This window comes from Channa argus, chromosome 1 (assembly GCF_033026475.1).
Source record: "Channa argus isolate prfri chromosome 1, Channa argus male v1.0, whole genome shotgun sequence".
NCBI classification, from domain to species: domain Eukaryota; kingdom Metazoa; phylum Chordata; class Actinopteri; order Anabantiformes; family Channidae; genus Channa; species Channa argus.
In genome coordinates, this window is record NC_090197.1 from 47,703,867 (window position 1) to 47,775,955 (window position 72,089).

Genomic DNA, 72,089 nt, shown 5'->3' on the forward strand with positions numbered 1-72,089 from the left:
ATATATTTTATATTTGTTAATCAAAGGAATAAAAAATAGAACAGAAAACAGCTGGTCTGTGTCACTTGTGAGGAGCATTTCAGACTTGGCACATGTTCAGTTTATTACAGAATGGTCCTGAGGAGGAAAGTAAGAGCAGAATTAAGAGGCAGTTCAGGGTTAAATGGAGTGATTGGGAGAAAGAAAAGGAGGGAAGAAGAGATCAGGCAGCAAGCAGGAGGGGAAATAAATTGAAAAAGCAGACAGTATCACCGGGCCTTGCAGAAATTCTTTTGAGGAGAAAAAGTGGCTGGTGGAAAGGCAGACGCGGCATCGTGTTCAGATCTTTCGTGTTTCTTTCACTCGCTCTCTTCAAAGGGACGCTGGCCTTAATGACTTAAACATACCCTGCTCTGGGGGTTAGAGCTGGAGCAGAGCTCTGCACACTACCTGCAGGACTGAAGCTGCAGGGAGTGTGACTCCTAACAGCCTAGAAGGGGTTTGCTTCTCCAGCATGACACTCTGACTGACGTGTGTTAAAAATACAAGGATCACAACTTTTGGAATAAAGAAACATGTCACCCAGTGGAGCAGTGGGACTGGCTGATGGTTTTTAATAGTGTTTGGACAATAAAGAAGGTCCATGCCACAGACGGACAAGCTTATCTAGGCTGACAAGTGTCTGCATGGTGATTGTGGACATTATGATTTTATTTAGAAAATGACCAAAGTGATGATGATGATGATTTCAGAGTTTTTCTGATGATGTCAGTAAAAGAAAGAATAAACATGATGATGATGATGATGATGATGATACATGGCCTTGACCTTTAAGCTCGGCAGGACCCTGGGTGTCATCGTGGTGCTAAGTCCATCCTATGGACCTCAATGCCTCAGTTATTCCACAGGTATAACATAGTTTTAATCTTTTTCTTCTTGCATTTGGGGCCATTTCATTCCCCAGTCTCTATTTACGCAGAACCAGAGCCATACTGGAATGCTGTGCTGGGACTGAAGGGTGTGGGATGTTCACAGGGTGGGAGGGCGACAGTTTAGAAAGGGAAGATGAGGCCGTCAATCGAATGCATTATCTCCATTCTGCCCCACTGGTGGGTCTATCGCCCCTGGGTGCTGACAGAAGAGGTCGCTCATATCTGAGAAAAGCTGATAACCTCGAGGATCCACAGAGCAGAGACCCTCGCTGTCCACCTAGATGGACTGACAGCACATTCAGTCCACCACACACACCTTCTCATCTTCCTCTGTGTGCTCAAACTAAACTTTTCACATGGAGACACTCATAGCTCAGCACACAGCTGGTTCTATCATACTAAACACACAGAGGTAAAATTGTCAGTGATCATCATCGTTAAATAGCAGGCAGGCAAAGAGATGTGGAATTAAAGGGAGATGAAATTGAGTCTCTCTGCAGTCAGTGAATTTGTTGTAATCTGGACACTGAACATGTTGTAGGACCCTCTGTGTGTATCTGTGTTTATCAGTAGACTGAAATAGTTACTAAGGCTAACAAGTAGCTCAGCGTGACACCTGGGCTGCCTGACCTTACAGCTGGTGTGCTAAGGGACAGTGTACGCTGGATGTCTTAAAAAAATCCATTATTTTCTTTAATTAGATGAGATATGACTGAGCTAAAATCAGCAAGAAAGCACAGAAAACATTTCATTCATCTTTAATCTTTCCTCAGCCTGTTATCCTGTATAAAAAGGTATGATGCTGCCATTGGTTGTAGTTGGCACAACTGTTCTTCTTCAGTGTCAATAGAAAAGTGCATGACAGGCTTTGGGGTCTGGGGATCAAGATTAATTTTGACACCAGTCACTAGGGTTGTTTTACCTGAGAGTCTCCCACACACATCATTAAAAGTAGAACAATCACAAAAATAATGCTTCTTATATGGTTCTTCAAAACTGTTGGCTCTTCAAAGAACAATAGCCAGTTAAAAAAAATGTGTTCAATAGACGGTTCTTTAGCTGCATTAAAGGTTTCTTTCAAATATTAAATCATCCATTACTTTAATTTGAGCTATTAAATGCTTGAAGATGGCAAAAAAAAATAAAGAGAAAACATTCTCTTCATTGATTGACGTGATTGGCTACTGGCTGATATATGAATGAAAAATACACAAAAGAGGGAAATAACCAAAGAAAGTTCATATTATAGCTGACAAAGAAAAACACAAAATATAATACAGTGAAAAACATACAGACAGTCACCCTGTTAGTGTGTGTGTGTGTCTGTGTGTATTAAGCCTTTTAAAACAATGTCCGTGCAGCATATTCTATTAAAATTTACACTGAAACAATTTAAATCATTAATAAATAATTTATCGGACAGAATTAAAAGATAACAATATCATTTTGATATCTTAAATGCTCTCTTAAATTTTTTATTTATTTTACTTAGTTAACCATAAATTGAATTTTGTTTAGTTTGTTTGTTGAATGAAGCTAAACTCTGAAGTCATCTCCTTGGGATCTGATGGCATCTCTAATAATAACGCCTGCCATTTTATACATGTATTATTTTTCCGAAGAAGCTTTCATTTTAGCTGGCAGAACCACAATAAAAGGCTACTAAACCCAAGAGCTTTTAGGTAAAACGTTTGTGTTTTAGGCAAACATGTTCAGAATTTTAAGGCTTTTTAGGACATCATCAAATTGTAGCAGCCTTAATATAAAAATGGCATATTAAACTCACCTTGTAATAGACTAGTGACATTGACTCTGGGATGGATGGATGGATGGATTGAACCCTTTACAAATCCAAAAACAGATAAAACAGGCATCTAATCCACATAGACCCGAGGTGAAAACCAATTCAACCACATTGACATTATTTTGGGAACCTACAGAATTGTTTTATTTTCTTAAATTAGATTTTTGAAATGTTCATTCATAATTGCTAATTGTTCAACAATATTTAGCCTTTTCAAACATGAGGATATGCAGCATTCATGTAATGATTGTATCAATGATTTATTGTTACTCTTTGACCAAAAAACAAACCAAAACAAAGACATTTAAAGGTGCTACTGACTGTGATGTGCTTATGGTCAAGAATCATCAGATTAATTCATAATAAATATACAGAAAATATTAATTGGAAGCCTATATACTGAAAATATTCAGAAAAATGATCATGAATTTTAAATTAGAAGAAGAACAACAACCTATATTGTCAAATTATCTTCTATATAATATTAATCTCATCGTCTATAAAAGTTGATGTAATTCTCACAGGGGACATTTTTTTGCACTCTGACTTTTGATAAACACTTTTTCTTACGTTTATAATTCTGCTAAACAGATTAGATTACACCTTTGGGAAACTATGGGGCAGGTTGTAGCAGGGCTAAAAGACTTAGTTAGAGGTTGGTTAGTTAAATGTTTTGGTTGTTTTGCTCTGTGTGTGTGGGTGGGTGGGTGGGTGTGTGTGTGTTAGGGGTGGGAGCAGTCTCTACCATTTGATACATCTGATGTGAGACGAGCTGGGTCTCTGACAGGAGCTGTCACTGGAATAGCAGGGGGGTCCTTATCAATCAACCCTCCCAGCCGCCAATCAAATCGCTTCACCATGGCAACCAGGACCCTGTTATCTGCGCAGCTGTCAGCTCTCTCCCTCGCCTCTCCTGGTAATTAGAACAGAGATGGGATAAAAAAAACTGATATGGAGAATCATGAAAACAACTAATCTAAATCATAATAGAATCAAATTAAGGTTACGAAGTACAAAGGTTTTAGAAACTAAAATTTAATTAGTTTTGGCCCATTTTGTGTCTAAATTTGCATGTAGCCGTCATAAAGCAGTGCCAGCCGTGTACACTGTCTTTCACTATATTGAAAGATTAAGACATGGTTTTGATGGATTTGAAATCCCCCAAATCCAAACGCTCCAACATCTGGTATGGACCCTTTGACTAACAGAACTGGTTCTCATGTCTCATGTCATATTGGGGGTCTCATGTCAGATGGACATCAGTAACCTTGTAAACACCAAAACATCCCTTCTTCAGAAATGATTTTTGAGCAAGTTCATGACTTAAACTTACAACGTGATACAAGCGCAATAAAAATGAAGTGATGTAAAAACGCCTGAATAAATATAGGGATTTGCAAAGATATACTCACAGGCCAAAACAATCATTCCACCCACCATCACCTGCCACGGATCATTTGGATTGTTTTTTAAGATGCTTGTCTTCAAATCATTTCAAGTCTAGATGAACTGAAGATTTCAAATCACCCCCATGATTTGTGTCTTATCCCAAATAGTGGACATCGTTTTCAAACATAACTTAAAGCCTGACTAATATAAATATAGACGCATCATGTTACAACTTCGCACAGTGCAGTGTCTCGCCTAAAACTCACGAGATGCAATTTGAAGTATGTTTTTCTCTTAGCCGAGTGGGAGAAGTTGGTGTATCCATTGTGCACCTAAGTGCAAATGAAACAGCATTTCATAGTTTGAGCTTTGAGCTTTTTAACGCTTTCCTTTCATGGTGTCCTATTCTTTGACAGGACAATTTGCTCCACAAGCTATTTATTTGGAACAACTGAAGGGGTACTTCAGTGGTTAATGTTGCTGGTTTTTAAAAGACACTAAATGTGTAACTACTGATAGTAACTAAATGATAGTAACTAAAACTTAATAATAATTCATACAACAGCTGACAAACTTGAGAATTTTTCAAATCTTAATAATAAAAATGTGATATCTAAGAATATTACATATATTCCAAATCTGCAGCAAATCGGCAATCGGCAAATATGAGGATCAAATCCTACCTAACACATAATTGATGGAAGGTTCCTTCCAATCACACACTCATACACACACTGCCACACACATATGGTACAGTCACAGAGGGAGAAAGGCAACCTGTGGCCTTTGTTTAACAGTAGAAGAATGAATATGTAAAGTAGAGCTCATAAATAGAGAACTTAAAGACCCCCAGCTGATGCTGCTGGGCCAGCCTCCAGCCACACACATACACACGCACACACACACACACAGACACACACACACACACACACACACACACACGCCAGCTCTTTCAGCCAAAAAGAAGCAGCACTCAATCAAAGGTCTGTAAGGGAAATAGTTGTTAGCAGATCAATCACCTGTAGGTTGAGACCAACAGAGGAACAATCAATCTGTGGCTGAAGCGATATGCTAATAAGCTGCTGCATCACGAGAGTCACCGAATTACTCCTGACACACACACACACACACACACACACTTCATTTGTGCTGCGCTTTGTATGCTTTGTAACAAAATGCAGCAAACAAAACGTCAGCACAACATACCTCTGGTAAGAAGTGAACGAGTTTTCATGAAGCTGAAATCACAGGAACATACCATCTTAGTCTGGAAAGACGTCTGAAACGGTTAAATGTGGATTAAACATTTCTACACTGCAGAGGTATCATCTACTGTTGCATTGGAGTAAATGGGTAGCGCATCGGGTTGGGATACAGAAGGCGAATCTCATCCCACCAGGTGTGGCCCCATTCAGCTACCTCAGTTCTGGTCTTGAGCCAGGATAAAATTCCCAGCAGGAAGGTGATCCGGTGTAAAAAGTTGTACGGAAAAACAACGTACGGAAGACGTTTGACTGTGTTGACCCCTGAAAGGACAAGCCAAAAGCCATTGATCTTTGATCATCTATTGTTGCATCCAACTGTGTAACACCACCCACGTGATCCCGTCTATCTTTTGGATTGTCATATTACAATGCACACAGTTTTAATACATGGTAAGTTGCAGACGATTTGTTTGAATACCGGGAATGAAGCTGGTGAATGTGTAGAGTTCTAACGTTTTTCCACAGATTGGTACCTGCTCAACTCAACCAGGCTTAACTTGGTGCCATGGTTTTCCACGGCACATGGAACCATCTCAATGGAGCTCTTCATCGTAGAGATGCCACATGAAACTGTTCTGAAGCCACTTTTAACTTGACACACAGGATGAATGGAAGATATTGAAGGAAAATTGTTCTTAATATTCAATATGCAGCTGTTTATCACCAAGATAAATTTAATTTCAAAAGACACCAAAGGCAGCAAAACCAAAAACTGCTGAAAGAAATTAGGAGTTTGAGAAATACATCTTCAGAGTACAAATTCTAAGATGAGTGTAGTTGCTCAAAGGCAACACAGGGGTAGTGACACTTTTCTCTGACCAATCAGCAGTCTGCAGTCTTTTCACGTCACCTTTTGGTATTGTCTCAGCTCACTTGGAATGTGGACAGATGTAATACCAAAAAAAATGGTTGGGGTGCCTTTAGGGCACCTGTCATTGAAGTCCAGCTGGCGGGAAACCCTGGAGTAGAACCAGAATACAGTGGAGTGATAGAAAATCAAGCCTTGCTTGGAATCTTTTGCTGTGTGGTGTAGGGCCCAAAGATGATGCTTGTTGGTGTTGTTCCTACACTTTTAAATAGTGGTGCTCCGGGAGCATACAAGGGTCAGGGTCACCACACAGCGGATGTTGATTTGGCACAGTTTTTACGCCGGATGCCCTTCCTGACGCAACCCTCCCCAATTTCTACCGGGCTTGGACCGGCACTGCACAGCTGGGGAGGGGAATGGGCTGTTAGGGGTTCAGTGTCTTGCCCAGAGACACTTCGACATATAGCCGGGGCCAGGGATCGAACCACTCACCCTGTGGTCCGTGGATGACTAATGCCAAATGATATCTGTGGCATCAATCAACTACGACAGCAGCTGAGTGATGGAAATATCATCAACACGCCAGTTCGCTCACTTTAAATCCTCCCAATAATTCGACAGAGCAGCATGCTGCACGCATAAGCTCAAACTCAAAATACGGACATTGCATTACTAATCATAATAATAATAATTAATTTTATTTTCATTTCCAGAGATGCACTGGTCGGTACGTAGACAAAGGTTATATTTGGTACAGAGGTGGATGGATGGCCAGTGAAGTGTCTGCAGGACAGGAATGATGTGCTCATATTTACACCCCCTCATAAGGATCCTGGCAGCACTGTTCTCCTAGAGATCCCGATGCAGAGTGCATTACAATAGTCCAGCCTGGAGGAGAAAAGCTCGGGGGCTCGAAGGATAAAGTCCGGATAATGTTGGCAGAGTCTCACTCTGACATTTGTGTTCACAAATACTCCCCCTCCTGAGAAAGTCAGGAGAATGTCAGGATTCCATTGCATATGTGAAAGGGGCTTATGGTATGTTAGAGTATGAAAAAAAGAGGGTGAGGATGATATATGAGAGACACCGAGCACAGTGTACACAGCTCAAACAGCTGCTGTTGACATGTTTGTGTACATGTGTGTGTGTGTGTGTGTGTGGTCATGTGTTTGTGTTGAGGTACACCCACTCTCTGCTGTTTGTCTTTAGTCTGTGGAGCCCTGCCAGCCTCTGTCTGGGTTGATTCTATCCCTCCATCTCTTTCCACTTCCCCCTCTGTCCTCAGTCTCACACACTTCATCCTCATTTCCTGCCCTGCTTCCCATCCTCTCTTCCTCCGTCTCTCCTATGCTGTCTCTTTAACATGCCAGAGCTCTATTTTCACATCTCCACATCCAGATTCTTTCTCCGCATTGGTCAAAAACGTGTCAACACTGATACAAGAATGACACGGTCCATGAACAAACTGTTGAGGACAGTTGGCTTCACATGCTGATGTAACACTGCAGAGTAGGAACATCCGACTGGACTACAATAGTCACTAAACTTAAAATAATGAATATTTAAAAGCTGCATGGGAATGAAGCTCAGAGGAGAATTGATTATGTGCTGTAGCTGTGCACTGCTTTGTTCAGTGATTTTAAATGACACTTCCATAAAGTTGCCAGTCTTACAACAAACAGTTGGCAGAATCCGAGCATCAAAGATTTTCTGACATCCTACATTTCCCCATCGTGCAATCAACAGCTTCTTTTTTGCTGGACCCCCTCTGAACCTCAACATTGTTTATATGTAAGATATAATTTATGTGAATGCATGTACGCTTAAAATGTACATAACAAAGGGGACATCTCGCAAACATACAGCAGGAATTTAGCTTTTCCGCAGTAATCTTTATTATAACAGTGGGGGTCAAATGAAACATGTTACAGATGATGTTAGATTCTAAAACTATTTGAAGAATGAAAGCCTGAAAAATGCTACTCCAGCAGCATTTTTTTCTGCCCCAACTTTCCATTCATACTTATGCTCGCCGTCTCTTCCTGCCCGTCCTGTCAGCTCCCACCAGTTATTATTGTGGCCCCGCTAACCACTGCTGACGCTGTAATCATCATAGCTGTGGCGGGCTGCTCATTATACCATGGCTGCGCTGTGATTTGGACAAATTGTGATGAGATGTCTTCGCTTCTCTAAGGGTGAAAAACACTGGTTGGGACACATGGAGCTGGATCAGGAATAAAGAATGTGGATTAGAAAGGAAAGGGAAATATTCTCTTTGTCAGTGAAAGATGGAGAAGGTGATGTCTTTTTAAACTTTGATTATTGTGGTTGTTGTAGAGGAGACATAAGCCATGCAAACATGGTGAGGCATTCAGTCCAAATGGTCCAGCAGAAGACGGCAGCTTTAAATACATTCATAGTTTTCTGAACTCTAAACATCTGTGCTGTAGCATTGTTGTTGTCAAATTAATTAATTAAAAACACACCATTCACTGGGGGACATGTCTCTTCCTTCCAAAACATGTGAAGGAGAAAGTTTTCACAAATTTTGCTCCAACACCCTTATATTAGCCAAAAAATATCTCAACCAAGGGCTTGGAATGAACAAACATGTCATCCGGTTGAGTGGTGTGTGGCGGATGTGTTTTTATCCAATGGTCAAAGTAGCTCATCTATTTAACAAATGTAATTAGGTTAAATTTTAAAGGCTTGTTAGGACAGTGTGCTAGTTATTGGTACTTCTGTCATCTAGATGACTGGTACCCTGGTCCTCAAGGCCCCCTGCCCTCATTGTTTTCCAACTATTTCTAACCATCTGCTCAGATCCGGTGTGTTCAGCCAGTCAAGGTGGAAGATACAAATTTGCTTTTTCTTCTCCCACCCCACAGTCATTAAAGTTGGTACCTTCCAGTTTTTAATCAGCAGGGGTCAAGCAGGGGTCCCTGAGGACCAGGGAGGGGAATCCCTGATGTAATCACAGTTTATAGTGAGAAAAATGATTGTAATTTCTGGTAGCTGCAGTATCTTTGTGTGAACAGAATGGTGGTTAAAAAAAATAAAATAAAAAGGTTGCAAAGCTATCATCACTGGCAGCAAAATAAAATTCCAAATTAACACAGATAAAGCAATTAAAGTTAATTAAAACTACAATTAGACTTGAAATCAAGCCATTACCCATTACTCACCCCTTCTTCTTCCCGCTCTGCAATGCTCTGCTATACTGTGCTACTCTCTGCCTCAGCCTTTAGGTATTTACTGTTGTAAAATTTTAAAAATGAAGAAGTTACCGACCTTAGAAGAGGAATCTTACTTACATATTGTTACATATTGTAGCTTTAAAAAGAAAGGAGAGTTTTATCCAAAGCAACTTACAAGGCACATGCAGGAACAACTTCGGGTTTACAATCTTAGTCAAGGACACTTTGACATGTGGTAACAAGGAAGTGAGAATCAAACTGTTGACCCTATAGTTCGTGGATTACTGCTGAGCCGCACCCGGCAGTGCTTGTTAACAAACTGCTACAAATGTAGTTGGCTACATGTAGTGGAAAAGACATCAGATTAAAGTCGGAGTCAGAGTTTCCTGTTTTTTCCACCTGATTATGGGTTATTAATTGATAATTCTTCATTTAGAGCAGATTTTAGTAGATGGTTCCAAAGGAGGATAGTTTCTACCTTCATCAACATTTATTAACATATGTGTATTGATGAAAAAATATCAGCATGTCTGCTTTCAGCAATTCTACAGTTTTGTTTATTGCTGACAAGACTGGCAAGTTTTTGACTGAGACTTTTGAGAGTTATGAATCCACAAGACATCTGCAGGTGCATACTGACTCAACCAGTCTGCTACTGTGGACAATACACCGTTCAACTCATCCAACACTTTGGATGTAAATGATTCTCTTATGTCAGATGATAAACCACTTTGTGTGTTTCGCTGTAAATTGTCTTTCATTTGCTGGACTTGATGGTCATTTGCTTTACAAGCACTGGCACTTTTACATTTTCCTTCTCGTAATGTGTTCTCCAGACAGTTGTGCATCCTATTTATTCTGACCAACTCTGATGTCCTCTGCCACATTGCTGCCTTCTCAACCTCAGGGTGACATTTAGCTTTCTTCATCTGACATTACACATGTTTTACAGGCTACATTATTCACTGAAGCCTCACTCAGGGTGCAACACAAGTGCTGAGGAAAAGGTTTTATGTCAAAGTCCAGGCAAAACGTTGACCTAGGTCAACCTCACAGATTAGAGCCGTATCTTCCGGGCCAGGTTCAGAATGTGGCTGCCGCTGAAATTATAGGTTACAGATGGTCAGTTTGTACTGGGCTGTAAGTGGACTGAGCTCCACCCAGCTACTGTGGACACACCTCTGACCACAGCTCCCCTGGCCAAGCCCAGTCAGACCTAGGCATTATCACACTGGCTGTGCTCCAGAACACACCAAATGTTACTCTGAAATATCAATTAATGAACAAGCTCTAAGAGTCCGTGTTGTAGTCCTCTAAACTTGTTGTATTACAGTAATGTTAACTTGAAGTGAACAGGTGCATCTACTTTGCCTGAACTTGATTGGATTACACGTCTCAGTTAATGGTTTCCAGTGTCCCAGCTTGATCTAGACTTGTACATGTATCTTTACTGACATTGTTGGTGATCAAAAGATTATAGTTCTCAAATTTGCCTTCTGTGTCCCTCTGCTATATTTTTGTGTCAACTAATAGGCACCGCAAAAAAAATATCAAACATTATAAAAACAGGGTAATATTAAATAACCACATCATTGCTGATACCTTTTTACACCCTTTTCAAGCCACAACTCAGGCAAAGCTGGAAGCATCTGGAGAAGGTGCTATAATCCACCGCTAGTTCTCAGGGACCAAACACAGGGGCCACAACTGGGAAATTGTTGTATTGTTATTCGTAGAAGCAGACACTCGGGTCTCCCTTTTGAGTGCTCCTGGGGGAATTACTATTACAGATAGTTGCGAACTGTCACAACTTGTTGAAATGACAGTCTACTACACAATGAACTGCTGCAGGGTACAATGACTTCAAATAGGTTTCAAGGTAAACTCCCTCTGCACAATAGAAGGGCCCGGTCCCGTCGAATCACAGACACTGATGGCTGCTTTGCGTATTGAGCTGTGTATTGGTGATTTGTTGTTTTCAGGGTTTAGGGAGTCGTAAATGAACAGAGTAATAACATGTCCGTGCTACTTTTGCCAATGAAAGGCCAGTAAATAAGAGGAGGGCCCGGGTGATGTTGTTGTGACCCCACAGAGCAATAATGATCTCACAAGGGAAGGCTGCACGAGAGCCCCCCCCCCCCCCCCCCCCCCCCCCCCCCCCCCAGTCTGATGATCTGGATGGGCTCATGGTTTGAGTGAACTTTACAGATGAGCTTCTATTAACATCTATGTCCTACTTCTGCCTCTTTCCAGTCCTCACTCCTGAGCTACCAAGCAGCTTTGAATGCATCACCACTGTCCTCTAGTGGTAGTTAATTAGGTGACTGCAGAGAGTTAGGGGACTGTCAATTATCTGGGGACTGTTTTAGGCAGCAGAGTTATCAACAATTGATGCTCTAATGAGGATTTCTGGCAGCAGGATCATGTGTGTGAATTTAAAAAAAATATAAAGTGTGTTTCTGATACCGATTGAACATGGCAGCCAGTGCCTCACTGCAGCTTATTGATGGGTTTCTAATGAGTTTTGGACAGCAGTGTAGTGCTAGAACACACAAAAAAATAAGCTTGCTACTTGTATTAGTTCATTTTTGGTTGGGGTTTGATTATGCCTGACAAGATGAAATTGGGTGAATTGTGTTTGATCCAGTTCCCACTCAGTACCAATACTTTCTAAACAAATTTCTACATAATTTCCACAAATAGCAAGTAATGGGATCAATTGTTGCACACTTTCTATCAGATCAAAAGTTACGAATTCTTTTTTGTCTTTCTTTATATTCTCAAATGTATAATTTACTGCCCACTGCGTTAAAGTTTTTCTCTTAAACAAACAAATACAATAAGTTGATAATTAATTTTAATTAATGTTTTTTCTTTTTCTATGTCCATTCTTAAGGTTTTGTGTACACTGTTCTAGTAATTAACAACAAAATTAAAGCTAATTTCTGGTACATTATGAGGAATGTTTCCAGGAAATGTAGAAAATACACCACATGTCAAATAATAAATAAAAATACATATTTCTTAATTCAATCACTTCAGTTGCTAAATGTTACTGTGTTAATAACTTATAAGACCAAATTTACTGTTAAAACATATAAAAGATGTCCTCAAATGCACAGTAAGGTTGGGATATTATAAAATTGCCAGTTATTAACACACTAACTTAGATTTTTACTTTGCACCACACACATATACATACATACACACACACACACACACACACACACACACACACACACACACACACACACTGCTCATCCACATCAAAGCCAGCAGGTGGAAAATTCCCTAACACACAAACATTGAAGAATGAAAGGCTGCAATCAGCACATGACTGCCTTGAATGATGTGGGAGAATAAACATGTAAGTAGTGAAGCACTCAGCTGAAACCAGCTCAGCTCTGATGCTTATTGGCCGGCCGCGTTAGCATACAGCAACCTGTGGTCATGTCTGCAGCCCGGGGGCAAGGCAGTAGTGATTAGCATTTAAAGCAGGCCCACTACCTCCATTCCTTGTGCCCACCTATGGAAGACTACTATACTGCATAGTTGCATATCTGTTGGTCCACCTTTGATACAAGCATGTGATCAGGCTCCAATCTCTGAACATTGACAGAATCAACCATTTTGTTCAACCAACTTTTTTACAGAATGTTTAATTCAATGTGTTTTTATTGGATTTTTTTTTTTGGTTTGGTACCAGCCATATCATAGACTAATCAGCCACAACATTACAGCATCTGATGGCCTTAATATGGCCATGTAGGACCAGGGTCAGCCCCATACACAGCAACATGTACCACCTCTGTACCACACAGTAACTCAGTGTGCAGAGGTGAAGTAAACAAGTACACAAACCCAATACTTGAGAAAAAGTATTGGACTGAAATGTTTCTCCACTGTAAATACCACTTTGATTCTTTTTCTTAAGTAAGCAAATTATCTACATTTTCCTTGAAGTAAACAAAAGTAAAAGTATATCAAACAATTATGACAAAACGTACAGTGATTAATTAATGTAAGGGTCAAAGGTCACTGTTGGTACTGTGGTTGGTTTATGTGTCATATGATACGTCAGCATTTATTAGTTCATCATAGTTTTATATTAAACCACCATAGTTAATGAAAATTAAAACGAAAGCTATAGAATGTTATTCTGTGATTGTAACACAGTTTAACCTCTTATGCTCATGTCAAACCATGTGGCCAAACTACAGAGTTATCTCATCTGGGAAGTGTCTCCTGAACAACTCAACTCTAATTTGTGTTTCAAACAGAGATGACGATCGAGATACTACATTTATTGCAGTTGTTGCCTGTGTGCTTGCATGGGTTTCCTCTAGAAACTCCGGTTTTTCTTCAACAGTTCAAAAACATGCATGTTAGATTTTAAATTGGCCCAAGGTGTGAATGTGAGTGGTTGTCTATCTGTGTAAAAGATTGGTGACTCACCCAGGGTGTACCCTGACTCTAGTCCAATCACAGCTTGTATGGGCCCCAGTACCCCGACCCTGTCCAAAGTTTGTTTGTCTTTTTATGGGCTTCAGATACCAAGCCTGTAAAAATGTTTCAGCTCCCTTGTCCTGTTGGTAAAGTCACACTAATTTGAGATCACCCGAGTGTAGTTAATGATTACTGACAAGCAGAAGTCAGGAGATGGACACAAGATCACTTCCAAGTCACTGAGTATTTCTTAGAGTGCAGTTAAATCCATTGCTATGAAATGGGAGGAACACGGCACAGGTCGTAACCTGCCTTGAACAGGTTGTCCCCAAAAGTGAAGCATAGTCACAGGACACCTGTGAGTGCTCTGAAAGAGTTAAAGGCTTCAGGAGCCGAGATGGGAGATACTGTACACACAACAACACAAGAACTGTTGTCTGGGTTTTTCACCAGAGGTTTTATGAGAAAAAAGCTAAAATCTCTGCTGAGTTTGTCAGAGGGAATGTGGGAGACTGTGAAGTCAAATGAAAGAAGGTTCTTTGGACTGATGAAACCGAAGTTGAGCTGTTTGGTCTAGATGTTATGCTTGGGATCAACAAAAGCTCATCATCAAAAACCCAGAATCCACACCATGAAGCCTGGAAGACGCTGCCTGATGCTGTGGGGAGGCTTCTCTGCAGCAAGACATGGAAGGCCTGTATAGGTAATAGTTAAAATAAATGTAGTAAATTAAGGACAAATCCTGGAAGATCCTGTCCAGACATTCAAAGGAAATATATACAGAGATTCAGTGCTGTAATTGCTGTAAAAGTACGATGGACCACAATCCAGTGATGTAAACACGTTAAAGCTGAACACTATTTGTAATGTGTTTCTCTTTCCTTTACTCTCCATTAAAATCCATAACTTATCAATGAACTAGTTCTGCAGACGGAAAGCCCCCCCCCTCTTTCCTATCTCACTGGCTCCAGTCTCAGTCTCTAAAAGTTTGATGGCCCAGTTCGAAACACTCTACACACTGAAAACAAGTTTGTGCGTAAAATGATGAAATGAAAGTTGAAATCTAATGGCAGCTTCATAGAATGGTCCCTCCTAGAGGATGCTCAGTCACTGCAGTGTATTTATGTGAGGAGGCTTGGTGGGGGGGGGGCATGCACATTGCCACAGAGGTGTCTTTGTGGCAATGTGGTGCTAAAGCATAAAGAATAGTTTGACCCAGTCATGACTCACTCTATCACAAAACACTTCCAGCCTGTCGCAGACAAGTGCCACATTCATCAGCTATTTACCAAAGCCTTTACACACCGGGATCAGCATCTCTAAGGAACAGAGGGCAGAGTAAAAGACACCTGTGACGAGCAACCGCTTAACGACATGTTGTTAGAATGGGAAGGTGGAAATCTGGGAAAGAGAACAGAGATTACCAAGTTTGTGAGGCTACACTAGTTGCAACAGCACCCAACAAGTTTTCCCCACAAAGGGAGAATTCATTGTACATTTAGCAGTGAATTGCATTCAGATGGTGTCTTCTTCAAGACACAGCTTAGTCTAAAACGCATCTATCTCCAGCATTTATATCAAATTAATTTTTTTTATATATTCATGCTGTTTAAACACTTCACATATGCATTTCTGTTAAACATTTCTACATTGTCACAGTCGCACCTTTCCCCCTCCATTCTTTCTTCTTTCTGGTTTAATCACAGCAGCTGTGAATGGTTACAGTGGATCATCCATCTGGTTTTATTACTCAGTTTCTCCTGTCTCCACTCTATTTGTCACCAGCCTTGTTCCATGATAACAGACATTTGTCACTGTCCTGTGCCTCCCACATGACATCAGCAGTTGACAAGTGACACTGGGGAAACACACACATGCACACACGCACACACGCACACACACACACACACACACAAGCTCACGGAAAGGCTTATTAGGGATTAGGGATTTGTGTGTTTGTGTTTGTGTTTGTGTGTGTTTGTGTGTGTGTAAGAGAGACGAGGCAGCATTGTGTGGTACAGATAATGAATAAACTAAACAGGCACAACATAAAATAAACATTTATCCATCTATTATGTGTTTGGCTGATCCTACTGAGGGTCACATGGTGCTGGAGCAATTGATTCTGAGCAACCGGCATTATCATGCCAATAAGAGGTGAAGTAACACTTCTTATGATTTTGTAGATAGTTTGAGGCTACCTACTACCTATTGAAATGTTTAGTAGAAGCAGGATGTTTGGGAAATTGGTCATACTAAATGAGGTAAGCGAGAAATTGGTTTTTGGTGATGGGATTTAGAGGTGACAAAGTCTATGTAGGAACGAGGTTGTGGCAGATGGGTAGTTGAGAAAACACATATCTGATTCAAAGGACATGGTAGCACATATTATCACATGAGAGAAACCTCCTGAGCCCACTAACATATAGGGCAGGCACCTACTGGCTGAAACCTATGGTGTGCATAATAACTTATACTATGTGAGGTAAATGCCAAATCCTGGTCAAAAATAACTCAAAGGTTCCTCACCGCAGCACTGGAGGCCAACGTTATGCCATGCAAAGTAACTATATTGTTAGACAGCATATTTCTAATCTTTTTAGGCCAAAATAGAATAATTTCAGTTTTGTTTGAATTTAGAAGTAGGAAAATGTAGGACATCCAGGCGTTTATGTCTTTTTGGCATGCTTCAAGTTTGACTAATTGGTTAGTATCTTCTGGTTTCACGGATAAATAGAGCTGGGTATCATCTGCATAGCAGTAGAAGTTTATGGAATGTTTTCTAATAATTTTGCCTAAAGGTGACAGATACAGATTGAAAAGTATTGGTCCTAACACAGAGCCCTGTGGAACTCCATAACTGACTTTTGTGCATAGATAGAAGATTCATCATTACCATGAACAAGTTGGAATCTGTCTGACAGATAAGATTTAAATCCTTTAATTCCAAATCCATGTTCCAGTCTGTTGCAGCATGATAACACACATCTCTAAAATGTACAAACATAAGACATATGCGAAACAGCATGTACTGCAGTGATAACTACTTTAATTGGAATATATTACAAGGAAGACAAAGGTGTGTAGTGGTCATTGCTGTACAGAGTTAACAAGAACTGGAAACCCTGCTGAACGAAACGCACAAAGACATTTTTCCTTTTTCTTTCAGTTATGTAATCTTCTTTCAACACACACATATTTCCATGTATTCACACAAACTGGATTTTGCTATTTCCAACACATTTTACTGTATGTATTTCAGATAAAGCACCATACTCTGATACAGTTATGTAAAATGACTTTAGAGTTGCTGGAGGAATTTTGTTTAAGTGAAACAATATTGACACAAACAAAAGTAACTTTACAACAAACAGATGATAATGTAACAAACAACATGCAGTAATATTGGGTTTTCACATAATACATTTTGTCTGCAATACAAATAAAACATTTCAAAGGTAAATTGCTCTCAAAGATGCATACTACACACGGTAAATTTCCAGCAAACTGTCATGTCAACAAGCTCTCATCCTTTTGATAATTGAAAACAGTCAGGGTTCTGCAGTAGAAATCACACAGTTTGTCTTTGCATCCTCAAATTTAAGGTAAAACTCTGCCAAGCAAAGAAACAACCATATATAAGATTCAGAGACAATGCTGCCTTCTCTGAGCCTGGGCTCATTTAAAATGCACTAAGGAGAAGTGCTCTGTCTAAGGTGTAAAAATGTGCAAACATTTGCAAATCATGGATGGTACATTCTCCACGCTAAAGAGTAGAGGACCCATCTGAATTGTTATCAGTGCACAGTTTAAAGGCATATGTGATGGACTGGGTTTGCATTAAAGCACACAACATGGGTAACTTGCAAATCGGTGAAGGCTCAATTGATGCCAACTGATGCACCAGATTTAGCACTTTAGAGTAAACTGACCTGGCCTGTAGTCCAGACCTGTCACCCCCTGAAAATGTCTGGAGCCTTATGAAGCAGAAATATGAAAAGGGAGGCCCTGGACTGCTGAAGAGCGTAACAACAAGCAAAATGGGAAAAAACTTTGGCTTCAAAATTTAAACTGGTCTCCTCAGATTGTAAACATTTACAGTGTTTTGTAAGAGAAGATGTGATGCAACATAGTGGTAAACATGCCCCTGTTCCAGCTTACTTCTCATTAATTGTCTAGTGAGCCAAGTTCACATATGCAATATTTATTTCTGGATGAAGCAAAATGGGCTCCATTCTACATGATGCCAAATGCAGTCACAGTTCATTTCCTTTATATGCATATCAGTGTTCTATACATATTTTAATGTAGTTTGGATTCTGATCGGATGGAAGATGTGAATATAATTGATACAAGCTGAGTTCACTCTGTTTGAGCTTTATATAATATAAATATTATGGTATGGTATATTATATGGTAAGAAGTACCACAACTCCCTACCACACAGTATAAGTACAGCAGTGCATTGAACCTGAGTGTTATCCAAGTGGAAAGTCCAGCTTCAACAACCCTGAGCTCAGTGAGTCCAGGTAAGGTGGTGTTTGGTAAATGTGTACAATATTGGAACAGACAAACAGAGAAGAGGAAATGAGGGAGGGTTTTGTGGTCACTGTGAAAAAGCTGCAGCTCCTTAAGGTCCTGAAGAAGAGCTATCAAACTCCAGTGAAGCATGTTCCAGACCACCATAACCGTTCATCTTCTTAAGCTTCATATTGTCCACGTGGATCAGACCCTGAGTCTCCAGGACTGCCTCTTTCTTCGAGAACATCTGGCTGATCTCCATGAATGTTTTGTTTTTGGTTTCAGGGATCACAAAATAGACATATACAGCAACGGACAAACATATGGAGGCAAACACCAAGTAGCAGTAAGCCCCTGCAGACATCTGATGGGTGGATGTGGAAGATGGATTACAGATGATTGGAAAGATTGAGAGACAACACAAGAAGAATGAGTTGGAGAGTTTGGGAACAGACTAACAGAAACATCAGAAACATTTTCAAAAGCACATCTCCGTTCTAGATATTGGAAAAGAAATCCGTGGTAGTGTGGCATCTTTTACCATCACCTTTGTTGCTCTGTTAGTAGAACAGCTGTCCACAAACCACCTTCCATGGCAACTGCCATTTTTGGTGTGAGATTCAGTGTGTGAATATGAAGCAACTTTGGAAAGTACTTTGGATAAGCAAAGCATTTACTATTCACCTTTGCTGAACATCCGTTGCCATTGCTATATGTGAGGGTGAATTTGGAATTTGGATTGTGTAAACTACTGGTATGTTCAATTGGTTAACTAACTTTTTTGGTTACAATTTTTTTTGGGTTTGTGTTATCAGTATTTGTAGGACGTTGTAAAACGGAGTGTTTATCACATATTCAGCATTGTATGTTTACCAGTTGCATTTCTGTATTTCCTTTAAACGTATGTTAACCTGTAACATTAGTGTGAGATTAACAGGCCCATAATGCTGATGATTATAATAAATTGTAACATTGTATTTTTCTTTTCAGTTTATTTTTGAAAAGTTATCAACCTGTTTTCACTGTTTCGATTCTGTTTCAACTGTAGTGAGTCTGTTTTGAGCTCGCTTTGTTACTGATTCTCTAAAGAGTTTGACACACAGGACACGAGGGGTCTTTGCTCTCACACCTAATAATAACAAAAATCACAGCTCATATGTGTTATTTAAAAGCCTCAGCCATTCAGCTAATAACATTTAGAGGATGAGCTCATACAGCGTGGCACAACGTGTAGCTCTCACCTGTAAGAAGGGGAAGACAAAGCCTACAGTGAAGTTGGAGAGCCAGTTGAGGGACCCTCCTACGATGTAGGCAGCTGGTCGGTGAGACTGTTTAAACAGCTCTGCTGTGATCAGGAAGGGAACCCCCGCTGGAACAGGAAGGAAGCCATCAAAACATTAGTCTACATGCCCTATAATGTACCTTATACGTATATATGTGTATGTGCATATACGTCTGTCTGGAGTTGCACATAGTTGCCACATCAGGTTTGCACCAAAACATCTGTAAATAAATGTTGGTTCTTGTTCTTTATTATTTTATGTAGATTTGATTAAACCTGTTTTCTCTAAGAGCCCATGGACAAGGGCTGCAAATTAGGATTTGCTGTATGTTCTATATGTATGGCATTGGGTGCTTGGGTGTAGCAATGTTTGGTTGTATTGTCCCTGTAAAAAAGGAACTCCTGAAGGTCTGAATACTTCAGAATAATTATGAATTTGTAATACTTTTGAAAACATTTTAAAATTTATAGTTTGCCTTAATGAGTTATAGTGTGTAAATTGATGGGCAAAAAGCACAGAACAGTAAAATGTGCAAAAAAATAAGAGGCGTAAATATGTCATCAAACCACTGTATACTATTTATGTTACAATATTATTTTTGTCCCTCCATCAGCTTTCAAACTTATAAGACCAATAAAAGGCTTATAAGACATAAACACAACCAGCCAATCAGTTGAGTGCCACCGTGCCAGAATGTGCATGCAATTGTCAGAGTGCATAACTCCATAGAGAAAAATAAATAGGAATTTGTATCACTTTGTATTCACATGATTGGCTAAAATGTAGAGGGACATTTCTTATTATTTATTCTCATGAATATTAACACTTTTATATATTCTAATTTTATTTGCAATTAACAAACCTGTTGGGTATGTGTTAAAATTGAGATAATTTGCTTAAGATGCTCCGGGAGTAACAGTTTGAATACCCCTTGTCGTCCAGAGGGCGCCATTCAACAACAAAAGGAAGCCAGGACCTGTTCGGTCTTAATATAACATCAGTGGTGTTGACTGCAGATCACACTTAAGATGACAAACGCTTCCTCACACCTTGCACCTCTCCCCAGTGCTGCTTCACATGTAGAGATTTCAGTCTCCACCTCAGTACAGTTGAGTAAAATTTTTATATAATTAAAAATAATAATTAATAAAGTAAAAAGAAAGTATAGATCAGAATGACTCTACAGAGGATTATTCTACAGAAGTGTATGTTTTGATTGTAAATAGTACAGACAACCTATAAAATGTTGAAACTTGTTTTTTTATGTGTTTGTATTATTTTCAATCATAAAGATTTCAAACAAATTGCAAATCATGGCATTCCCTTTTTAGTGACGTTTTACACATCATCCCAACTTTTCTGGAAATGGAGTTCATCCAATATTACTCAGTGTATAAATTTATAGATAGGCGAAATACAGAATGTCAGTGATATCATGTAATAAAGTGAATTTACTTCCAAACGGACAAGTGCAGACATCAAAAGATGTTCAGAGAGTGACAATATTACATAGACATGCTAAGCTCTGTGTCTGTACTGAGGTCATGGAGAATCTATTCTCTGAACCAACAGGCCTCTGCAGTTCTTTGACATTTAAGAGACTTCTATAGACATCACTACTTTAATGCTTAAGTTTTTGAGGAAAAGGATTTTTATTTGTATCTTTTACTTACAGTCCTAAACCATTACTTAAGTACTTATATAAAATATGTTTTGGTCGCCGTAATTAATTCTTCAGTTAATAGTGGTCATGAAGTCATTGTTTCCTGAAGCCCTTTCTTTGGATATAATGGGGGCAAACAACCACAGTCCTCGATAATACGAGGGTTCAGCGGGTTGAGTTTATTCAATCAAGTGAATATTTTTCAAAGTTAAAGCCTTTTAATTGTTTCCTGAACAGTGCATTTGTGTTGAGTTGCAGCAGAAGAAGGGGAATTCTGTACTTGGAAGATATTCCCTTTTTAAAGGTTGAAGCATTATATTGTCTTCGGAAAATGTTTAATATATTTTTGCTCAGAGGGAAGAGCATGGCCCCCATCACTGACACAGGAGGAATCTTTCTACAGTGTCTACTCAAAGCTCCTAAAACCCACCACAAAGTAATAGCCTGAGCAGCTGAACACAATTTAATGAAATAATTAGTATATTACAATGGAGGATTTTCTACTTGAAACTACTGAACTAGTCATCACAAGGGGGGAATAAGGAATAATTGTTTTGTCCTTTAACATGCAGTGTAGAACTGCTACTACCTGGACCGATGCAGAAGCCAGCGATGATGCCGACCACACAGCAGACACTGATGTAGCGCATGAACGCTATCTGCACCTGCAGAGAGATGAAACATGAAGAAGCCAGTATGGTCATATATAGTTGGTTTGTATTCACTTGTTTTTTCTCCTGGCAATTTGTGCCCCGCATGCTTCCCCTATGTGTCCCTTACTAGAATGGAACTTGTAGAAAGTAAGAAAAGGAAGGAAATTGGCTGGAAATTGGCTGCAGAGTTACCAGACACAACGTGTGTTTTCAGTGTGTTGCTGCAAGTACTAGTTAGAGGATGTATGAGTGTAACATATCTGTGAATTTGAAGAATCAACATGCAGAAAAGTAATCGTGTACATATAGTACACAATCACCCACAACCTAAGCACTGTTATTTTTAATAAAGTCATGGGATCAGCATGGCCACTCTGAGCAGTCTGCAGCTACACAGCCACATACACAGCAAAATGTATTACACTAGGGTGGTATAAGTACACTAGGTGATATAAGTACATAAACTAAATACAAACACATTCTTAACTTTAAGTGTTTTTCAGTAAGCAGATTATCTTTCTAGATTTTACTTAAAGAATAACGGTAAATATACTTTACTAACAATTTTACAATTTTACAATTTTTTAAGCAATGCTAATTAGGGTAATTATTTTTGTCCTTTCAGTTTATTTAATAATAAAGGACAAAGGTCACTGTTGGTAAAGGTGGAGCTGATCTTATCTGTGCTGCATGCTGATGCCACTGGAAATCTTTTACCACTGGAAGTCTTTTTCTCATCATATTTTTTTTAAAACACACACACACACACTGAGAAGCAGCACATCCCCACTGTGACACACAAACACACCTGCAGAATGAGGGCTAATGTGATTCCTATACTGCAGATGCCCATTATGGTGAAACCTCCAATCATGAGGGGCCTCCTTCCCAGCTTCTCTATGGTGAAACACTACAGGAGGAGACACAGAGCTGGGGTCAGACATTGTTGAATGAATGCAAATAAATACACACTACACGCTAAACATGAATGTGTTCCAACATCGTTCCAATTTCCACCTACCAACAGTTCACTGATGAACATGAAACAGTTTTTTCTAAGTAGCACACATGTGAAATGAATTTCATTAAAATGTTGTTGGTTACAGAGTGGTTACATTTACAGTAAAAGTCAATATATGAATGATAATATTTATTCTCTTGCTTTGCGTCTTTAACAGTGCAGTTATTGTCTTCTTTTGGCATTTTCTGTCTGAATTTATGTCCAGGTAGTTTTCACCCATTTAGTATTATGTGTGCTCATGTTAGCTATGTTTTTGGTTGGTTGTCCTGTTTGAAACATGACTGTACAGTGTAAAGCGTGTTTAGCAGCTTATTTCAGTTTAAAACATTTTTTGGGAAAGAAATCCAAATGTAATAATATGTAATAAGGTACAGTAATTACACCAGTTCAACTTTTACACGGAGCCAGGCCCCACATCCAGTCTGTCACTTGTGACTCCAGGAGCATTGTATAATGTGTACACACAAATAACATGCATTTTCCCCACACTTCACATATACATACACATACTTCAGACCGTGTATACAAATAGTTTAAAAGCAGTGAGAATGAAATGATGAGGAGCATAAAGGATTATACAGTATACTGTGATTTGTTTTAATGTTTTGTCAATTTTCCTGATTGTCTCATGTTGTAATGGTCATGTGTGATGAAACCTCATAGATCAGTAAAACAGCTTCCGCTTTTTGTATTGTCTGTTCATCACATTGAGAGATTTAATGGGTGGCAGAGCAAGCACAAGTATCAGTGTGAAAACTGACAGTTCTACATGTACTTTCATTAATGGTAAATTTTGTGGAACATGTTTTCATTTGTACAGTGAGATTTAGAGAACAGAACCAGGATTACACTTTATAAATTCTGTCTTTGTGTGTACACGCAGTTTTTGGTAGGAATCCTATTAGGAATGGGAATTTTATGTGCCTGTTCCCAGGTCTGTACCACGGAAGTGACATTTATATCCTTCTTCTTTTCTTATGTTGCTGTTCAGACCATAAGTATTTGCACAGTTAAACATTTTATTCTTGAGGCTCGTCCAGTTTGATACGATAGATACTTCACTGTTAGCTTGAAGTACTTTGACTTGCACTGTATAATGTTGTATAATTCTGTGTTTATTAAACTGTCTGGGGACAGCTACATGCAGGACCATATCATTATACATTATAAAATGTTAACTAAGGTAATAAAAAGTCTTGTGTAGCATGTGAACTCAATAATATGAACTTCCTGTATTTGCTACTGCTTAAGTTGAGACATGTAAAATTTGATCAAATTAAATGTGCTGAAGCAGAGAGAGAAAAGAAATGTGTAACTGTCTAAATACTCACAGTCTGGAGTGGATCTCTGATCAGTTATTATAAAAGACACAGCAGCAATGAGGACACAACATCAGCGACAGAACCTTTCTGATTTGTAAGTTTACCCCAATGAGTCCAGCGATGATTTCTATAATTCCTGTTCCTGCTGTAGTGTACTGGATCTCTGGAGGTGGGATACCTGCGTTCTCAAAGATGTCGTTGGTATAGAACCAGATCTGTGGCGGCAAAATTAACACAGACAAAATAAAGGTTCACTAAGGCTCAAAGACTTGAATGGCAATCAGTGCCTCCCTCTGTAGCTACTGTGGGCTCGGTTTTAGTAAACCCTGATGCAGTACACAGGCATGTGCACACGCTACAGTGTGTGAGCAACATGCCCAACACGCTTGATCACTATAACACATTATCATACATTAAGGGTGAGAATGTTAGAGGCCAATTACATTCTACAAGTTTTTCTCACATCAAACGCATATACACAAGTTTAAACTCTAAAGGTGCAGAATGGTGTGACCAACAATTTTGTTGGTTGGTGGATACAGTGCAGTCAGGTGAGGCCGAATCCATAATGGCCAATCAAATCAGCTCCTTTCATTCCCTTTAAAAGCAGCTTTGAAGAATTCTCACACTGAAAGTTTTAGCTGTCTCTCTGATGGATTTGTTTTTGGACAGTTAAAATCTGTTCTAAGTGCAAATATCCAACTTACAATCAAGTCCAAATGTTCAGTTTGCTTACTTGTAAACAAACAAACGCACATGTGAAAAAGCTGTCCAACCTGCAACTGTCCAAATATTTAAGCAACTACAATTGGGGGTTTTTGAACAGAAATGGCTGCAGTCCCAACACTGTTTATCCATGATAAATGAAAGCTGACAATCTACATTTACACAGTTTCATTTCAAAGTAGAGTATAGACTTACATATATAGAGCATGTTACCCAAAGTTGGCCCAAGCTAATTAATCCCCATTAGTGAGCAGTTTTGCTGAGAACAACAGGTAAAGAACTTTTCCTCATAATGTTGCATATGTGTGCCTCAAGAGGAACAAAGAGATGTGTAAAAACTGAAAGGGAGAGGCAAACGTTTCGACCCTGCAGGCTACACAGGTGGTGCAAAATTGCCAAAGAGAGATAGGAGACATTTGCTCACATTCAATTCTAGTCACTTTGAGGCTTTAGGGGGGAGTGGGACAAGACAGGGAGTGAATTAAGTGGAGACAGCAGACTGTGATGGTTAGAGAAGTAGATAGACAAATACACTAACACCCATGGCTGGCACTGACTACGCACAAACACACACACACACACATACACACACACACACACACACACACACACACACACACACACACACAGGTCTCTGGTGAGCCAGGAACTGTGCCAAGGTTTGCCAACTGTCGCATGCACTTACAACTAAATATCACCTGAAGTATGTGCCACATTACTGCCACCATTACTCACTCATCTTCATCATCATCACATCCACATAAATATAATCACAGAGGTTGTTACATTATCATCATCAAATATAAACAGTGTTACTTCAACAACTGCCTGCTAATCTTCAACCTTCATAATTTTCATCATCAAACATCCAAATCCAGCGATGTTGATGCAATCACCAGCAGTATCACCATAACCGTCCTCGTCTTCAGCGCTGCTCTCAGTATGCGCTTGTTTCAGCACTGCTCCAGTGTTGTTTTGCCAGAGCTAATTAGCAGCTAAAAATACAGCCTGGAGAAAGGTGTGCTAATGAGATCAGCACCAGTGCTTACAGTGCGCACTCTCTGACCCAGCCTGCCTCGTAATCATTCGAATAATTAATGAATGCAGTGCATAATTCAGAGAGGGAATTTGGCTAATCGTTTCACCAGAAAAATGATGACGACAGCTTTTAGCTTCATTCACTAGACCACACAAGGCTAATAAAACATTGAGGGATCTTTTAAGGGCTATTTTCATCTCAGCGTCTTTGTCTAATAAGCTAGATCAATCAGATGAGGGAGCTGTAAAGGCAGCAGGCATGGGAAAGGTGAACATAGAGGGTGAAAAGGTAAAACGAGAGCTACGGGAACTTAAATGTTGGTGAGTGAGATAAAGTACAGGTGAAAAGACTCAGGTCTGACTAAAACCATCTGATGCCACTTCATCTGAATGCTGCTCTTCACTGTAGGCCAAAGTCTACATTTAGCCGATCAGCCAACAGCTGATAGTACGCACTGCACAAATGGGGGTTATGGAGTCAGAATATGTCTGCTGATACAATTTTACAACAAACACCTGCTAAACCTTAGTATGCCCTCTACACAATAACATTACTTTGTACTACTTGGTATTCGTATCAGTCTCAACCAAACATTTTTGCACATAATCAAAGATCGGCTTTTGACTTGTCCCTTCAGGGGACGCCACAGCGCACGTTGATTTGGCATGAGTTTTGAATATTGTTTAAAGAGCAATATAAAGGTATCATAAGATAATATGATTTTTTAGTAAGCTTTGCTAAAATAAAGTTAATAGGTCAATGATTATTCCAGTTGAACCAAATTCCAAGTGAACCAAAACTCATCACTAGCAGTCACATAAGAAATGTCTCATGGGCTCATTGGTTAACCAGATGTGGTGGGAACAAGTGAAGACAGGAAGTAGATTTTGTTGAGCCCCATTTGTATAAGTAAAAACACAGAGCAGCTGCACAATAGGTTTTTGCTCAGAACTTTGGTGATTATTTGACCAATAAATGGAGTAAAACTCTGCAGAATAACCATGTTCCATCACACTTAAAAACAACTTCCTCTATAGCCAAACTAAGTTAGGGTAGAAAATGATTTCCCCACATTGAAATCGCTCCAGATTTTGTTCGAGAAAGGCCTGAAACAACAATCTGTAAAGGATCTGTGGTTGTCTCTATGGTCCATATCTCCAATTTTGGGCTAATCAAGGAAAGATGGACTTGGACTTGACTTGGGACATGTCTTTACTTGAGACAAGACCTCACGACTGGAAAACAATGAGTTTGTCCAAAATCTGGAAATGTCATTTGAGTGGTGGAATCTAATTAGAAGTGTGTGAGGACTGTAAACCCACTGTAGTTATTCGGTCCAGTGTTTGCCATGTAGTTCTCAAAACAGTATTCTAGTCATCCTGTCTTAGTTAAGAATACAGTATGTCGACTGACTGTTGAGTCAGATATTTTTAATGGGTTAAATGAGGTTTTAGGGAGTTGCTGCCAAACTAAAGGAAATTAATTATCTCCAGTTCCTGAATATTAATCCATTTAGCACCACTAAGAAACATTTTGTTTTTATTTGGTTGTCACTGTATAATATAATATCTGAATTCCACACCTCCCACCCTGCAGTATTGTTTTCATATTCTACAGTATTTCTATAATACTTTGGGTAAGCTAAATGGTTTTACGTGGCACTATGAACTCACTAAGGCAAATTCTAAACTTTTTTATAATGGCAAAAGTAACTCAACACTTTCTCTTAGCTCAATAGAAAGTCTTTTAGCGGAAAACAGCCACAAGAAGCAGCTATAGGATGATGCGCTCTCAGCCGCAACAGACAAGACAAGAGACTGGTGAACACAGTGAAGATTTAGAAGTTAAAGGGCCACATATTTCCCTTAAAACACAGCTAAAAGAGAGTGAATTTTAGGTTAGTTTTATAAGGTTGACACAAATGCCACTTCAAATTAATGATTATGTTGATCTTTAACTTCTAAATGTGGGAGAAAGAAACTGCTAACACTGTGGCCACTGTATGCAACTTTATAAGGTCACATGTCACATGGAGAGCAATGAGTTTTCTAAGCTTGTTTCACCATAATAATTCACAATAATATTTACTTTGAAACTCCGACTCCCACTGATCATACGTTGGATTCCCACGTATTCCTATAAATCTAGGAAGCTTATGAAAGTATCTTAAAATAGTGACATAATGAGCATTTTGGACTTATGACTTAATTCTAGTGATAGAAACCGAGTAGACATTGTCACAGCAGACTACAGCCTGCTGACCCCCATGTCTTGTACATACATATTACTTAGTTTTTAAAGAGTCCTTACAGCGTCGATGCCAGACAGCTGCATGCCGATGTTGATGACCACCACACTGAGCACCTGCCACCGCACTGTATCATCCCGTAACAGTTTCCATACTGACATCGTTTCCACTGACAGCAGGGAGCGTTGCTCATCCTGCATCTCTTCAATCTCAGCCTGGATATTGCACTTGGCTCTGTACCACTTCAATGCTGAGAAGACATTGGACAGGAAGCAGAAAAATTACAGAATATCATGGAAAGAAGCAGTAGCACCTCTACTTCATGCCTGCAAAAAGAGACCAGATCGGACCAAATAACCAGAAAATTCAGTTTTTCCTGACCTGTGATGGTGGCATGAACATTGTGCTTCTCAATCAGTAGGTATCTGGGACTCTCTGGAAACCATGGCAACAGTATTAGCTGTATGAAGGTGGGTACCACCACCACTGAAAGGAAAAGGGGCCAATGCTCCTCCTGTAATCGTTACAACAAAGTTACATTTACACACATGCCGAGGGTGTGGGCCAAATTCATGATCGATTTTTTTTTTGTCGTTGACATTATAGACCCAATCCCATTTCTACCCCACTCCTAGGTGCAAAGGGCACAATGTAGGAGAACCAGTTGTTATATGCTTACATTAGTGTATTGTAACTGCAAGCACAAATGGCAGCATGTGTGTCCTGGAAATGTAGATGGTGTTATGGAGGAATTCCAACGTTTTACTATTCCAGAGTTTCTAGGCTATTCTATTTCACAGTGGGATACTATAGCATTTACCCTTTATGAATATGGAGGAACTGAAAAACAAAGAAGCACTCAAAAAAAGAGCGGAAGGAATACAAAATGTTAAAACGGAACAGTTATTTATTTGGGTATGATAACAATTTATCTGAATAAATGCTAACGAACGGTGGCCACCTTAGGACATCCCAGAACATGCTTAGTAGGTAAACAATCCTCAGTCCAAGAGTTAAAAAAAAAAGTTCAGGGGTCGCCACAGCGGGACATTTTTCGCACACTGATTTGGCATGACTTTACACCAGATGCCCTTCCTGCCAGACATAGGCTTGGGACCAGGATCTAGGTGGCCATTAGTAGTGGGACTGTAGTGGGATTCCAACTCATGACCTTCTGTATCCCAACCCAATGCTCTACCACTGAGCCACCAGGCCCCCACAATTGAATTGTTCTTCAGTCACTTTACTGCATTTAATAGAATAAAGGGCCTCTGAAGAACTCTTTGGCTCATGTAGAGCCAGGTATTTGCTCCATAACCCCATGGACACATGTTTCTTGTTGCAATCCTCCGCACACTGACTATTGTTTTTAAAACAGTGTTTGCCAACCTTCCCCAGAAGCTCGTGTAGACCAAGAATTTGAGCGGTAAAGACTCCAGTGCCAATAAAAATACTTGGCACCAGACCCAGGAAGCCTCGCAGGTTCTTTGGTGCGATCTCACCCAAATACATTGGTACGACGCTTAAAGAGATGCCTGCAGTAGCAAAAGCAGAAAAGAAGGAGAAGTTGTGTAACAATTTTGTTGTACAATTTAACAAAAGTGGAAACAAAATGTGGGGTATTTGAGCTGAGAGAGCAAACTAACATACACTGACATGACCAAATAGGTTTATTAATTTTAATGAAACGGTGATTAGTGATCAGTATAACGTTTTCCTTACTGAAACCAGGAGATCATCATTTATTTTCAACATTGGAATGTGTTGTCAGTATATTCTTTATATTAATTGTGAGTGTGTGTCAAAATATGCACATTAGTTAATATGACATTAGTTTTAATCAGTGTCAGCCTTAATCAGACCCCACCCACAAAAACAATGCAGGACAAGTAAGGTAAGGGAAGGCAGCAATTTATTATCTTTTGGTACAATAGTGATAATGTGAAAAAGGAGGCATGCGCTGCAGAGGGGACCAGGGGAAACAGGAAACAGTGTGGACATCTAAGAGAGAAGGAGAAGCCAAGTAATTGTTCGAACACAGAGGCGACAGAATGGTGACAGAATTCTTACGGCAGTGTGAAGAAGCAGAGATCCTCTGCACTGAAACTGGTCCGAGAGAGAGCCAGCACAGGTGAGGAGGCGAGGGGAAAAGGAGAACTATGGGCGTCTGAGAATCAGGAAAAAGGCATTTTCAAAATAGCAAAAAAAAAAAACAGAGACTAAAAAAAGTGTCCAAAGAAGGAAAACATGGAAAACAATAGTCTTCGGTCTTGCGCAAAAATCCAATTCATTAATACAGTCATAAGATACAGTCAAAGTATTGCAATGGAGCAGAACTCATTGCAAAGGCACTTACTACTTGGTGCAGGGAGGCAAAGCAAAAGGTTCCATGGAGAAATTGGATCCAGAGGCCAGACAAAAACAAACAACTGATCACAGGCAAGATGGGTGAAACTCAGGAGAGAAAAACAGGTTTCTGACACTCAGAAGACAGGAAAACGTTCTGGCAGGGAAGAGCAGGTGAGTGGTGCATATAAAGTGGAGGCAATAGGTGAAGTAAGTTGAGACTAACTAGGCAGAGCAGCTTGGAGAGAGAGACAGAGGGAGATCAGAGTGGAGAGTAGATAGTGGTGATCAAAGGACTACGCAGATCAGAGTCACAGCTGAGACAATCAGTACAGCTCAGCGGAATTGTGGAGGGTGTTGTTCACTTACTACAACATTTTTACACTGATTAATCGCCACAGTTATGAACTTACATACAAATAGTATGTTAGTTGCAGCCCACATCTGGCCTTCTGTTATTGCTTAACTATGTTGAATAAGATGATCCTGACAGTACATTGACTTTAAGTTATGCTAATGACAACTTCCTGAGTGAAGATGTTTGTGTCTTTATATTGCTGCTTTGCCTGGTGTTGCACAGTTTCCAAATTCCCAAGTATGATCTCTTAAAGTGTGTTCACTAGGAACCCTAGTACAGTATGCAGATCTGCTAGCCACCAATAAGAAACAAATTTTAAGTCTAAATAATTAAAATGCTTAAAAAAACCCCAAAACTAAAACATCTATCTGTCCAAGGAAGAATCTCTGACAGAATGAAAAGAGTAAACATTTATTTACTATCTATAGCTTCTCAATTGATATTCTTGGGCCAAAGATGTGAGAAAAAAAAATTTAATATTGAAGAGCTGAGAAGAGGGCCCCAACAAGAACTGAATTTTACTGTGATGACATGATTTAAGTTTAGTTAAGGTTAGGATTAGTTAGACGTGTGTGTGCATCTATGTGTGTACCTGAGTGAATTCCTGTGATGAAGCGGCCAACAATGATCATCTCAGGTGAACCACAAATCCTGCTAAAGCCCATGAGTGAGCCAGCAATAAACACCAGCACTGTTGTATTTACCACTGTACCTTTCCTGAAAAAAACACACGCACACATAGACATTCACATACACACACACAGCAGTCATATATTATGAATGTAGATAAAAGCATATGAGCCAGAGGTTTATGATACAAGGGCAGCAGCAGCAGTGAGCCCCTTCCCTGTTATACACACAGTTATAATGAAAGACATGTGTGCCTGTATAAGACCTGATTAGCCATAAAACACTAAAACAGCTCACAAAGAGGGGGGGGGGGGGGGGTATTTAAGATTAGCCACATGATTAGCCATAAAACGCTGCTGTGTGAAGAAAGTGATCAGCCTGTAAATGGGATTATAAATCAGCTGCTTTTCATTTGCATTTAAATGTCAACTGATGTTCTATGAAAGAGTGGAGATGATTGGAGCTTTCTGTTGATTTCAACTCAGTGTGAAAGTACTTTACACTGCACTTTGAGGAGTAGCACACTTTTCAAGGGCACAGTGGATCACAGGAAGCTGGTGCACTCTGAAGGACAACAGGGCTCCGGGGGAGGGAGCATGGGGAAAATGAGTAGGTCTAAGCACAGAAGACGGAGACATGATTGATAGCACATCCTGATCTACTGCTATTTGTGTAGTGTGTATGTGTGGGTGTGTGTTTCCGTCTCTGTGATTTAATTCTTCATGTTCAACATTCATTTCAGTATCTTCTATCTTCATGATAACAGTAGATTCTCAGTATTTTACTGTATGTCCTTTGTGGGTAGTGTGTGTTCAGGTGTTCATGTTGGTTGCGGCACCAGATGCTGCTGCAGCTGCCAACTGGCCCCTGTCCACGCTCCCAGTTGGATGGTTCAGCAAGGTTACAGGTGTCAGGACAGAGCAGAACCAATGTCCAAATACAGCTAAGAGGGCTGCTGAGGACAAATGTTCCCCTGCACGATGTCAAACTCTAGTTGTTCCATAAGACCAGTCCAAGGTAATATTATTTCCATCTTCATCCAGCTTCATCCAACTTTTTTCCAACTGTTAGGAATTTCTCAAGCTGGTTCTATTACAATATTGAGGCGTTTATATGAACACAACAGAATTTCTTGGTCGCTACACAGATGCCATGTCTCATTTAATCCAGGATGTGAGGAAGCAGCGTTGATTAGTGTAGAACAGTGTAGAATCCAGAATCTTAATGTCTTACCTGCCAAAGCGAGTAACCAGCATGCCAACAATGAGCGAGCCTAGAAGACCCCCAATAGCGAAGACAGACACAGTTAGAGAGTACATCAAGGTTAGTGTCTCGCCACTGAGTCCGGCTCCGCCACGTCTCAGCATTGTCTTGTTGTAAAAGTCCTTTATGTACTGAAGATATAAGGAGAGAAGGAAAAGGACAGAAGAAAGGTCAGAAGAGGTTGAAGGAGAAGATGTACAATGTTGTTTTTTTGATGCTGGGCTCTGCGTCATAGATCAGCAGTTGCAACTGCACCAGAGTGATCAACAAATAAAATAGACCTTGATACAATATGTGCCTTGTTGGTAAAAAGACCTACAGTCACATCATATGCTGCATAAAAAATTTACATCATTATCTGTACAGTGTATAATTTAGTGTGTAGTTTCTAACTACTGTAAATGTCCTAATGCAGTTTCAAAGGCATCTTTCCTGTTCAGATACACTGACCTCAGACAAATAACATGTTACTCAGTGTACGACTGTGAAATGGGTGTTTTGGGGGGCTGGAAAAAACAGTTTTAACAATCAAGAAAAAAATAGTGTATGATTCTACAGGGCACTGAATAAAACTTTATTGCACATTTAGGTTGTAATTAGATAATCTGTCCATCTGTCTTGCATTTATTTTTTGTTGATGACTACAAAAATCTCACAACTGTTCACATTTTGACCAAATGTGACCATTTGCCAACATCAAGGAACTAACATAAAGTAAAACCAACTGCTGTGGCGGCTTCTAATCTTTCATGGGCAGCAGCGAATGCAGAAGAAATACGATGTACAAACTGTCAAGAAAGCAGAGACACTTTGCATTTGTCACACCTCTCTGGCTCACCACAGGCACATTATAACTGCTTCTAATCTAATCTGGGAATTTATTGTTAATACTGTTGTCTCTTCTCATGCAGTGATTTGAGAATTATTTCACTTAATGATGGGCAGACGCCAACAAACACCGTTTCAACATGTCAAATCAATCAAAAAGCGGTAGACAGAGTCTGACTAATGCCAACGCCAGGGGACACATCTCAGAGACATGTTCCCAGACAGACTGATGTTGCCCAACAGGCGTATTGGTCTCACCTGGCTCCTTAGGCCAGAGACATGCAAAGCTTTAATGTGATAACTTGGCTGAAAAACCACTAACAGGGACCCTAACTAGTGCTAACAATGTGGACATCACAAACTAGGGCAACAGATGCTCACAGATGGTCTTCTGCTTTCTCCTCCTCTCATGCGAGCACAGAACGATCAGTGCTACATTCCCATCAGCTCCAAGCTTTGCATTTAGACACTACTTGAAGGCTACGTGAGCCGACACAGCAGTTGAACTTTGTGGGTTTGAGTTCTTTGACATCTAATTGGTGTGTTGAAGGTGTTTTCACAAGTTTCAATTACACTGTATTCTTTAAAGAAACTGTTTTTTATTTAATCTCTTTGTGACAAAGCCACTCATGACCCAACTATTTAGCACCAGATCCAAAGAGTTTTCCTGTTTTTTTTTAAGCCTTTGCTTCTATCCATAGAGGACTGCAGCTGTTGGTCCATATCTGTATGTCAAAGCACTTCATAAAAATATACATTTCCACTTTTTTAATAACATTATTTAAAAAAGGAATCCTTTTAAAATGACATAAAATGGGTGAGCCATTTACAAAAATTGCATAGTTATACCATATGATCTCTGCCTGTCCTCAGAGTTAACAAAGTGGGCCAATTCTCCATTACCCATTAAGACAGGCACAGAAAAAACTGCTGGCACCCAGAATCCTGATTGTCCTGGCTCCTAGTCTGTACAAATAATGTCTATCCAATAATGTCCTAAAACATTTATATTTATTATGTTAACAAATGATTTTGTGAAAGTTTTTTTCATTTCACATTTCATAGTGTTATGTACAGTACACAGAAAATATTTTGACAATTTGTTAATGTATATGTATATGGACTGTGGAATAGAATGTATTGTGGTCACAGGATGAGTTGGTTAGTTGAATGGTATTGCTAACCCTAAACCTAATACATAATACCAATACACATTTAGTTAGTACAAATTTTTGTTTTATCATTAGAAGTATCGAAGTGGAATGTTTATCACGAAGTGTGTAAAAAAGTTTTGGTCAAATAATGCTGAAGATTGGATTTCTTTAAAAAAAAAATAAAAATAAAACTTTGTAATTAAAAATGTATTTCTGATGAAGGAACATTTGTAACAGCTATTTGCGCATTACTTATCATGTTGATGGGGCCCCTGGTCTTTGTGTGTGTGTGTGTGTGTGTGTGTGTGTGTGTGTGTGTGTGTGTGTCTTACTACAGCAGGGGAGTTGACCACAGCCAGATTGTAGCCATAAAGCATGGAGCTCCCGAAGGAGGTGAGGAATGCCACCGCCAACAGAGAGCCGGTCAGGTGCTGGAGACAGAAGGAGAGAAAGGTGTGTGAAAGTGTGTGAGGAAGTGTGTGAGGAAGCCTGTGAGGAAGTGAACACTTGCTCTAACTGAAACAAACGACACCACGGTGACAAAGTTACAACAGTCACAAACAGGCTTCCAGATGAACGTTGCTTGAAGCGCACACAGGCTCATGGTGTTCTGTGATGAGGAACCTTAGTGCTTAGTGCTTTTCAGCTTGTGCTCACAGGCATCTTTTTAGAGAAGGTGTCAGCTGGTCCTAAACAGAGGAGGTTTTTAATGAAGCTCCTTTAAAATGTCTTGTCCACATTCCTCACTGCAACTGAACTAAAGGGCATGGCTGGCTGCCAGATCTGAGAGAGCTGAAACAAGCATGCAGAAACCATTTCTCCACAGTGACCAGTGGCTGGCAAAGAAGTACTACAATCAGTGGTAAATTTTTATAGTACAGGTAGTAAAAAAAGTAAATTCCTTTTTTTTACTACCTGACTTGAACCAAGAACCCTAAGTAACACCTGTGTCATCAACAGCGTTGAGCTTGTTGCTCAGAAAATGTAATACATTACTCATTACTCTGATCACAATTCATATTACTTTACCTACTTGTTAAATTACTCGTTATATTACTTCTCCAAAGCATTAGGATCTAAAAGGCAGACGGAGAGTCAATAGTGGAAATGGGCAATATTTCATCCATCACATTTGTAGCCTTTAGCTCAGTTAGTTCCTTGCTACTTGTTGTAGCTGCTGTTGACCACTAAAATCCTTTTTTTGTTTTTTTTGTTTTTGTTGTTTAGATATTGAAGGACTAACGCCATCCCTTGCAGAGGGCTCATCTTTGTTGGGGTGTATCTCCATAAGCTTTACATTAGTTTGCTGTCTTAATGACACATTACTGCCCAACACTAGTTATAATGTAATGTAGTAATGTAGGAAAAGTAATGTAGGAAAGTCTAGTAGACCAAATATTCATAGATTGATTAATAAAACCTCAACCTTTATTAGTGTTTTACTCTAAACTACTTATAGAATCTGTTTGCTGGCCTTCATTCTTTATTTATTTGTTTGTGGGCCTTATGTCTGAAGGAGTGACAGAGTGGGAAGATAAGGTGACCATCTATTACAGCATTCATACAAATATTCACTCATATTTGCAAAGAGAAGCCTTTTAGACCAGTTCCTCTGATGACTCATTTTCATTACAAACTGCTGAATTATCTCAGACTGGATCAGGTTCAGAGGCGAGGGTGGTGACACATTTATAAACTACAGCAGGGTCAAAGAGGGGGGTCAGAGTTGAACGTACAAAGTGTAAGACTTGTTTAGACAATGCCAGCATTTTGGCAAAGGTCAGGAAAAACATGGCCGCTCTCTTTCAATGTTAAATAACCCGTTGTGTCTGAAGTCACTGTGAATTTGTAGTAAACTAGACAACTATCAAGGGTGGTAGTATTTGTGTTTTATTTAAGTAGAAATTTTTAACTAAAATATATCATAGCAAATGTTGTATAATGAAAACTTTGAATGTGCTTATACACTGATTCTTCATCAGAATTACAGAGTTAGAGTGGAGACAGATGCACACAATCTAGTATCCAGGACATGCACTTATTATAGCCTTTTTTTGTTTTTTGTTTTTTTGTCCATTTGGCTTATCCCATGAGTTCAGGGTCGCCACAGCATTGTCCGCATGTTGTTTTGGCACAGTTTTTTTTTATGCTGGATGCCCTTCATGATGTTACCCTCCACAATTTCTACCGGGTTTGGACTGGCACAGCACAGCTAGGGATGGGAATCGGCTGTTGGGGATTTAGTGTCTTGCACAGACACGTCAACATATAGCGAGGATCAGGGATCAAACCACTGACCCTATGGTCCGTGGACGACTGCCTTACCAACTGAGCTACAGCCACCACTATCTAGCATAACAAACTAGGATAACAAACTAATTATTCACACTTTTATCTTTAATAGGATAATATTATGAGAATGAGTAAAAATATGGGCTGATGTTTTTCACTGTATGCTAACGAAGTATAAATCAGTGTGACATTTGATCTAATTCTTCATGGTTTTTTAACTGACATCACAGGTGGATTTGACCGTGTGATCTCCTCATTGACAAATTTTATATCAGGTGCTTTAATACTGTTGTTACATTAGTCTCAGATGACTTAAATGTGGCTTAAAAGTAATACCTGCAGTGCCCTGCTACTTTTCATCACAGGTTTAAAGTGAAGCTTATCAAAGTTTGTTAAACTTAGATCCTGTTTTATAGCTTTGGTTCCTTGGCTTTTATCACAGATTTGGACATATGAATGAACACAAATGAATCAAAATGTCTTTCATTGCTGAATGATCCAAAGAAAAGTCTCTGCTGCTTCGGTCACTAAGTATATTTACTCAAATACTGTACTTTGTTACAATTTTGACAAAAAAAAAAGCTTTTTACTCCATTAGATTGATTTGACGGCTTTAGTAACTTTTCGCAGATGCAGATTCTTCATAAAATATGACCAACTAATAAATGCCGATGTATTATTACAGATGAAGCAGCAGGCAGTTCAATAAGTGCTTAAAATCAGCTCCACCTTTTCTAGCAACACACATCATCGTCCTTTTTTTATTCACTACTACACGTGTTTCTTTGCCATATAAATATCTTTAAATGTTTGTCAAGCAAATCTGTATCAGATTTGCACGTTTACATGTATGTGATCAACAGCATCTAATTCAAATGCCTTGTTTTCGTAATGGAGAACTAAGCACATGTCCTTAGTACTTCAAATTGAGTTAAGAAAATTTGCACTGCTATTTATAGTTAAGTAAATGTTTCTCCGCATTACTTGCACAGTAACATACAATATTTGCTGAGTCTGTTTACTTCTGTCACCTTCTGTATTTACTGCTATAATGTCCTTGTTGCATTCTAATCTCACACACTCTGCTGCTCACTAACTTGTAGTTAAAATGAATGCATAGAAATTGAAAGGAACAAGCCTATTAATTTAAGTTTGTTTGTTGATACATTATATGGGAATTTTGATCTCAACATTAAGGTGCACACAGTATGACAGCTTGCAGTGTAGCTGCAGACCAGTCAGATTTCCAAAGGTGAGCTCCGTTCACCAAAATATTAAAACCACCTTAGCTGTGATTTAACATTCTCTACAGAGGTAATATTCCTTAGAGTCTATTAATGTAGGCTTGATGATCTTTATCTCATAACCATATCATCGCTTTAATATTGTTCAGATAAGCCCAGTACATGATGTTTTGGTTTTTAATACTCATAACTCTCACACTCAGCGCCATCACACTTTTCAACCTATTCCTGAATCTCAGTCCAGAAAGACACCAGTCCATCTCTGATTAATGAATTAGTCTATGTATTTGGTATTAACTAGGATTTATTTAAACCTATCCTGTCATAATGCCATCATTTTTCAATGAATGGTACACTAAACAATGTGCAAAATTTACCAGTACACTTGTTGACAATAACTATTATTATGTAGCCTGATGTAGTTCTTAAGTTGACAAAAGTTGGTTTAAAGTCCACAAAGACTGTCCTCATTTTACAGTTTTCTATTCAGTTCAAACTATTTCCAAAACATTATATATGATTCTATCTATTTATTGGTTTTATAGATTGTTGGTCTCTTATTAAGTGCAGCTACTGATCTACTTTGTCTAAAGCACAGGACTACAAGTTTGAAAGTTGGTAGTAAATGCTATTAGCTGCTGGGACTCTGTGTCTAAAACAATAGGGGATCAGTCAGCTGACGACCCTGGCTCTGGATCTGACCTCCTTCATGCACTCAGTCTGAACTTACCGAAGACATTTTCCCCGATGGTGGAATTAAAAGCTCTTCAGCCATTTAGGAAATATGTCATCTGGTCCCAAACAGCAAACAGCAAAGGAGTTTGTCTCTTAAACAGCAGAGAATCTCATGGCAGGAGCAGCAGGCGTGGTCACACAGATTGAAGTGGTCGTTTGGTTTATGTGCAATGAGTTGGGCAGCAGTCTACAGGCCCCCCTTCACAAGCCCACACAGTGTCATCACATGACGGAGAGCAGCGTGACGGCCTGAGAGAAAAGTCTGCTGGAAGCAATTAGCTCTAAGTGAATTTACAAAGAGAAGGAGAAGGAGAAGGAGAGAAGGAGAAGGAGAAGAGGAGAGGAGAGGAATAAATGAATGGAAACCAAAGGATGCACAGACAAATACATCCAACCAGTTTATTGCAGTATGTGTAATGTGTACAAAAGTGAAGAACGTGTGTTAAACCACATGTCTGATCCTTGAACAAAACTTTGCAATGCAACATTTTTGCTTCTTAATTGTTTTGTGCTGAAGCAAATATCAGATTTTTTCCCTTACCAGAGTTTGCTGACATAACCAGCAATCACATAGGGATCACGTGCACAACGTCTTAGTTACAGTTGAAAGAGGCAGGGCTGTGTTTGTCTGAATGGGTAACAGGCGCTTGCCTCACAGTTCACATTTTTAGTCCAATGACTTTACCTTCACTGCTGCTGCATGAAAGGCAGGTTTTGTTCAGAAAATCCTGCCCTTTGGAACAAACGCTCTTTCTACTAGCCTACAATTCAACACACTACACTCAATTATATTCCAGAATAGACTGTTTGTAAATTACATCAGCTGGCCTGAGATCTGCTAAAGTAAATGTCACACACATTGTCTAATTAAAATTCTTCCTGGTAGGTTGGGATTTGTTTATATAATACTTTTCAACTAAATTACAAAGTGCTTCACAAAGGCAAAGATATAAAAGAAAAAAATAACTGCAGGTACAATAACACAAAAGACATGGATTATCTGACCTGAGAGACTATAGGTCAGTCCCAACAGGAATTCATGATATTGCAGTTCACCTAAATTCAACTAGTTCCTGTGAATTCTCTGTGACCTTTTTATTTTTTCCAATAAATGCCATTTTTCCATTACATGAGCTTCACTCTATATGGTCCTGAATGCTTCACGTGTGGGGCACCAGAGCTGCTGATGAGAGCCTGATAAAGCTATGTTCACAAAGGCAAGTGATATGTCCAATTATGACAAGAAGACAAGGGATTTTTTATTTCTATAATGGGAATCAAGGAGCTGACAAACCGGGTATCTTCAAACACATAAGCATATAATGTAGTGGCAGCATCTTCCCTTTCCTACAATTTGGGAATCATAGAAGTCGCACTCTACATTACTTTAGTCAGAAATTAGGAAAATAGAAGGCACTTCTTTGATTTTTATTGGAGTAATTAAATTCACAAATCTTAGCATTGCATGAATGAAATTCTGCCCATCAGTTTCAGTTAAGATTAAAATTTCAATCTATAAAATTATCCTGTATGTTCTGTGTATGTTCTGTCCACACAGACCCCTAATTTCTGCCATAGCCTGATGGGCACCTTCCCAAAGGTTGCAGCAACGTAGGCCACAACATCTGCAACTGGTCTAATCAGTCCTTTTGCTCAATCAGTTCAGTTATCATATAGACCATAGTCTGCTCTGTTTCCTGCTTTGTAGTAATTTCAGCAAAAGTAACTGCTGCTCATCTGTAAGCTCCAACTCAACCTTATCTGTTAAGGGTCAGTCAGTAACTCAACACAGTGACATAGAAACACCTCTGCCGGAAAAGGCCAGAATAAGCCTCTTGCATATGTTATGGTGTGGCCTTTGCCTAGACTCAGTGCACGAGTAGGAATCAAGCTTTAGCATGCAGGGCTCTCATGTGCAACCATTGTTGTAGCTTTGTGCAAACAGTTGGGGCAGAAATCTAGAAATGTGGGCAAGTTATTGGCAGAAAGCTGATTTCACAAATCCGAACTCCATGATTGGTTTGTTCACCCAGCAGCTGGCAGTCTGGCCCTCTGATGATGACAACATCCCTAATGTGTGGATACAGTGGACAATAACCTGAACTGACACAGACACATGCTCATGACTGCTGGTCGTATGACTCTTATCTCCAACAGTAGTAAGCAACTGCAGAAATCAATTTTAACTTGAGATGACGCCCTGTAAAGGGGAAAAGCTGAGCTCCAACACCACAGCCTGATGCTTCTCTGTATCCTTAACAAACTGAGAAAGAGCGACGACTCTTGTGAGATCACATGGCTGAAAAACAGTAATCTTACAAATTGTCTGTGACGCTTTCAAAGTTCAATCAAAAAGTTCATTATTATTGTGCAAACAGTGTTACAATGTTTATCACGCAGGGATTTTTTTCCCAAATTTTACATACTTTTTTAATAGAAGATGACATTTTGTTGGTCAGGGCATTTGTTGTTTGATCTCCAGCTCCACAGCCAACCACGTGTCCTTGGGAAAAACACTGAACCCCAAGGTACATGAGATGGGCAGTCCAGCATCATGCATGGCTGCTCCATCAGTGTGTACGTAAATGTGTGTGTAAATCATATTATAATTTATTATAATAAATTACAATAAACTACAGGAATATTTGTCTGAATGTGTATTCTTTTGTAGTGTACATTTATGGGAATTAAGCGTAAAAGTAAAAGAGTTAAATATTTGCATATACAGTAAAATCACTGCAATACTACATATATTTTTCATGTACTGTAATTTGATATATTGGTAAATATATCAAATTTTCACTTTACACTGCTTCTTATTCACCCATTTCCACTCACAAGTACAGTAATGGGAGAGCTGCTATGCAGCTGGGCAACACTCACCGGGAGCAACAAAGTTGGGATTCAGTGTCTTGCTCAAGGACACTTCAACATGTGACTGGAGGAGGTGGGTATTGAACCGTCAACTGTGAGATTGGTGGACAACTGCTCTTCCTTCCTGCGCCACAGTCGCCCACATATATGTGAAGATACTGTTAAAATAATGTACAGTTTACAGTGCAGTTACTTTCTTCTTCTTTTCCTTTCGGCTGCTCCCTTTCAGGGGTCGCCACAGCGAATCATGTGCCTCCATCTAACTCTATCCTCTGCATCCTCTTCACTCACACCAACTAACTTCATGTCCTCCCTCACTACATCCATAAATCTCCTCTTTGGTCTTCCTCTAGACCTCCTGCCTGGCAGCTCCAACCTCAGCATCCTTCTACCGATATATTCACAGTTTCTCCTCTGAACATGTCCAAACCACCTCAATCTGGCCTCTCTGACTTTATCTCCAAAACATCTAACATAAGCTGTCCCTCTGATGTACTCATTCCTGATCCTGTCCATCCTCGTCACTCCCAAAGAGAACCTCAACATCTTAAGCTCTGCTACCTCCAGCTCTGCCTCCTGTCTTTTCTTCAGTGCCACTGTCTCTAAGCCAAACAAAATCACTGGTCTCACCACTGTCTTGAACACCTTTCTCTTTTAATTCTCGCTGATACTCTTTTATCACACAACACACCTGACACTTTTCTCCACCCGTTCCAACCTGCCTGCACTCGCCTCTTCACCTCTTTTCCACACTCACCGTTGCTCTGAACCGTTGACCCTAAGTACTTAAAGTCCTGCACCTTCTTCACCTCTGCTCCCTGTAACCTCACTGTTCCACCTGGGCCCCTCTCATTGACACACATGTATTCTGTCTTGCTGCGGCTAAGCTTCATTCCTCTGTTTTCCAGAGCAGACCTCCACCTCTCTAGATTTTCCTCCACCTGCTCCCTGCTCTCACTACAAATAACAATGTCATCTGCAAACATCATAGTCCAGGGAGATTCTTGTCTAACCTCATCTGTCAGTCTGTCCATCACCAGAGCAAACAAGAAGGGGCTCAAAGCCGATCCTTGATGCAGACCCACCTCCACCTTAAACTCCTCTGTCACACCTACAGCACCTCACCACGGTCTTACAGCTCTCATACATGTCCTGCACCACTCTAACATACTTCTCTGCCACTCCAGACGTCTTCATACAATACCACAGCTCCTCTCTCGGCACCCTGTCATACGCTTTTTCTAAATCTACGAAGACACAATGCAACTCCCTATGACCCTCTCTGTACTTCTCCATCAGCGTCCTCAAAGCAAATGCTGCATCTGTTGTACTCTTTCTAGGCATGAAACCATATTGCTGCTCACAAATGTTCACCTCTGCCCTTAGCCGAGCTTCCACTACTCTTTCCCACAACTTCATTGTTTGGCTCATCAGCTTTATTCCTCTGTAGTTGCCACAGCTCTGCACATCTCCCTTGTTCTTAAAAATGGGCACCAGTACACTTCTCCTCCAGTCCTCAGCATCCTCTCACTCTCCAAGATCTTGTTAAACAAACTAGTCAGAAACTCTACTGCCACCTCTCCTAGACACTTCCATACCTCCACAGGTATGTCATCAGGACCAACTGCTTTTCCGCTCTTCATCCTCTTCAATGTCCTCCTCACTTCACTCTTACTAATCTTTGCTACTTCCTGCTCCACACCAGTCACCTCTTCTACTCTTCGTTCCCTTTCATTTTCCTCGTTCATCAACTCTTCAAAGTACTCCTACCATCTTCCCATCACACTCCTGGCACCTGTCAATACATTTCCATCCTTATCTTTAATCCCACTAACCTGCTGCACATCCTTCCCATCTCTATCTCTTTGTCTGGCCAACCTGTACAAATCCACCTCTCCCTCTTTAGTGTCCAACCTAACATACAAGTCCTCATATGCTCTTTGTTTGGCCTTTGCCACCTCTATCTTCACCTTACGCTGTATCTCCCTGTACTCCTGTCTACTCTCTTCAGTCCTCTCAGTGTCCCACTTCTTCTTAGCTAACCTCTTTCTCTGTATACACTCCTGAACTTCCTCGTTCCACCACCAAGTCTCCTTGTCCGCTTTCCTCTTTCCAGATGACACACCGAGTACCCTCCTACCTGTCTCCCTGATCAAATTAGCTGTAGTAGTCCAGTCATCTGGAAGCACCTCCAAACCACCCAGAGTCTGTCTCAGCTCCTCCCTGAAAACTAAACGACATTCTTCCTTTTTCAACTTCCACCACTTCGTCCTCTGCTCTGCCTTAGTCCTCCTTATCTTCCTCACCACCAGCATCATTTTACACACCACCATCCTGTGTTGTCTGGCTACACTCTCCCCTACCAATGCTTTACAGTCACTGATCTCTTTCAGATTACAACGTCTACACAAGATGTAGTCTACCTGAGTGCTTCTCCCTCCGCTCTTGTACGTCACCCTATGTTCCTGCCTCTTCTGAAAGAAAGTGTTTACTACAGCCATTTCCATCCTCTTTGCAAAGTCAACCACCATCTGACCTTCTGCGTTCCTGTCCTGAACACCAAACCTGCCCATAACAGTCTCATCACCTCTGTTCCCTTCACCTACATGCCCATTGAAATCTGCACCAATGACAACTCTCTCACCTCTGGGGATGCTCTGCATCACTTCATCTAACTCACTCCAGAATTTCTCCTTCTCTTCTAACTCACATCCTACCTGTGGGGCATAACCACTCACAACATTGAACATCACCCCTTCAACTTCCAGCTTCAGACTCATCAACCTGTCTGATACTCTTTTCACCTCTAGAACATTCCTCACAAAATCCTCTTTCAATATAACTCCTACTCCATTTCTCTTCCTATCTGAACCATGGTAAAACAACTTAAACCCTGCTCCTAAGCTTCTAGCCTTGCTACCTTTCCACCTGGTCTCCTGGACACACAGTATGTCCACCTTCCTTCTCTGCATCATGTTGATCAACTCCCTAGCCTTCCCTGTCATAGTACCAACATTCAAAGTCCCTACTGTCAGTCCTACATTCTTAGCTTTCCTTTTCTCTCTCTGCCTACGAACACACCTTCCTCCTCTTCTTCTTCGTCTTCGACCAACAGTAGTCCAATTTCCACCGGTACCCTGTAGGTCAACAGCACCGGTGGCGGTCGTTGTTAACCCGGGCCCCGACCGATCCGGTATGGAAGTCTTTGTCACGATTCGCATGTTTGATTTGGCATGTGTTTTACGTCGGATGCCCTTCCTGCCACAACCCTCTGCATTTATCCAGACTTGGGACTGGCACAAGAAGACACTGGCTTGTGCCCCCTTGCGGTTGCATTTTACAGTGCAGTTACTTTACAGTGAAATTATTTACAAATTTTGTACAGAAAGCGCTGGAAATCTAACCACTGACCCTTTCTAATTAGTGGATGAACATCTATACTGGTTTAAAACAGTTTCTTTAACATTCACTGTTATTTTTATTTTTTTGTTATTTTAAAATTACTCCATCATCTCTGATGGACACTACTTCCAGCAGTGCGAAAGCCCAAAGGACTAAGACAGGAGCCATTTCTTTGATGAAGCTGACCTGGTCAGCTCTGAGCTGACTCATAGGTTTAACCAATCCACTCTGCAGCTGCTGCTGATCATGGAACATGTTCTCCCTACAGTGAACATTCTCCCCGGATACAGCAGCATCACATTCCCCAAAATGTGGTTGATATGTACACAACAGGCACAAAGCGTTGACGTGGGACCACCGTTCGGCCAGCTGTCTATGTTTACAGCACTTTTATAGGTACACAACAGTTCTGCTAAGAGGACATTTAGTTAGGGGATGAAGGTGGAAACAATTGCTGATATGCTGGCAGCACAGGAGGAGTGCTGCTCCTTTTGTCTCCTTCCATAGTATTTTCCCAGGTAGTAACTAAATCTTAATAATTAATGAAACATTTTGAAGCCTATAGTATCAGTATAGACCAATTCCCAGCTTTTTCTCTGTGTAAAAGTAACCTTACCTTGATCTTTTTCATTCTTTTCTTTCTTGTTTATAAGAGCGGAGCAGCTGATGTACTGCAGCAACTTTATTTACAAGAGATCATGTGATTGACTACTTGTTTATGTAAAGTGTTCTGCTACACACACCACACACACACACACACACACACACACACACACACACACACACACACACACACACAAGTTTACCCCCTACCTCTAAAATAAAGTTGGCATCTTATAAGAACACAAAACAATATTTCAGACTGCACAGTAAAAGCCTTATACAGTATTTAAATGTCTCAAATTCATTCAATTCAACTTTATTTATATAGTGCCAATTTAGAATAAAGTCATGTCAAGGCACATTCAATTCCCCCTTGAACAAGCCCTAGGCAACAGTGGAGAGGAAAAACTCCCTTTAATGGAAGAAACCTCCAGCAGAACCAGGCTCAGAGTGGGCAGCCATCTGCCTTGACCGGTTTGGGTGAGTAAACCACAAGTCATGAAGTCATTGCCGCTTAGAGTTAATAATTAATGCAATACAAGGCTCAACAGAATACTCAAAGCATAAGCTTCTTAATAAAACAATGCATGGCACATGTTGCATGGGTTGCCAAAATTTTGGGCTGCAAACTCTTTAATTCATGGATGAAGCTTAAATATTGGAATTCTTTTATTTTTCAGCAGTCTCACTCAAACTGGTTTATTTAGTTATCTCCTCATTTGACTGGGCTTTAAAGGATTACCACCTTTCCTTCTTTTCATGTATTTTGTACAGTTTTAATATTTCATTAAATAATGGCCCATATTTGTTTTTCTGTCTGCTCTCTGTGTTTTTTTAATTGTGTCTTTTATTGTGTTTTTAGTTTTTTTCTGTTCTATTCCTTTTTTTGTGTTCATTCTGACTGCCGCCCGACTTTGCACTGGAGAGAATACCTGACTTGGAAGTTTCTCTCTCTCTCTTTCTCTCTCTCTCTCTCTCACACACACACACACCAACACCCACACACACACACAGCAACAATAGCAACAACTGGGAGGTTGAGTGATGGCGGCCCCCTGGTGGTCATCCTGTTGACCTGTGTGACAGGCAGTGTGTGTCTGCTGTGACATTGAAGAGCTTAATAAAGACAGATCTGTCACAATCTGTGTGACTCTCACATCACTGTGTTGCTGTATTCTGCTTTGTATCCAACTTACAACCTCCACCTAACAGTCATGTCTCTTTAAGGGAGAAGAAGAATTGGATTAAAGAAAACAATGTGGAAAAACGTGGACTGACTAAATAATTCTACAGGTGAGGTGTCATAACTTTAACTGAATCCTGTGATACTTGTTAACGTAAAGTGTTCAGATACCCAGTTCTTTTAGTGAGTGTTTCTTTGGGTTTGTATAATTAGTAACATCATGTACATTCTTTTTTTTTCTCTAGTACTTGGAGTTAAAGTGACGTAGGGGCGGCTGTAATTCAGTTGGTAAAGGCAGTCGTCCACGGACCACAAGGTCAGTGGTTTGATCCCCGGCCGTGGCAATATGTCACAGTGTCTCTGGGCAAGACACTGAACCCCTAACAGCCCATTCCCCTCCCCACGGACCCAGCTGTGCAGTGCTGGTCCAAGCTGGTCCAAGCCCAGTAGAAATTGGGGAGGGTTGTGTCAGGAAGGGCATCCGGTGCAAAAAAAAAACTGTGCCAAATCAACACGCGGACAACGATCCGCTGTGGTGACCCTGAACTCACAGGATAAGACGAAAGGACCCACCACTTGGAGTTAAAGTGACCTGAATTTAAATGTATGAGACTATCTCAGGGCAAACACAACCAGTCACACTCACATTTACACCCACAGGCAATTTACAGTGATGAATTAACCTAACATACGTGTCTTTTGGCTGTGGGAAGAGTACAGGCAAACTCCACACAGAAAGGCTGCAGCCAGAGAGGGATTCAAACCCGCAGGCTTCTAGCTGTGAGGTGGCACCGCTAACCACTCTTGCTTTAAACCTGTCAAATGCTTTGAGGAGAAAAGTACAAAATAAAGTTCAATGTTATTTTAAAGGACTTGAAATTCATTTTTTGTGTTAAGAGAAAAATCTCAGAGTGATTTTTTTCAGTAGTAGTAATAACACAGTAATGAGTACGGTTAGGTGTTGTGCTCCACTGAATCCACCACACCATGGAAAAACTACATAGATTAGTTACTTAAGTTAAAGTAGTAATACCATAGTGATGAAAACCAAGAAAATGAAGAGAGAAGGCACAAATACTAAATACTCCTTATGAAGAATGGCTCATTTCACATGAGTGAATATGATGTTACTGGATCATAATTGTGTTCATCACTTTCAGAACTGTTCATCAAGAATTGTTCATCACTGTTAGTGTTTAACATTTTAATGAAGCTATAAAATGTTTAAATGATAATATATTTTCAATAAATAATATGAATCACTTTATGCTGGTTGTGAATTTCACACTATAGGAAACAATTAAGTCTCATGATTATACTGTATTTTATTTTATTAAAAAAGTAACTATGGTGGACTACAAGTGCAATATTTGTGTCAGTATGAAGAAGCTCAAAAATTAAATCCTTTAATAAAGCAGGAAAACCTCAGAATTGTACTTAAGTATAACACTGAAGTAAATTACTTTTCAACACTGCCTCTCTGAATATTTCCACTCCTCAGACCTGGGTCATGGCTCATGCTCTCCCAGTGGGTTGCCAGTCACTCTTTAGGGGGAGGGACTGGAAGATGAATTACACGGCACCATATTGGCCATCAGGACCAATCAGCAGCCAGGCAGGAAATGGATGGCTCTCATTTGTTCTCATTATTATTGTAACAGCCACAATGCTCAGACAGACACACACATGCCGTTCCCTGTCACGACCATGAAACATTACCATTAGTTATGCTGGGACACAGCATGCATGTGTGTGTGTGTGTGTGTGTGTGTGTGTGTGTCTGTGTGTGTTAATCGGGAGGCTCCCAGGCCTCTCAGTGCAGTGATATAGCATCTCATTATTCCTGCAGTACAAAGAGTCAGAGTGAAAGAAAATGCATCCATTAGTAGACACTTCACAGACAGACTTCTTCACTCACTAACACAAGAGACTTGATGATTGCTGACACATGCAGTTAGTTCATCTAAACGGCTGAGCTTTGTCAGCTGGATGCGACCAGTTCAGTAACAGAGGAATAGTGACTAGGACATACAGTACTGTTGGATTTACAAAAACTGTTGCAAAGGTTTCAGGGATTTCTTGTCTGTTTTTTTTTTTTTTTTTTTTGCAGTAAAATTGCAGGAGCAAGTAAAAATTCCCCAAATTGTAGCCATAGTAGTAATATTGCATACATCACAATCAAAGACACATTTTTAGTAATAGAGTTTGTCATGCAAACAGGCAAAGATGCTGATTTATTTTAACTTACTTCCTTTATAATAGATAGATAGAATATAGATATGGATACAGCAGTCTGTCAATGTCTTTCATTCAGGGAGACTATTTGTTGAATTGACTGATTCCTGGAGGGTCTGAATATTACAGCACCAGTCCTAGAAACCACAAAGAAAAAAAAAAAATTAGTGATGATGTTTTTCATTAAATTTTAGACTTTAAAAAAAGAATGTCTGGTTAGACACAACACAAAGTGAGTTAAGCTGAACTTTTACATTCTTTTTGATAGACAAGAGTGGAGGTGACGGGGGACCAAAACTTTGCATTAATTTTGTTGTTGTTTGTTTTGTTATTTGTTTTGTTTCTCTTTATTAGTCTGAACACAGCTCTGGACACTTTCAGAAGGGTCCTGTGTTCGCCGCACACCTCTGACCGAAAGTAACCAACACACTGTGCTACATTTCGCTGCAGTAGAGTGAAAGGTTGAACCACTGGAGGTCAGCAAAGTCAAGATTTACTGCTCCTGTTCAGCTGCATTTTAAATCACAGCAGATATTTTAAAGTGTGTATTTAATATATATTTGATGAACGCATGAATGCATGACTGCACTTAAGTAACATTTGATTTTTATTTTTATAGTCCTACTCTTAATTTCAGAGCTAGGAATTTTATTTTTACTGCACCACATTTATCTGACTGCTGTAACCAAGTCTCTTTAAATATTATTATTTGATAAAAAAAACATCAGTTTAATGAACTCTACATTAATGCGCTTCATTTATAATGCTCACATATGATTTAGGTAATAAAAAAACCTCAGCAAACTGACTACTTTTGATAATGTATTAATGCTATTTTACCTTTAATTGATATTTCTGTAACTGTGAAGGCAGGAATACTGCATTTGTGGGGTTTTTTTTGTCCTTTCGTTCAGGGTCGCCACAGTGGATCATTGTCCGCATGTTGATTTGGCACAGTTTTTACGCCAGATGCCCTTCTTGACCCAACCCTCCCCAATTTCCTCCGGGCTTGGACCAGCACTGCACAGCTGGGGATGGAAATGAACTGTTAGGGTTTCAGTGTCTTGCCCAGAGACACTTCAACATATAGCCGGGACCGGGGATCGAACCACTGACCTTGTGGTCTGTGAACGACTGCCTTACCAACTGATCTACAGCCGCCCCAAGAGTTTTGGCATTTCTCATTTTCCAAGTTGCAACCCTGCATCTCACCATACATAGTGGTGAATGACATTAAATTCTAATACAGTGGTGAACAACTATCACTTAGTCTCGAGCCCTGGACAAGCCAAGCCCACTTGGAGTAACTCTAAGAAATATATGAAGTAGTTTCAACCACTAGTATTGAAAAATGTCTGATTGTTCTTCTACATGGCCCGTCTATGCTTGAGTTACAAATACACTAACCACAGAACAAAAAAAAGCACTGTGGGTATTTTCAAAATAAAATACTCAGACCTTGAGCTGTTTTTGTTTCTTTTATTTTGTTGTTTGATTGACAGCTCATAAGGGTCACTCCACTTTCTGTTCCTATCCAAACTTTAAATGTCACATAGGCAGGACGAAGGCCTCCAGGCCTTAATATACTATAGGTTGTATGAGGCGCGTGTGCCTGTTTAGCCCCCAGGGTCTCGGTAAATCCTGCTTTCGAAAATGGAAACACTGATTAGATGTGAGCACTGAGTTTAAATGTTGCTTGACTGTTCACACACACACAAATATGCACACACACACATCTTAGAGTCCAAACACTAAAACACATCAATATTACCTCTAACAAAATTTCCTTACGGAGAGCTGATACACATCTCTCACACAATACAATTTGTAAAGCAGTATAGATTTAAACAAACTCTCACCTGCGCTTTTATTGCACCACAACAGTATTTCAGGTAATAATCTGCTAAACAATACTACTTATATTTTTTATCAATTAACACAACACTATGAAAAGTCAAACAAAGATGGGGCCAGGTTCTACTTGACACCTTTAAATTTATTCTCACTATGTCCTATACGGTGCAGGTAGCCACACACATTTTCTTCAATTATTCTTTATGACCGTTATAAACAAATTGCATTTAAGGTGCAGTGTGTAAGATTTAGTAGCATCTGGTGGTGAGACTAAAGATTCCATCCATCTCACCACCACCTCTCTATTTCCAAGCCTATGGTGTCCCAAAGGGTCATTTTGTTTTTGATGGTAAAGTCAGAAATCTCAAAAATGTGAACTCCCATCTAAGACCCACTCATAATGTTTTGAAAATGGAGTGCTTTTAATGTGAAGGAGCACCAACAGAAAGGGAGATCAGCATTTTATTAACAGAGTAAAACTGTGAATAAAAAAACAAAAACTTTGGTGCAGTGTAGAAACTCTAAAGTGTATCTGTAAGTCTTCTGTCTCAAAGCGAGTTACTACTGTGAAGTTGCTTATTTAGTCTGAGTTCATTAAGTATTTCTATCCATGATGCTGTGTAAATGGTAAATATAAAATATCTATTGCATGTATCTCTGCAGTTACTAACCTACTGACTTTGGCACAGATTATTGTCCAACAGCCACCTGCTTCGAACAGGCTACTGAAGGTCCTGATTCAAAACTACAATTTGATTATTGACATGATATGAACAAATAATCTGGAACTTTCTGAAACGGATGCAAGATCAGTTGATGGTTTTACTAGAGATGTCTCACTCTGTTTTGGGTCTTTAGAAACATTCAGTTGTAACAACCCTGAACAACCAGAGTCGACTGATCAAACCAGAGACCCTGCGCTTGTTGGAAAACCCACTATCTCCTGAGATCCAGTCCACATTATTGTGTACAGGTTTAGTTGCAGAAGACCATACATTTTTGAAGGAAATGGTACAATTAGTTTTGGCATCTAAAAAGCCTCTTTGCCACTTTGTTTTTGTGCAGGGAAATTTTAAATGTGCATAAAAATACTTTGGTCTTTATCAATTTATCCATTGTTCAAGTTTAAAATATATGAACAGCTGAAAATTGTGAAAAGTGTTGCTCTGCCAATGTGCCACCTGGACATTTGTAAAAATGTGTAAAAATATGTGAATATGTTTGAAGCAGGAGACTGGGTACTTTTATATGTCATTAAATATCAGTCATCTTAAATAAAAATTATTGAAGGGAAGTTACCTTTTAATTTTTAGAAACAACAGTAACCTGTCACTGATGTTACGGACAGAGGCTGATTTTATTACTTTTTTATTTTTTAGAATACACAAAGCAATCAAAACTCATTATGACCTAATGTAAAGGTCAATCAAATGCACTTTTTAGTTGATGGTAGTGTTTTATTGTTGTGGTTTAACAGCTCTTCATTAAACAGACAGTCACACTTTGTGTCAATGCAAACTGGCCAGACTACAATGAGAGCAATGTATAATCAGAGGCAGCACTTGTCTGTCCACTGATAAAATCCAGTGTGGTTGTTATGGTGGTTTATGGTGGTCATGATGTGTGTTCTGTGGGTGTATTCCAGCCCATTCTCCCAATTCTTCCATGCAGATCCTATGAAAACATATGATAGTTTGCTCCTGGGATGTGGTCGTGCTCCCTGCTGTAGTATTCACACATATTACATGAGAGCACAGAAGGTCAAGTGTGTTAAGAGGTGGTAATAGAGGTTTATTTAAGCATGTAACAATTAACATCAGGATGATAAATGGGAGTAGCTCAGTGTGTGTTTGTCTCTGTGTGTGTGTGTGTGTGTGTGTGTGTGTGTGTGTGTGTGCTGTCAGACTCAGCTGCTCATCAGGGACAGGGCTGGCCAATTATTGGGTCCTCGCACCAATTATAATAAACATGCACATGCTGAAACTGTCAAGCTGGGATCAGTCAAAGCTGGATCAGACAAAAGTATCACACATTCTGGACAATAAACTGGTGCATTTGCATAGAAAGTGAGTATAGAGGCTGACAGAGGATGGTTGCCTGGGTTTAATCTATTAAGAGGGTTATAGACTCTACCCCCTGCCGTCTCTCTCTTTCTCACACACCCACACAACACACACACAGCATGTGCACAGTCTATATTTTACCAGTTATTTACAACTGTAAAAGCAGTTTTTGGACTCTGTTTGACTCTCTTTTAAGCTGGACATGCTTCCGTTTTAACATGGCAGTCCCCAGCCGTTTTGGGGTTTTATGGTTTTTATGGTGGTTCATACCACTGCCAGCTAAAGCTGCATATAGTCACTTTAAGGGCTGTGTGTCTGTTTACTGCTATGGTGGTTTTGTTTCACTTCACTAACAAGTTGTTCAATCCTTGTTAAACTTTGATGGCAAAATGAACACCAAGAGAGAAAAAAGGGGAGGAATAATGGAGACTCCATGTAGGCAAATTCAATCCATTTGCCAGGAAGCGCTACTTGGACAAATGAACAACATTTCAGGTAGTGCCAAGGCTGGATTACTGACCCCCACGCACTACAATTGACAGTAAAAATATGACAAGCTGGCAAACTGAGAACACAGTTATCCTTGCAAAAATAAATTCACACTCCTGTTACATTAACTAAGGTACAAAGTAAAATTCATAAACCCTTTTTTTACATTTTGAGGACGAGTCAACAAAGTAACATTAGTCAAATCCAGTGCTTACAATCCTAAAGTCTGTTGGGGCCCTAGGCAAAAATGTATGCATCATAAAACAGCTAGGCTAGATACCACACTTACACCACAAATACAACTACACTAGCAGCATTTAGCTAACACTATCTATTCCTTATTATCCCCACTGCTCCCCTGACCATTACCTTGGTTTTTTCTCCTCTTTTTCTTTATTCGCTCCCAGAATGATAACTCTTCTTCATTTTCATCAGCCGGTGTTCATTGTTTCATTAGAACAGTTTACACTGAATCATGGGGCCCTCTTAGGGAGGTCTGTGACTGGTAATGTCATTGCAAACTTTGCACAAAGTCAGGGCTGCACATAGTTTAACTTTTGTTAAACCCCTACTGGTCCCTGCCTTGCAATCAGTTGCTTGCCTTGCCTGTTGGCACGGAGCGCCTCTACTCACACAGATGGCCCAAACATTTTATGGGTCCTCCTTATAGAGCCTGAAGCTAAACCAGCTTAATTTACACATTACGTTTGCTGCACCTTAGAAGATCACTTGGTCAAAAACACTGGGATTTCATCATTGATGTTGTCTGGACATACTCTAATACAAGCTGCCGTAGATCCTATAAATATACAGTTTTTACCAATGATGGAGATTCAGCTTCAGCTTTTTCTGCTTTGCAGCAAGTCCAAGACATTGTAACAGTAGTCTTCTATCATCAGAGTATCGACAAGTGTAACATGGAGCAGAAAACAGAGCTGTTTATCCAGAAAACATAAATTACTTAAAAAGAACAAACACATTGTGGTTTCTGAATGTGGTAAAACGTTACCGCATAAAGTAATTAGTAATAATATCACTACACTAATAGGAAAATGTGTTATCTAACTTAGTTACTATGAAAATAATAAATTACACATGATGAATTACTTTAGTAAGATCCAGACTTCTCACAATTTGGGACACAAACCAAAACACAAAATTCAACATGGTTTGCAGCTTTACATTATTCACAGTAGTTTTGCCAACATTTAGTTTTGTAACAGCTTTAAAGGTTGGCCACTTTACATGAACACTAAGCTTTTGTGGGATGAACATCACAGCTTAACAGAAAGGTTTTCTAGTTTAATTCATTAGTGAGTTTACTAATGAATGAACTTTGACTGAGTGGCAAATATTACATTTTCCTCAAGTGTGAGAAACTCTGAACTTGTTTATTTCTGCTTTACAAAGACTTTGAATAAAATTGAATAAAATGTGTGTTTGCATAAACCTACCATTGAAAACACAATTAATATGTTAATAAAGCAAAACTAACAACCACCTGTAACAATCAATTTGACAGAGAAAAAAATTCAGCAGAGATTACATTATTTTAAATGTAAAAATGTTGCAACAATTTAAGCGTGCTGGATTCATACGTAGCACAGCAAGATTTCACTGAATTCACATGTTGGAATCTAGCTTGAAAGCTGCTTTGCCAGATGTGTAAACTTAACACCGTCTCTTTTCCCTATTTGGAGAAACTTAGTGATTCACCTGGTTTGTGATGGCTACAGTTTTTAAATGCACTAAAAGAAAAGAAAACTGCATTTTGCATTTGTTTGGTCAGTGTATGAGTGTACAAGACAAACCGATTTGCATCGAATTGCTGGTTCTTCAATTGACCGTACTGCCTGAAGTTAATTTATTTTTAGGCAGTTTTTTTTTTTTTTGCTAAACATGGACATACATATACTGTATATGCACAAACACAGCCTGAAATGTGTTGTGTATGCAGTCTGCCAGGTCTCCACAATGGGAGTTAGCTGCTGCTACAATCCAATTACAGGAGCATAAGCGATTTGTTAGACACTTCTCATAATGTAGCAGTTTCCCAATAAACTGTGGCCGTAATAACTGCACTGAGCTGGGGCATAAATCTGATGGGAATTCTACACGTGTGTGTGTGTGTCTGTGTGTGTGTACACAACAGTCTCAATGCTTCAAACATCTTCACAATCATAGGCAGTGGTCTGGTTACATAGGTTACACATCGGTGCACAGTAGCTTAGCACTCTATAGACCAATCAGATCTGTGAAAAATTGTTATCATTCCCATAGTATCCTGATGTGGAAAACACATAATTTAATACTATAACAATGTCAGATATTCAAGTTAATGTTTTAACATGTTTCTGCTAGACGGGGTACGGTTCACAAAATTCATGGTTCGGCTCATATCCCAGTTCTGGGGTCCTGGTTTTTAGTTCTGTTCCATAGCATTGGCAGTTTCAACATGCTTTTAATTAATTTGACAAAATGATTATCAGCAGTTTCATTAGAAGTCAGGATAGGAACACAAGTAGCATGCACACATATTTATAGTGAAATGCTTGACCAAACTAAAATAATACTTTTCCTAATTACTATCAAATCTAAAATGCATTATATATATATATATATATATATATATAAAAAATGGCCAGATCGTTTAATTCACACAATGCTTTCTCCATTTTTTTCATCAGTATTGTTAATGTATGGAAGTGTTTTGGTCTTTTTCATGTGTGCTGTACACCTGACCCATCAATCAAATGTGTTTCTAAGCAGCTAGGGCAGCCTGACTCCTACTGCAGCGGATGGGACCTAGGGTTACTAACATTGCTACCATTATAAACTGACTTGTGAACTTACTTGTGAGCTAGTTCATAATAAATTGGTCCATTTTGTGGACTGAGTCCTTCTCGAACAATAACAAGATATTTCCTTGCTGTCTCTTGTTTACTGGATTGTCAACAGAAATGGAGAAATAATGTCAAATACAAGGAATTATTGAACCTGACATCATTAGGTTTCCTGAGGCCATCCAGGAATTAGTCTCTTCCATAATATGAACATTTGTCCAAACTCCCTGGTTTTCTAACTCCATATGAGAATCCTTCTGACAGAAAGTGCCTTCATTTTTAATGTATCAGTGTCAACCCTGATGCAACACATAGTAGACAGTGATATACCACCTTTGAGTTTCATACATTCAGTACCACGTTTATGCACTAAATGAATCCCCTGAGAATTAGACAAGACAATGGAAAAATGGCTAAGACTACATGCAGCGTCAAGCTACCATGACAAGTTAAAATCTTTTTTTTTTTTTTAGCTCTTGCTGACCACAATATGCTTGAATGAGTTTACCTCAAAGCTCCGTGGACATCAAGATGCCGGAGAAAAGCCAGTGGCTGTGACTATAAGATGGAAAGTTCTGCAAGATGTCTTTATCTCCACAGCAATTTGGTGCTTCTGAGTAAGTAAACTTTAAACATTTTATTTACTTATTTACTTTATTAACTTTATTTATGTAGCACCAATTCACAACAAATTGATTTCAAGGCTCTTTACAGAATAAAGTCAAGACTATACAAATGTATAGAGAGAACCCAACAATTCCCCCTTGAGCAAGCCCTAGGCAACAGTGGAGAGGAAAAACTCCTTTTAACGGAAGAAACCTTCAGCAGAACCAGGCTCAGGGTGGGCAGCCATCTGCCTTGACCGGTTGGGGTAAGTGGAAAGTGAAGAGAGAAAAGAAAAGAACAACAAAAGCAACAACACATCCGGCAAGTTAGCAGGACCAGTAGCTGCAGACTGGAAAACACACAACTCCAAAACGGGGGACACCTGCAGAAAGTGACAGAGAGAGGGAGACAGAGAAGGAGAAAGACAACTACGAGTGAAAACACACAAAGTTAATGTGATACATTGGTGACAATTGTGGGGTGAGAGGAGAGGAGAGAGGGACAAGAGGAGGTAAGGAGCTTAGTGCAATGGGGGTTGTTCCCCCAGCAGTCTAAGCCTATAGCAGCATAACTACAAAGTATAGAGAATCTTTATATAAGAGGAAGGTTTTAAGCCTAGACTTAAAACTAGAGAGGGTGTCTGCTTCCCGAATCTGAACTGGGAGCTGGTTCCACAGGAGAGGAGCTTGATAGCTAAAGGCTCTGCCTCCCATTCTACCTTTGGAAATTCTGCAAACCACAAGTAAGCCTGGATTCTGAGATCGAAGTGGTCTACTGGGATGATATGGTACTATGAGGTCTTCTACATATGATGGAGCCTGACAGTTCAGAACTTTATATGTAATAAGCAGGGTTTTAAAATATATTCTAGATTTTATGGGAAGCCAATGGAGAGAAGCTAGTGAAGGTGAAATATGATCTGTCTTCCTAATTCCAATCAACACACTTGCTGCAGCATTTTGGATTAACTGCAGACTTTTTAGGGAGTTACTGGGGCATCCTGAAAGTAGAGAATTACAGTAGTCCAACCTAGAACTAACAAATGCATGTGTCACTTTGAGACAGGATGCTCCTAATTTTTCTGTTCTAGAGATTTTTTTTTATATGTGAGCTAAAGGACAAATCCAGGTCCAAAATAATTCCAAGGTTTCTTGCAGTAGTACTGGAGGCCAGACTTATGCCATCTACAGTAACGATATGCTTGGACATAATAAGATAATAAGATTTTTTGGCCCAAATACTGACTTCAGTTTTGTCTGAGTTTAGAAGTAAGAAATTGTGGGACATCCAGGCCTTTATGTCTTGTAGGCATGCTTGAAGCTTGATTAACTGATTTTTTTCATCTGGTTCCACAGATAGATATAGTTGGGTATTATCAGCATAGTAACGGAAATTTATGGAGTGTTTTCTAATAATGTTACCTAAAGGAGACATATATAAAGTAAAAAGTATTGGTCCTAACACAGAGCCTTGTGGAAATTGAAATTGAAATCTATCAGATAGATAAGATTTAAACCAACCTAGTGCAGTTCCTTTAATTCCAATTTCATGTTCTAGTCTGTCTAATAAAATGTTGTGATCAATGGTATTGAATGCAGCACTAAGATCTAACAGAACAAGTATAGAGACGAGCCCATTATCTGATGACATGAGAAGATCGTTGGTGACTTTTACCAGTGCTGTTTCTGTACTATGATGAACTCTAAATCCTGACTGAAAGTCTTCATACAAATTATTCCTGTACAGGTGGTCCCATAGTTGCTTTGCAACTACTTTTTCAAGGATTTTAGAAATAAAGGGGAGATTGGATATTGGTCTGTAATTGGCTGAAACATCTGGGTCAAGACAGGGTTTTTAAGTAGTGGTTTAATTACAGCTACCTTATAGGCCTGTTTCTAAAGATAGATTGATGATATCTAATACGAACTTATCTATTAAGGGTAAAGGTTCCTTGGGCAGTCTAGTTGGAATAGCGTCTAGCAGACAGGTTGTTAGTTTAGATGAGGTAGTAATTGAAGTTATCTCAGCGAGATCTATGGGTAAAAAGCAATCTAAGAGGGATTGGGGCCTTATTGATGATTTTAGCATTATTCTACATGAAGATCTGGTGAATTCTTTCTCTAATAGCTACAATTTTATTCATAAAGAAAGCCTAGAAGTCATTGCTGCTCAGAGTTAAGGGAATAGTAGGCTCAACAGAACTATGGCTCTTAGTCAGCCTGGCTACAGTGCTGAACAGAAACCGGGAGTTGTTCTTGTTTTCCTTAATTAATGATGAATAATATTCTGTTGTGGCATCATGGAGGGCTTTTTTGTAAATTTTTAAATTGTTTTTTCAGGCTAAATGAGATTCCTCTACATTTCTGGAATACCACTTTCTTTCTAACTTTCCTGTTGCCTGTTTTAAGTTGCGTGTTTGTGAACTATACCATGGAGATCGACTCTTCTGGTTTACTGCCTTTTTTTCAGAGGGGCAACACTATCAAGTACTATCAGAATTGTCAACAAGATAATCAACTTTACATTGATTATCTTTAACCATTGATAACTTTCCATTGTATTGACATATGGTGAAGCAAATGATGAAAGAATAATTTCTTTAAATTTGTTTACAGCTTTTTCACTTGTTGTGATATTTTTTCATAACTACTGTATAGTCTATTATTGTAAACTCAAATGTTATTAGAAAATGGTCAGAAAGAAGAGCGTTGTGATAAAATATTGTTAAATTATCCGTTTCAATGCCATATGTACGGACAAGGTCTAAGGTCTGACTAAAACAGTGAGTTTATTTATATTTTGGGAAAAAAACAATCAAATCTAATAATGAATTAAACAGTGTTGAGGCAGTTACTGTCAGCATCTACATGAATGTTAAAGTCACACACTATGATGACTTTCTCTGTACTAAGCACTAGATTGGATAGACGATAAGCAGGTTACAGTCGACTTTCAAAAGTGTCATGTATTTTGGAAAAGTGTTTTCTGAAATCGGGGTAGGGAACCGGGGAAACCTGGTTCCCCCAGGTATATTTCTGTCAGGGGACATCGATTTCTTTGCCAGGTATATGCAACACCAGGTTTCTAATCAGTTTAACTCTGCCTAAAGTGCAACAGAAACTGACAGAAAGTTCCTCGTAGGAGTCTAAATAAGTCACTTTCCCCACAGAATCAGCTACATGTGCCTCGCCTATTTTTCCTTTCTTTCCCCCAGTGCTGTCAGTCTGCTGTGACACAATTACACATAAAAAAATGATCTTCTTCCTGCTTGTCAAAACACTCCTTTCTGTCACTGTACAATTAAAATCTGTGAGCCTGGCTTCAAAATAAGTCAAAGGTGGAGAAGAAATCAGGTTACTCTGTTGCTGCATGTATACACAGATTTTCAGTAACCAGGTTTCTTAAGTGCATGTGAACACTGTTCCTCGATTACACGAGAAAAATGGTTTCTCCAAGTACCCTGGGTACTCAAGTGTATGTAAACACAGTCAGAGTGACTTACACAGACAAACAACTATTCATGCGCACATTCACACCTACAGGCAATTTAGAGTAATTAACCTAACATGCATTTCTTTGGACTGTGGGAGGACCTAGGAGTACCCAGAGGACACCCCCCACAAGCAAAGGGAGAACATTCAAACTCCACACAGAAAGACTGCAGCTGGTGAAGGAACCCACAACCTTCTAGCTGTGATGCAGTAGCACTGACCACTCCAACATAACATTATTCACATTTTGCATTTTGTCAAATTCTCAGTGGACTGATTTAGTCAGTGTCTCTGTCACATCAGGTGACAGAGACACTGACTAAACCAGTCAAGCAGATTTTTAACAACAGTGAGCATCAGGAATACTCTACTCAACCTACCAATAAGGAGATGTTTAATTTCTTTTTATCCATTTTTCATATTATAGTTGTTTTTATTCAGTGACACCTAATGTAAAACATATAGTCACTGTTTTATGTTTAAGTTTATACTTTTTATTTAGTTCTGGTTGCATCTTCATAAGGAAGAATTGGTTGTCAACAAATTCTTTTCATCTAATATTTTTTATTCCATCCATCATTCATCTTAAGTGTTTGTCCTGTTAGGAAACAAGCAGATCTACACATTCATTTGGCTACAAAACAAAATAATTATCACCATTTGCCACATCATTGATTTACTACTTTATATCAGAACTGATGTATTTGACGACTGATATTTGCCAGTTGCAATATTGTTTCTGTCTTTTTCTGTCCCACCATCGTGGGATCATTGCACTCAAGAGTTGCAGTGGACGGGAGGGATTGCAGACCTAAATAAGGGAGTTGAGTTAAGCAGGAGCTATTGAGGTGATCACCCACTAGGCCTGAGACAGAGCTTTGAACCTGATGCGAGCAGCTACAGGAAGCCAGTATAGAGATCTGAAAAGTGGTATGACATGTCCTTTTTAGATGATGAAAACTGAGGCGTGCTGCCATATTTTTGATCATCTGCAAAGGTTTGATTGTGCATACTGATAACCACATTAACAAAGCGTAATCAAGATGAGATATGACCAGCACCTCTACAATGAGTTGGGTTGTACATTCCGTGAGGTAGGGTCTGATCTTTCTGATGTCGTAAAGGGAAAATGTGCATGCCCTAGAGACTGAGGAGACGTGGTCCTTAAAGTTCAGTTGGTCGTTAATGATGACCCCTAGATTTCTGGCCGACTTACTGGAGGCAATTATTGTATGGCTAATGTTGATTGAAGGTCTCGCTGAAAGGACAAGGACTTTGGTCTTGGAGAGGCTGAGCTGAGAGACAGGCAGAAATGCTTAAAGAGACAGCAGAGTCGTCCGGTGGAAACGTCAGGAAGAGCTCTGTGTCATCAGTATAGCAGTGATGGAACTGAACCCAAGAACTGAAACCTGCGGCTATGAGAGTGAAAAACATGCCCCCGCCAGGATACCTTGAAGGTTCGTCCCAATAGGTAAGACAAACGCCAGGCTAGAGCTGATCCAGAAATGCCCAAGTCAGAGAGTGTTGACAAGAGGATCTGATGGTTCACAGTGTCAAAGGCTGCAGATAGATCGAGTAGGATTAAGACAAAAGACTGTCCTGTGGCTTTTGCAGCTCAGACAGTCGGGAGTGGCCTTTCTGTTTTGTGACTCCTCTTGAAGCCAGACTGCTTGACATCGAGGAAGTTGTTCTTGGAAAGAAAGTCTGAGAGTTGATTGAAGACTGATCGTTCCATTGTCTTGGCCAGAAATGGAAGAAGAGAGAAAGGTTAGTAATTCTCCACAAGGGATGGGTCAACAGTAGCTTTTCTCCGATCTTGACAACCTGACAATGTGTGTTTTTCAAACAGATACTGAGAAACCCGATCTTGGTACTCAAAAGCTCAAAACACTGGATGATCTACACCACAGGGCCATGTTAACTATTACTGCAGTTACCTTCTCCACCACTTTAAGGTACATGAAATGGTCAAATGGTTTTCACATCAGAATATCTGTATCTACAGCTATAATATCGTAGTGTCTCAGCTTTCTTAATTAAGGTCAGAGTTAAAAAACATGACACACAAGCATGGGACAGACGGCTTCCTCACCTCGGAGACATTTGTGATTATTTATATATTAGTTGCTGTGTACATGTGTTCATGTGCGAAAGTTGCTGGGTTGAATAAACTGTCTTTCTATGATATTTTGAACTGAAACTATGTTCTCTGGTCTCGCTTGCAAGGCAGATCCTGATCTCAGTGAAATTTCCTGACAAAATTGAGCTTTTAGAATGAAGACCAGCCTCGAGCTAAAGGCTGCTCTAATGAACAGAGAGCAATTCTAAGCACCACTAGAATGGAGAGGACTGTCATCCATATGGAAGCAGCGGTGAAGGGTGGAGGAGAGCAGGATGGGGTTAATGAGGAGATGGTTGGTGAGAAGTTGGGCAACAGTGCACAGACACCTGCCTATACACACCACTGATGACCTGATGTGATGAAATGTACTTCACAGAGACGAAAGGCTACTGTAGATTCAGGTGGGAATCTGAGATTTCCTGTAGTGTGTATGAAATAAATACAATAAATGAGTCAGTAGTAGTTACTATATGGCAATCAGTGGTAAAATTATGCATAATATAAAATATATGGATTCTTAGGTATCGCAAAAAACCCTTAATTAAACTAAGCTTGATGTCTTTGTGCCTAAACCCAACCAAACTGCTATGTTTGCTTCTGCTTTTTAGGATGAAAAACAATGTTACACCAACCGCTATTTAGGTGGCAACAAAACAGGAAAATCACACTATGGAGTTTGTATTCGTAGTCAACCTGCTTTTCCAGAGCTCCTCCAGATGACATCATCTGAAATTCTAATAATGGAAAAACTCCTCTGGGTGATGTCATCTAGAGGAGTTTTTCAGCTAAAGGCAGAGAAATATTTTGATACAGGGAAGTTAGATGGAAGTTTAAAAGCATTAACATCCTAAATTAAAGCCATAGTTGAAAATTGATGAAGTTTCCCTTTAATATGATTAATGGATTGACACTATGTTGTGCACACACTGTATGAAAAGTTTCTCGTTCTGAAGGCTGAAGGCAGCAGGGCAAATGCACCAGAGCACTGATTACAAGACCATCCCCTACTTTTACCTTAATTAAATGAGTCGCAAACGACCAAATAAAACAAAATAACTAAACACAAACACACACACATATACACATACACTTGTGAAGTCTTTCTTAAATGCCACCTTAATCAGCAAGTATGTAAAAACACTTTGACCTCAAGCTTTGGGTCTTTGTTTAATTGTAATAGGGGTGTAATTTGCATGATTTCATCACGATATGATCTTGCATCAGTTCTCTAAGCCAGGGAACCCATGTTTGCCGATACATTCAAGTATCACGATGTGATTTTGATTAAATTCAAGGGCCTGCAATCGATATGAAATAATTTGTGCTTATTATATGATATGATTATATGATCAATTACATTTTTAACATCTTAAATATGCAACCAAAATAATAAGATGTGTTTTTACTATGCTGCTCTTCAGCATAAAGGGCTATTTAAGTAGAAATAAGGATCAGACTTTGACACTATCGCACCTTTTACATAAAAATGCTGAATATAATCCATTCTTTTTAACAATAGCGCACGAGTTTTATTTAAACCTTCACATACGTTGTCTGTAATTCATTTTAAACAGTAACTCTAATAGCATTTCACATGTTGCTGTTTTGATCGAAGTGCAGTTTTTTCTTACACACTCATCTCTTCAAATTTTCTTTTAAGACTCTACAGTATGTCCCAATATTTACTCCTGTGTGTGCATTGCTCAAAAACATGTCTGAAGAACATAACTCTTCACTTGAAAAGCTGTTGCCAATAAACAGCAGTTTACACTCACAGAGGCTGCTGTTGTGCATGTTATCGTCAGTCGTCTGTTGTGATTGCACCTGAGCTCCACACCACTCAGTGTATCCCAATTCCTACTGGCATTTTTTGCAAATAACAGGGGTTTTGTCTGCCTGACCATCAGAAATTGAGAATACTTCCACACCCACCGTACACTTTATACACAAACTTTTCTTGGCTGCTCTGAAATTCCTTTGTCACATTAAGGTCTAGTTGAAGTACATTCAAACATGGCTGACATAAGTGTCATAGACCCCATACTATACTATTGTGGAGGGGAAAATTGATTCCCAAGTTTATCAAATTATCCTACAGGATATTACAAGCTGACATTATCCTATAAAATACTTTGATAAAAGACACACTGACAGACAGACAGACAGCCAGACAAACACACACTGACATTAACCTACAGGATAATGTCAGTGTGTCTGTCTGCCAGCTGTAGATTAGAAAAAGCTGGGTGATGCAGCAGGTTAATGATCCTAAACACTAAAGGTAATCTTCAGGCTTCAAAATAGTCCTTTCAAAGTAGTCCAGTCAGAGCCCAGACCTCAACCCAATAGGGATGCTGGGAAATTACCTCAAGAGAGCTGTACACACCAGACGTCCTAAAAATATGGCTGAGCAGAAGCAGTTATTTAAGGAAGAATGGTTAAAAATTCTTCCTAAACACCATCGCAGGTCTAAACCACAGCAAGGAGAAGCACTTGCTTGACGTTATTTCTGTGAAAAAAAACTCAACACTCACCTTGTATTAATAATAGGTGTGCTTTCAGACGTAAAAATGGTGCCTGGTGGCTCATTGGTAGAGCATAGTGTTGGGATGCAGAAGGCTGTGGGTTCAAATCCCAGTTACCAAGGGTGACCTTGGTGCTAGTGCTTAGCCTAAGTAAAAATGGTAGGGTTATGGCAAAGGCCTTAGTCTTTTGTTTTAACAGGTGAGAAATATTGTATTTGCTGTTATTTGTGACTTTGGATCAAATCATGGCCAATTGATGCAGAAAATAATATATAATATATTGTCTTTAACGTTGTGACTGTTTTTTTTTTAATTGTCCAATATGGATTTGCACAGTGTGGACTACATGTGGTCAGTGCTTTTCTGGAGGACTGCTCTGGCACAAATTACTGTAGCAATAGCTTGGAAAACTTGGAAAACATATGAAAACATATTTCAAAAGCCTAATGTTTTCTGTTTCCCATCCAATGGCAACAGCTCCATGCATTGCCACCATTGTACATCAGTGAATACTCTCTCACCTCACCGCTGTCCCTTTACCCCCCTCCTTCTCCTTTCTTTCATTGGATCCATCTTAGTGGCAGATGTACGAGCCCCGGGGCAGCTCTTCGCACTACATGAGGCACAGATCCTTTGTTAGTGTGTCATTTTTCTCTCCCACCATGACAGCAGTAAAACCCTCTGGACTGAGAAGAACTAGCTCTGTCCGCACTTCTCACCTCCATTTCTCCACATATTCGGCCAAAGAGTTAAAAGCTTCTTTAGAGCTTGGGGTAATCATTTCCCATCTGATTTGTTCCTAACAAGACAAGATCAACCTGCATTGTAACAATTTCTTTTTATTTAATTTTTAATTGTATTATTTTATTTTATTATTTTCATTATTTTAGCTCTGTACTTTTTAAAATAGGGTAATCTCTTAATGTAGGTGAACGTTTGTGGTAATGTTGTTAACACAACTGAGGAATCTCTCCATCCATCATCACAGCAATGTTACATACTAGCATTTGGCTAATTCCAGCACCATCCATCACCCGGGCACTATGCTAGCACATGGGTAATACTTTTTTATTATTAATCTCATCAGTGCTGTGTTTCCACATCATTTCAAGGCTTTGTAACGTTTCTAAAGACTAATTTGATGTTAATGAACCCATAGATGCTGAGATCTTGATGAACACACTGATAAATCACCCTCTGATGGGTTTTGGACAGGCCACATCTGATCCGATTAGATGCTCTTGGCAGTTACTCCCACATGACGGCAGCTTTACTCCCACTGAGCCCAGCATTTTAAAGGTGGTTACCTTATAATTTAGACAATCAGGTGTCAGTACCTGACTGGGTTGTTGGGGAATATCATGCTGGTATTTGCAGCTTTTGTTGCTCCCATTAATACTGCTCCCAGAAATAAAATGTAAAACAGAAGAGGCTCTCCAAGCCCACATTTTACATCAGGCTGTAGTTCAGAATGTTTGTTTGAGTGCAGGATAACTGAAGTTGAGAACACTAAAAGTGAAAAAAGGAAATTATTATTCTGCAGCAGTTTGATTTTATTTGAATTATGGAATGACACAGAGGGCTGTGTCAGGCAGCGTCAATAGGTCTAGTTTTTGTGTGTTCCCTGCACCACGGGATGGGATGTTTTACCTGATTTGACAAGCATCAGTCTCGTATGCAGCCCCATGTCTTCCAGTTCCTCTCTTTTTCTAATGCAAGGTCAGTACAACAACTCTACATGCTCTTCAAATCTGTGTGCACTGCTTGTTGGCCCAGACAAAGGCGATGTGAGCTAATGCAGGAGTTGTTCTTCATAAGTGGCTTTGCGTATCACAGCCTTAATGGTCATTGATAACCTAAACTGAAAAACTATTGATAAGCAAAGAATCACTCCATGAGAAAAGCTAATGGCACAACCTGCAGTTGTGGAAGTTGAGATCACTGATGTAACTATTGATTGTGCAAGTAGTGAGCTACACTGTGAACTGGCCTATGTTTGAAGTTTATTTATCATATTATTGTTGTAGGCAAATCCCACATATGTTTTCAGAAGAGACCCTTCATTAACATATATTATTATTATATGTTTGGAATAGCTATATAAACCACCTTTTCACCTTGTGTTGACACAATTTTGACTCATAGCTAATATATTTTAATTCATACAGTTAAATGGTAAATGGTCTGCACTTATATATTGCTTTTCTACCTATTGGCACTCAAAGCGCTTTACACTGCTCCCATTTGAACTTACGATCACACACACACTCACACACTGATGGGGGAGCTGCTATGCAGCAGACCAACGCTCACCAGGAGTAACTAAGTTGGGCAGCAACTCAAGGATACTTCGACATGTGACTGGAGGAGCCAGGCATTGAACCAACAGCTGCAAGATTGGTGGACAACCAATCTACCTTCCTGCGCCACAGTCGCCCCATAATTCATTATATTTATACTATACAATGAACTGCATCTAGCCATGGCCATTGTCTGCAGGAGGAGTTGGACCTTCAGAAATGTGGGGTCTGATGTTTTTGATGTTTCAGAGAGCAAAGCTGCATGACAGAGAGATGAGGTCAGTAAAGCTCAGATTTTTGGCAGAATGTGTGAAGCTCATTTTAAATATTTTATAAACAGTTGTAGTAGATATATAGCTTCTCTGACAACTGCAAATGATCTAATTGGGACAGATATTATACTTGTATTATACTATGACAGTTTAAGACAAAACCAAAAGAGAAAAGCACACTGAATGGAGGAACTGAAAATAAATGCCAATTCACTCCAATATTCAGGCTGTAATAGCTTCTTTTAAGCACACTAATGAGATGCACCACATCAATGACGGAAAAAGAGATAGTTTGGATTGACTTGAACAGAAGATACTTTTTTTTAGTGAGGAGATATTTTTTTGGTCAACTTCTAAATTAACTACACTAAAACACTAAAACACTAAAACAACAGTGAATTGTTCTACTCACCTGCCAGTCTGCAGTATGGATTGTTCATTTGTGCTGTGACCTCCATTGTTGTCCAAAAAGGATTAAATACACATCAGTCAGACACACCCCTCCGCTCTAAATTGGTGGTGTTTCTTATCTACTGTTAATTATTATTTTAAAAATGTCTTTTAATGAAATTATAAGTCAACACAGGTACAGGATGCATTTTTGCTCTATGGGCATCAGTTTGGATTCTGTTAGCTTTGTTTTTATTTTCTGAGAAATTTCCTTTATTCACCTGAAAAAGGAATACAAGGGTCTGGTGGCTCAGAGCATTGGGGTGGGATGCAGAAGGCAGCGGGCTTGAATTCCACCCCACCAGGTGTGGCCCCACCCAGCCTCCAAGGGCAAACTTGGTGCCAGTCCCAATCCCAGGCAACAATGGGAGGGTTGGGGCAGGAAGGGCATCTGGTGTAAAAACACATTGGAATTCAACGTGCTGAATGTGTTTTGCTGTGGCGACCCCTGAAGGGACAAGCCAAAAGCTGTTGATCTTTGACCTGAAATAGTATTACCCAGGTGCCTCAGAGGCTCTATAGAGAAATCAATTCATAGATACTAATAAGATCTACAGCAAATTCCAAATGCATTACAAATATCTGTGTAATTCTGATCAGTTTTATAATCCTCATCCAAGCCTTGGAAAGGCTCTGACTGCATTAGGTTCAGGTAGGTGGAGGTAGAACTTCCAGCTCTGAATGCCTGAAGCGGCATTCCTGTTTTTACAACTCTGCTGAAGACATTAGGAGTTAAAAGTTTGATTATCCTTGGCAGTTTAAATTCTGCTATGTTGACTTTATTATAGCAAAAAAGGTGCAAGATCGGAGGTGGGGTTTCTGAGAAGTTTTCAAGCATTCGAGAAATGAATGCTTTGGACTTAAGTGGTAAAGTTTGGTGTTGCGGTAAATAGTGTGCGCAGTAATTATAGTTGAGGTTGTAGTGAAATCACAGGAGCAGCAGGAGGGTGATAGCCTCTCTGCCTTCATCTCTTTCTATTTCCCAGCCAGTGCTGACATACCTCAGCACACAGGCACACAGGCGAGAAATTAAGAGCAAGGAGACGCTGATAGCTCTTGCTAATGTTAGAGGCCAAGAGGTTACTGACAACACACACACACACACCCCTTCACATACACTACATTCTTGCAATAATGCAGTACATACTGTACAGTATAGCTTTAAGAGTTCTGCGAGACACCTTGAGACTTATAAAGGACACAACTTTATTAGTCTCAAGGTGTCACACGTGAACACATGCAGACACAAAGTGCCAACTGGTCAGCAGCACTCGGAGTGTGTGCAGGGAGAAGCGGAGTGTGGGCCAGTTAGCAGAAAGGATGTCATCAGTGTAATGGTCACTCGTTGTGGCACTCTGGCCCATTGGCTTCTGTGGTCAGATTCAATATCAGCCAGTATGACAGTGGGCTGCTCTGCCATTAGCTCAAAGCCACGTCTCACCACCACCACAGACTTTGGGGGTCTGGCCAAATTTTAAGGCCAATTGACTTTTAATATGAATCACGCTGGGATGCCAAGGACTCATCCCATCGCAGGAAATTAACACCCTGTAGAACACACCCGCTCTTACAAATGGACACATATGATGCACATACACACACACGTACTGATTCACATACAGTTATTAATGGCTTGACTGAGTACTGTGATTGTTTTCCCTGCAACTAGACAAGCATCATGCGGTGCAGCCTATAACACTTGTGGTGCAGTTTACAGTAAAGTCAGACCTTTCCATTTAAGACTGTCAGCCCAGCACACTGCACACCTCTAGCCTCTGGCTTCACCCTCCTGCTCCCTTGTTTTTAATGGCCTTCCTGCCAAATTCTCCTCATCAGTATCATTAACCTTTTGACCCTCCATTTTGGTTCTCTTCCTTTCTCATCTTACAAACTAGATGTCTCCCTTCTCTTGATAACATTCTTAACTCGTCCATTTACTCACCAGTAGAAGAGAAGCTACTCTACAAATGTAGGTTATAAGGTCTTGATAACACTGCACTCAGAACATTGTTGGTGTACATTTGTAAACGTGGTTGAATGGAGACATTGATGATGTACACAAACTTGTCAGTCAAATAATATTGCAATAATATTGCCTATAGCAGTACTGTACTTTGAGTAAAAGGTCCACTTCAAAATCTTTAAATTTAAAATTTAGTAGTATAAATTCAAGGACAAAAGTACAAGTCCTCCACTAAGAAACTTCAGTCTAGTCAGAAATAATGATTTCTGCAGAAATCTAAAATATTTAGATTGAATTCATGTACAGATTCAAGGAGAAAAACACTTCAAAATTGTGATTTGTGACTATTTCGATCATCATCAACATTCACTTTATTTCTTCCAGTACATTCGGGTCAACACACTAGTGAAACTCAATTTATTAAGTCTAGTATTTATTTTATTGCATTTACATATGCAAGACTGCATAAACATCACTAACTTAACTGCTGGTAAAGGTGGAGCTGATTTATATTTTGTATTAATTATCTGCAATTAGCAAAAGAAGTTCAACAACCATTCTCATCAACAATACTCTTTATTATGAATGAGCAAATATATTGTAGTAAAATATAAGCAGCTCAAAATTGCACCTATGTACAGTTCATTTCCTCAGATTTGGATCCATGGAGCAGTTGTAAACTTGACCAACTCACCCATTGGTTCAGTTTACTTTCACAAATTGAAAAATCTATGAGACTAACATGTAAAGCTACAGAAATTTAAAAAAGGATCTGAGTTGGGAACATGAACAGGATGTGGATTCTGTTCTGTACCAGTGAATATTTCTAGGGATGAAACTTTGCTATGAAACGTGGAACAATTGATTAACCAGCATTTGTTCATAAATGTGGTAATAATCTAGGCAATAAACAAAGCAATGCACTTCAAGCAACATGCAAAAAATAAAACGTCACTTAACACTTTGTAAAGAAGACATGCTGTCAACTGCCTGCTAAGATGAAACATTTTGTTATGAGTTAGATCGAGGTTGGATCACATTCTCATCACAAAGGAGACACAGAAATAACTACAAGCATGTCCACCTAGACTGATCAGCACTTTTGTCCCCCGGATGACTAAGAATCTACACAAATGAACCACTATAGTCTTAATTTTAGACTGAACCGAGACCACACTGAGTAACGGTTCAATGTGTGGTTGTTATACTCTGCATCTAGTGTGATTGCTGTGTTCAGACCTGCACAAACAAACCAAAAAAGAAGAACGAAGCAGAGTTGAATCTGGACTAAACAAGGTGGGATTACATGTGGAAACCCCCACGATTCCATATTTATGTTAGTCACACTTTAAGGAAGTTGTTGTAGAAGATTATTTTGCTGAACATAATGTGTGAGTATCATAAACTCCTTCCACCTTAAGCTTCTTTTCCTTTTGCATTCTCTCAATACTGAAAAGTAATAAAATTACCCAAAATAGTCACATGCTCCACTATAGCCATGTTATTTATCATACTATAACACAACATTACACAACAGAGGACAACTGTAGCTCAGTAGTTAAGGGAGTCATTCACGGACCACAGTGTCAGTGATTTGACTCCCGGTGCCTCCTTGCCACATTTCTACATTTTGCTACATTTCATTGCTAAGTGTCCTTGAGCAAGACT

The 72,089-nt window shown here is 39.6% G+C and overlaps 1 protein-coding gene across 1 annotated transcript; it reads right to left on the bottom strand.

Moving 5' to 3' along the window:
- Positions 1-16,852: 16,852 nt before the first annotated feature.
- Positions 16,853-39,352, bottom strand: slc2a15a (solute carrier family 2 member 15a). The gene is made up of 12 exons (XM_067528215.1): positions 39,142-39,352; positions 35,208-35,306; positions 32,864-33,024; positions 31,593-31,717; positions 29,686-29,831; positions 28,678-28,810; positions 28,359-28,546; positions 24,388-24,498; positions 22,749-22,850; positions 21,877-21,952; positions 19,583-19,710; positions 16,853-18,705 (listed from the first exon to the last, which is right to left on the bottom strand). The coding sequence occupies exons 1-12, from the start codon at positions 39,184-39,186 to the stop codon at positions 18,451-18,453; spliced, it is 1,569 nt and encodes a 522-aa protein (XP_067384316.1). The 5' UTR covers positions 39,187-39,352; the 3' UTR covers positions 16,853-18,450.
- Positions 39,353-72,089: the final 32,737 nt, after the last annotated feature.

Bases quoted from the DNA above. Each gene is read 5' to 3' on its own strand.
- slc2a15a (XM_067528215.1), bottom strand. From the start codon at position 39,186: ATGGCTGAAGAGCTTTTAATTCCACCATCGGGGAAAATGTCTTCG. The intron at 35,307-39,141 runs GTAAGTTCAGAC...TTCTGTCTCCAG, and splicing joins CATCGGGGAAAATGTCTTCG to CACCTGACCGGCTCTCTGTT. The intron at 18,706-19,582 runs GTGAGAGCTACA...TCCACCCATCAG, and splicing joins TTGTCTTCCCCTTCTTACAG to ATGTCTGCAGGGGCTTACTG.